Source organism: Cyanistes caeruleus, chromosome Z (assembly GCF_971803275.1).
Source record: "Cyanistes caeruleus chromosome Z, bCyaCae1.hap1.1, whole genome shotgun sequence".
In the NCBI taxonomy this organism is placed as follows: domain Eukaryota; kingdom Metazoa; phylum Chordata; class Aves; order Passeriformes; family Paridae; genus Cyanistes; species Cyanistes caeruleus.
The window spans coordinates 13952261-14023743 of NC_141732.1; the positions used below are offsets into that span (position 1 = coordinate 13952261).

Below are 71483 nucleotides of genomic sequence, written 5' to 3' on the forward strand. Positions count from 1 at the left end.
ATACCTAATCTTAAGTATTTGCCCCTGCTTTGAGACTATTTTCAAGCCTTTTCTGTTTTGACACATCCTTTTTCTTCTGATCCTTTCAGCCAGGGTCATAATATCAGTCTCTGATGTTAGCCTTACTGTAGATTTGGGGTGTTCCTAGCTGGATTCACTGGAACACTGTACTGAGAAACTCATTAGTTGTTAGTGTGTGTTAAACAGACAGGAAGCCTGCTGGCAGAGAATCACCAGCATTAAATTCCTTCACAGACTACTAGGAATAAGGGAAACCTCTGGAACAGGCATATCAACACTTGCCACAGTGCTAAAGTCCTCCTGCTATTATTATCCTTTTGTGCAGTCTCGTTTGACCCAGCTAGACAGATGTGATGTTATTAGAGTAACCCATGTATCAACTGGCAGGCATCCTCCCTTTGATTTTATGTCTGTCAATAAAGTACTGTGGAATTGCCTGATATAACAATGTCAAAGAAAAAATGTCATCTCTCTCTATGTTTAGAGTGATTTTAAAGGACTTTGTCCTTACATGTAAGTCAATACAGTGAGGTATGGAAGATATTATTCAAACATAGAACTAGCCTATTCTAATATTTTTTTTTAGGAGAGCATCTGTGAGATAAATTTTAAGTGAAATTTCATTCTATGAAACCTTCAACATATATTTTCTATGATGTTCTTTCTTTTTCTATGTCACTATTTTTTAAAATCTGCTTTCTAGGATACTGTATATCAATACAGATTGCTTAGAAATACTTCCTTTTATTTTATATGCTTTATAAGGACTATAGATCTCTGAGGCCAAAGGAGGCTTTTATTTCTGCATTGCTAATTCCACGTTATCCCTGTGCATGCAACCCAACATCATTAATACTGTATGAACCCTGATAGATTTATTGAAGCAATGTGTTATGCCCCTTCTCGTCTGATTGCATCACATCACATGAGGAAAGGACTGGAAAATGGCTTCAGTAGTGTTATATTTCACGGTCTTCCTGGCCTAGAATAGAATGATGCTCTAGATAGCCACAACCTTTTGTTGTCTCTAAAGTTCATTGGTATCCTGCTGAGGTGATGTAATCCTTATGCTCTTCATTGACTCAGTTTATAACTTCTTGTACTCTGAGCTGGCCTTTTTAAAGTGTGTCTTTTGCCTGGGATACAGAAAGGACACAGACTAATATGTGTTAATCTCCCATGCACTGGTTAATCTGTGTGTCCCTTGAAGTGTTTGATTTCTATGAAATTTTGTATCTCTCAACTCTTGTTGAAGCTGAGGAAAAAGCAGTGTTCTCTGAATTTGATGCCATCAAAATGGGGAAAGGAAGAATGAAAAATCAAAATGAAAAATTCTTTTCATTTAACATCTCAGTTGTCTGACAAGATCATTACACTTTCTGGTTTTATTTCTCCCTTAGTCTATTGAATGCTGAATTGTCAATTTATAGCTGGAGACGTGGTGGATTTATTCCCTTCCCTCATAATATAATTCACAGTGAAATCCATTTCTGAAATAAAAAACTGCTGAGAGTGTGATATGAATAAGACTAGATTTAACAATTAAAATCCCTCCAAAGAATGAGCTTTGACTTCCATTGCAGCCTTGTGAATGAAAGTGGAAATGCTACTAATTTAATATCTTGCCAATTCTATGAATTTTAATAATGTGTTATCATGTCAGTCATTTTATATCTGAGTCTAACTAGCAGTTGGATACAATAATTATAATGATTTCCTATAATTATTAAGCTGGAAGTGGGAGTATTTAACAGCTGGATGGAATGCATAAGGCTTGGGAATAAGTGTTTGTTGAAGAGTTGCTTTAAATGTTTGGATATTATGCTAGAAAATTGTGCCTAGCCATACAAAATGTTTAGAAGAGTTAACTTTGTAAATTCCAGATAAAGTGGAAGGTGAATTAGTTCATAAAATATTTATCAGTAGAGAGAAAATACTGATGTGTGATTTTTCATTTTACAGGAAGAAAACTCTTGTTGTGGTTGTTTCTAGTTTTGAATTTTTTTTTTTCCCCCCAGAGAGAAACCCTCAGATATCCAACTGGATATTAGTGGCTCCAGTTGTGCTGGAGACTAATCATTATAAACTCATTTTCCTGCCGTGTGAGCAACTGAACCAAGCTAAATGCCATGATGTTTTGTACTGGTTTATTTTCCTTTGGCTAGATACATGAAACCTGTTGACAGTCTCTTTCCTCCTCTTCTCCCTCAGTGAATATAGAATAGAGGGAAATTGTATTTTTCTAATACTTTTTACTCTTTTACACATAATTTTCACATACGTATGTGTATGTTCATTATACACAACTACCTATGCACACATGAATATTTGATCAATGTTTTAACTCAGAAGATCAATTTCTACTAATGATACTTACCAAGAGGACACGTAAATTAGGATTTAGTTTATGTCATTGTTGACATCACACACTTACTGAAACTGTGAAGAAAAAGAACAGGATGCTATGAAAAAGGAAGAATATATGGGGTGCTGAAGAGATTATAGGCAGTCTGTAATGGAGTCACAGTGTAGAATTTAAAGACAAAAAACACATATCAAAAACTCTGCACCTCATATGAAAAGGTGATGTGTGCCTTAACAAGCTGGAGGAGTATGTGAATTTTACAGAAGTAAGTTGCAAATGGAAAAAAGAAGGCTCAAGTAGAGAGAAACCTTTAATGGAAGTGACTGCTCCTCTTCAAATGGCTACACGATTTTACTGAAAAAATCAAGGAACTTATTTTTTTCCTATTCATTTGTTTTTAGAGTTTAACTGCCCTATTTCTTTATTGATAGAATATGAAATCTATCTTGAAGTATTATTAAATCAAAAAAGAAGAAAATCTCAAATATTATCCACTGCAAGGAGAGGGATTTCAAAGCTTCACAGGGGCATAGCATCAAATTTTTCTCTACATTACCTAGAAGCATTCACTAGCACAATAGATGATAAAATTTAGCATTCGTACAATACAATTTTTCTAAAACCATCTGAACTCAAGATGTGTGTATTACCCAATTTAAAGTTCAGTGATGATACCCTTCACTGATTCAACTTAGCTCTAGACATAATGAAAACATAGCTTGCATTCTTAGAACAGACAGGATTAGTCACATAAATAAATAATGCTCTGTACTATGATTTAGGCAAAACTAATATTGCTTTTGCAGATTAAAAATTAAGCTTAGATTGGTGTAGAAAGGATGTTTTAGAATCGTGTTTTTAGCTGATTGGATGATTCATGAATTTAATCCCCTGCACTAGAAATCCCCTCCCCACTACACACACATCCAAAGAAGAAGAACAGCAGCAGCACCATCATCATCATGATCAATAAGAAGAACTACTGCAACTGCTTCTGTGGCCCAGATCAAAGAACCTCTGTGCTGGGAAGCTGCTGCCCAGAACATTGTGACTTTGTACCAGAGAGAAGCTGCTGCTCAAAATTCAGGACTTTATGCCAAAATCTTTTAGCATGGACTTTAATTCTCTGAACTCTCTGCCTTGCTGTGAGGTTTGTGTGTGTGTGTGTTTCTTTAGAGAAAATAGGAAGCATGTTACACCAAAAAAAACATTGTATTAATTATGAGTTTCTAATTTGATTCAGCAAATACCCATTGCTGAATATTTGACTTAGATTAATGCAAGTGTTTATATCCAGACACCTACCCCATCACTGAATTTAAATGGAAAATAACCACTGATGATTTGTAACTCTGAGTTGATGCACAGGCATTAGATATTGCTCTTAGAGTCTGTTTTTCCCAAATGGTTACTCTTTAGTTCACATTATTTATGTTTTGCAAGAACAGACATTGTCATCTATCCTTTATGGATGGCTGCTACTGCTAAGAAGTGGTTACTAAAGAGCAACCATTTGGGAAAAACAGACTCTAAGAGCAATATCTAATGCCCGTGCATCAAGACCAGTTCATGGATCGTCCAGTGTATCTGAGCTCAGAGAGGCACAAAGAAAACATCTCAAGACATTTCTTTATATAGATAGGTACTACTATCTAAAAATGTTGTACCATGAAGCATATAAACAACCTAGTCATTTCCTGAGAGATGCAGTCGACCTCAAGAAAATAACCTAACACTGGTGATCTGAACATGGAAGAGGTGAAAGAAAGCACTAAGCCAAACATTTATATGTTCATCCAGCTGTCTCTATGGCTGCATCTGGGATCAAAGCAACCTTGCTTAGAGTCTGTCTAGGTGGAACAATATTCACCCATCCTAACTGAATGTCAAAGAACTTTGCCCAAAGCCACCTTTGGCAGCTTCCTGAGCCTCTGACTTGGCTAAAGGCTACTCTGAAACAGAGTCTAGAAACCAAGCCAAGACAAATGAGATTTAAAGAATGGTACCTACTGGAAGACAGTGGAAAAAAATCTGATAATATTTCCACAATATTTCTAAGATGCATACAGAGAATGAAAATCTGAAATCTTAAGCTGGAGGTTTAGCAGACAGTCAAAATTACCAGCCTTTAATGGCTTTGCATTTGAAAGCCTGTAACTTACCTACTTAAAGCATCTGACTTTGACAGTTGTTTAAAATAACCCCCAGCTAAACCTGTCCCTGATATTGCACAGAGTTATCACTGTGGTTGGAGAGCTGATCTGTATTTCAGGAGTATGTTAGCAGAGTCAGTTCTACAGTGTTCTTCCAGCCATTCTTGTGTCTGTTTATTTCCCCTAGTCATTTCCTTTTTTTTATTATTTATTTTGTAGGACTTCTTTCTGGTTTATTTCTGTTCAAAATTTATATTTCTTGACCAGGTTGAAAGCTGATTTCTAAAGCCGTTAGGAAGGCAGAACACACTCCCAGACCTCCTGCAGGTAGAGGTACAACATGTGCAAGAAGCCTGGAAAGCCAATTATATCCTGCATGAAAAGAAGGCTGTCCATCAAGTCAAGGGAGGTCTATATCCAGCTCCTGGGTTCTCAGCACAAAAATTATATGGGTCTGCTGTGGAAGCAGGCTGAAAGAACTGAAAAAAATAAAAAAATCAGCTTTTGGCAATAAAGTTGTCCATTATCCAACTTATAGTTGATTTCTCTTTACTGAATTAAAACAGTTGCTACTCTTTTTTTACTTTTATTTTAAAATATTTTTGAATAATAAGATCTGAAAAAATAACTAATTTTCCTCCTTTCTGAAAAGGTGATTTGTATTTATTTTTTTATTTCTCAGTAAAAGGCAGTGTGGCTTCCAAACCTGCTTCTCTTATAAACTGAACAACAAAATAGATCCCTCTGCTGTTAAAATCTCTGGGACCCCATTAATCTCAGTCATGTGTTACCCATGATGTGAGGTGCCTTAGGGAGGCAAAGATTTAGTTTCATTGTTAAAGTGAGAGGCGTGGCTGCAAAGACCGGCTAGTGTGAATTCTGAGCTACTGCCTCAGGGGCTGGGCCCTGTGAGCCTGGGAAGAGTTGCCCCACCCCAGACCCCTCGTGGGATATCAGCCCAGGAGTTCTGATTGGGTTTGAGCCCCTAGGGTTTCTCCCTTGCTGTGTTCCTAGTGGTCCCTGACCCTGAACTCCGCCCTAGTTCTATCCCTCAAAGCCCTGCCTCTGTTCAGGGCTCTCTGTCTCTGGATCTGAGTTTGCTCTCATGCTGAATAAATGGTTTCATGAGCAGAAGCCCGTCTCGTTGGTGTCTCATGCTGGTTCCTGATAACTGTAGCTTCTCTGGACCTGATCCTGCGGCTGCGGAACGCAACACCATGAGATATATGATACTCATCCAGCGCTATTATATTGGTTTCTTTTGCAACAAGTAATTTTTATTTTACTCTCCTGGGATAGTGTATCTACTTGACATATAATTTCAGTAAATTACCTCGAAGTGGGCAACTCCAGCTTTCTTATTAATAGAAAGTGGAGACTATTGCTTTGTAAGTATTTTTCCAAGATTTAATAATGGTTGGAGTCAAACTTTTTACTTTATCCTTCAATAATTTCATTGATAACAATAAATCTGTGCTGAAACAATTTTATTTGATTGGGACATAGACACAAAACGATGATATAGGATCAAGTTTGCACTAGACCTTGCTTGCCTGCTAGAAAATTTAGTCTCAGCAGGTTGCCCTGGTTGGCATCAGGCAGCACCTGATGAAACCAGAAGCAAAGCAGATGTGCCAGTGGCTGACAGAGAGGAGCACTGGAGGCAGACTGAGGGCATGGCCCTGCATCAAGACCAGCTGCCTCTGCTTCCCACTCTGCCTTTGGCATTTGCTGCTCTGTGAGTATGCAGCTGCAGCAGGATTTCATGTGGGAAGAAGTGCTGCCAACATGGTCTGGGAGGCTGTGTAAACCCATGGCTGTGCCCCCCAGCACCTGAGTGCCACCCATGTTCAGGCAGGAGGAGAAGGGAAAAGGCATTAGAAGGGAGAGAAAGAATCACCTAGCAATTGTGTGAGGAAAATAACAATTTATTTCATTTTCCTTCAGTAAAGAGCTGCAAGAGCCCTTCTAGAGCTGCCAGCAGTTTGGCCTCTTGTGGGGCTGGGGAGAGTCCTGGGGGCTGGGGACCCTTCTTTTAACAGGGTACAAGGGTCCCCACGGCAATCGGTCCCAGCCCAGGACAGAAGTAGAGGGGCTGAAGCTGCTGCCCTGGGCAGAGGGACCTGCCACTGTTACTATCTCCTGCTGTGGCTCCTTCTGGGGCTCATCCCACTCCATTGGGACAGGCACAGGTGGGGGGTTGCTGAGACCGCTGGGGAAAGCATCCTCCAATGTGCCAGCTTCATCCTCCACATCATAGACTTTGGGGCCATGGGCAGGAGCCCCTCTCCAGGAGATGCTGGTCTTGAAGCTGCTGGAGCAGGAGCTGAAGTTGGAGCTGGTGCTGCTGGAGCAGGAGCTGAAGCTGGAGCTGGTGCAGCTGGAGCTGAAACTGGAGCTGGCACTGGCCACAGCGCCATTCTCGTCCCTGATGGCAGCAGAGTGCAGCAGCCTCTGGGCCTCCTCGCTGCACTGGCCCACAATTATGCTGATGATGCCATGCACCAGTGGAGCTGTGTGGTGCTCGAGGACAGGCTGCAGCCCCTGGACCAACACATCGGCATTCAGCCCCTTGATGCACAGGTCGTGCAGGATGGAGCTCTCTGCAGCCTCAACCAGCCACCACCAGCGCTGGAATATCCCCTCCAGCTGCCGGCGCAGCCAGGGCCGCACGGGCTCCAGTAGCTGTGGTTGTCCACGGAAAAGTCCAGCCCACACCTCAGGCAGGAGGCCACCCAGGAACTCCAGCCCTGAGGGGCCCTGCTCAGCTGGGGACAGTGTCCCCCATGGAGCAGATGGGCTGGACACCAGAGGGCCATGAGGGCTGCTCTCATCCAGGTGGCCAGGAGCTCTCCCTGCCTGGCTGGTGGTTACTGGCAGCTGCTCAGAGGTGGTGCTGGCTGTCTCCAGATACTTGTCTGTGTGGTCAGAAAGCCTGACGGTCTCTATCGGTGTCCTGCAGAGCGGGCAAGAGGGATTTCTCTGTGCCCAGCGCAGGATGCAGCCCAAGCAGAAGCGGTGGTGACAGGGCAGAGCAGAAGCCACATCCTTCCGAGAGTCCTGGCAGACAGGGCAATTACCATCTGTGTCTGTGGCCATATCAGGAGCGATGGCTCTGGCACGGAGATCTGCCAAGAACAGGCTGTGCCCAGCACCAGAGAGGCCTGGCTAGATCCTCTCAGCCTTGCAGTCTCACTCAGCAGGAGTTCAGGCTGGAGCCAGAGTGGCCCTGCCAATGTCTGCATGGAAGCAGTGAGGAGCAGCCTCCACTCCCAGTGACAACGCAAAAGGCATTCCAAGTCCTTGGAACCCCAAGATAAGCAATGAGGGACGTGAGGTCACAATCCGGTGCTACCTGATGTCACCATCCACAGGTTGGTGACATTAGAGTCCTCTACCCTGTAGTGAGAATTGAGGTAATATTTTGCTGAACCCAAAAGGTTATTAGGAAAAAAGATGGAAGTTGTTGGTTCTATGTGTTGTTATTTATGGTTTGGATTTGCTCTAGTTAATTTGCTGGGTGTTGCCATGAGCTGGGAAAGCAGCCAGGTTGAAGACCTGACAAAAAAGGAAGTAGGATGGGGATAGGGGGGACAGAAAAGCAGGTGGTCAGGAGAGACTACAAACTCCCAAATACCCTGCCAATGGGAAAGGGGACAAGTACTCCCCCCAGCTGGGAAAGGCTATAAAATGTAGTCATTGTTTTGGAGGGTGTGTGTGTTCGGCTCCTGGGGGAAAAAGGGGCATAGATGCAGCTCAGGTGAATCATTACTAATAAACAGTTTTCTTTTGCATTGATGTCTTTTAATTTAATTGTATCTAAAAGTTCATTTCTAACACTGCTGGACCTGAACACTGACTAACACAGCAGGCCTTCCATCCCTGCCGGCAAATGTTGTCAGGAGAAAAAAGGAAATGCTGTTTCCTAGTTTCAATTTCTACTTCTCTGTGATGCTCTTCCTCAGTCACCTGCATCACATGTCCTGGGCCCTGTCTCTAATCCCTGCTCCTGACACCTTGCCATTGTTTCATGGGGACAATCCTGGTCAATATTCACAGGACCTCTCGATGCCTTGCTATGAGAGGCCATCACATCCAGGCCTTTCAGACCAAGCTCTGCACAAGATTTTGTCCCTTCTGGTTTGAAAGTCAGAGTCTGTGCTCTCTGCAGCCCTGCTGGATCAAGGGTGATGGGTATAAGGACATTTTGCACCTGTGTTTAGAGCTGTGGGACTGTTCAGCTTTGCTTGCTTGGTAAATGGGTTTTGTCTAGAGGGGTGTTGCTGTTGAGACAGACACATCACACACACACATCACACACACACACACACACACACACACACACACACACACTTGCAGAGACAACAGTGGCTTCTTTATTACAAGGTGCTCTCAAGTTTTATACCCTTAACAAAGCATGATCTGAAGTCATTAGTTACATCAAAATAGCTCATCATGTCAATATTAATTTGACAAAGCAATAGCTCATTGTATTTTATTGGTACAAAGCAATTAACGTCAATAATTAATTGGCAGGAGTTTGCAACAGATTATTAAAGCACGTATGCTGCTCACTAATGCATGTATCCCCTAATTGCAAATATCCCTTATGTATCTATTTTATCAGTTTTCATACTAACAGCCTTGCTTTCTTCCTAGCTATGGATAAACTAGTATTTTATTAATTTCAACTTCTGCTAACTCAATTGTTTGGCCTGCAGACCAGCTGCTAAGCCCATCCACAGGGGAGCTCCAAACCCAGCAGGGCCTTTTGTTTTTGCAACGGTTCTTTCATCGGCACAATGACAAGACCAGGCCTCCACCCTGGGAGCACTCCTGAGGTGACAAGGACACACTCCAAAGGACAGCATGTGGGCCCCTGAACAAAGGAAATCTGCAAATACACAAAAGGTGCCCCAGGGGTGCAGCTTGACTTTTCTCCTCTAGCCTTTGCTGAGCTGACCTCCACACCTGAATCCTGAAGGATGGGAAGAGCACTGTGCCAGCAAGGTGCAGTCTGGCACCACTGCTGACCAAACAAAAGCCTCTTTGTATCATTCAAGCTACACAATTGTGGGAATAAATAAAAATGTGTCTGAATCAGTGCAGCCAAGCTCCCAGCAGGGTCCTGTGGGCCTACCTATTGTTGTGAATTCATGTTGTAAATATTGGCTTTTCACAATTATTCTGATAAATATATTATATGCTTTCACTATATTCTTTTCTCTTAGCAAGTTACAGGCTTAGATAGGAATTCTGAATGGTAAGGATATGTCTCATCTGGAGAAGGCAAGATAACTCCAACAGGCAAGACAATGGGAGGATCAAGCTGTGGAAAACAGGCTATTATCAGCAGCAGGAAATGGAGAGCAAACTGTTACCAAAAAGCCGGTACCAGGACGTTGGCAAGGGGGAAAGATATGAAGCCCATCTGCTCTCTGAGGAAGTATAAGGGGCCTGGAGTCTTATCAACAAGTGACCATCTGCAGCAGAAAGGAAACCAAAAACTCCAAAATAATGCTGAGCAGCTAGAATAACGATAACCAGCAAAAATTATGCTGACCAGCAGAAAAGAACATGATCCAAGAAGGTGGAACCAGGGAGGGGACATGCTTGAATATGCATTAACCTCTCACAGCAAAGATGGGATAAAAAGGACACTCCTGAGATACCAGGTGTGTTCCTGGTAACCCACCAGGGCACCCGGCCGTTTTAACCTTTTGCTTTATTTCTTTTGTCTCCTAATTGTCTTTTGTTTATATTAAATTCTTTTTATAATTTATTAAGTGAATCTCGTTTTTAAGACTATGCTGTTGTGGGACGGACACCTCATGGGAACTGACCAAGTGAGTGACAGCTGGAAGCCTGGCTGGAGGAGAAAGTTGTGATTTTTCAAAAATTGGAATGCTGCAGTTAAATGTCCCAATTCAGGGCTGCTGCTGATCTCAAACTGGGAGATGCTGTTGACTCTCTTGAGGGAAAAGACACTATGCAGAGACATCCAGAGAGATTGGAGCACTGGATTTTCTGTGGGAAAAGGTGCTGTCCACATGGCCCTGGGCCTTTGGCTATGCCCCACAGGACACGGGTGCCACCCATGGTGGGGCAAAAAGGGAAGGCTGAGGAAGCAGAGCCCAGAGACTGTGTGAGGGAAATAACAATTTATTTCTTTTTTCTTAATTAAGGGGTTGAAAGAACCTTGCTAGTGCTACTGGTGAGGGTGCCTCTTGCAGGGGTGGGGAGAGTCCTCAGGGTCAAGGGCCTTTCTCTTCAGGGACCGCTGGGGTGGCCCAGGTGAGTAATGCCTACCTTGGGTGGGACCAGAGTATCTGGGGCTGGTGCTCTGGACAGAGGGACCTGCCTCCTCCCGGGGCTGGTCCTGCTCTGGGGACACTGGCACAACTGAAGGGTGGCTTTGACCCCTGCTAGGGTTGGCCTCCATTGTGGCAGCTTCCTCTTCTTCCTCTGTGGAAACTTCAGGGCTGCTAGCTAGGGTCCATGTCCAAGAGATGGAGGAGCTGGAGCTGAGGCTCTTTGGGCTGGAGGAGTTGGGGTTGTTTGGGCTGGAGAAGCTGGAGAAGATGGAACTGGAGCTGCTGGAGCTGCTGCTGGCTGCTGGGCTGTCATCCTCATCCCCATCAGTGTGGGAGCGCAGCAGCCTCTGGGCCCCTGAGCTGCAGTGTCTCACAATGATGTCAATGGTGCCCTGGACCAGTGTCACTGTGTGTTCCTCCAGCACGCCCTGCAAACTCTGGATCATAGTCTCCCGGTCTGGCCCATACACACAGAGAGCATGCAGGATAGCACTCTGTGTGCTCCTTGCCATCCACCACTGGTCCCTATGGATGGCCTCCATCCTCTGGTTCAGCCAAGTCCGCACAGGGCCCAGAAGTTCCTGTTGTTGACGGAAAAGTTGTGCCCAGACCTCAGGCATAACACCGCCGACAGCTTGGGCTGGTGTCTCTTGAGGAGAAGAGGGATGGACCAGCACAGGTGGATGGGGGCTGTTCTCGTCCTGGTCACCAGGAGCTCTCCTTGCCTGGCTCATGGCCACTGGCAGCTGCTCAGGGGCTGTGATGACAATCTCTAGATAGTCACCTGCATCATCAGAAAACCTGACAGATTCTATTGCTCCTCTGCACAGTGGGCATGATGGATTTGTCTGTGCCCACTGCAGGATGCACTCCCAGCAGAACTGGTGGCCACAGGGCAGAGCAGAGGCCATGTCATTCCAGATATCCTGACAGATGGCACAGTTGCCACCCATCTCTGTGGCCATACTTGGCCCATGCAGCACATTGAGAAGGGCTGAGGATCAGGAGCTGCTCTCCTTCGCTGGTGTCACACCCTGCAGGAGAGGGGAGGAAGAATAAGGACAACCTCCCACCTCCCCAGAGCCTCAGTCACCTGTCCACACCCAACCAGGGGCTATTTCCTGCCAGTGCTGCAAGTAAATGCTGCCCAAGCCAGGCAGGGCTGGGGAGACACTGCTGGTTGCTCTGGGACTGGCACTGGGACCTGCCAAGAAAAGACACCACTCAGCACCAGAGAAACCTGGCTTGACTCTCCACACCTCACAGTCATGTTTGGAAGGACTTCAGGCCAGAGCCAGACTGGCCCCAGCTCTGCCCACATCTATATTTAAGCAGTGAGGGGTGAGATGTCACAATCCTGCACTCAGTGATGTCACAGTCTGCTTCTTGCTGATGTCAGCAAGCAATGTCCACACCAAGTGCATGTTGTGAGGAGAAAGATGAAAATATTTTTTCTTGTTTTCAACTTCTGCGTTTCCCTGTTGCTCTCCCTTGGCCACCTGCATCATGTGTCCATGGCCCTGTGTCTTATCCCCCATCCTTGCCAAGGTTTTCCGTGGGGAGCAGAGTGGTGGCACCAGTCAGCATGGACTGCCTGTAGCTGGATGATGTCTCCTCCTGTCACTGCCTTTCCCTGGGCAATGCTGGGATTTGGAGAACCTGGGTGCTGGTGGCCAGCCTGGATTGAGAGTCTCTCACCCCTGTGGACTGTGTCCCTGCTTCAGGGAGAAGCTGAAAGGAATGTTTTGCTCCAGCTGCATCCACTCCTGCTGATACTTGCCTAAAGTGCCAAGTTCCCCTCCACTTCACAAGTTTCTGTGTTTCTGGAAGCCAGTGCCTTTGTGCTCTTCCCCACAGCCTCAAGGAAGGAGCTGGAGTTTCTGTCCCAACAGAGAGGAGTACAAGGGCCAGAGGAACCCTGTGACAACTCCAAAGAGCCCAGGACCCATCACCATGTGGGTCATGCTGTATCATCATCCCTTTCTTACCTCTGGATGTTGTCATTCCTGAAAGTCATCAACCCAAGCAGTTCTTTCTTCACTTGTAACTCACTTCTCCTAGTTTTAGGGCTGGGTGGTGTGAGTCAAGGATGCTGTGTGCAACCACAACATGGTTTTGCCTCAGGCTGCAGAGATCTCTCTTCAAACCTGTGCAAATGGAGGATGTCCACTGCCATACTTTGGTGCTTAACAATCCACATGGAAAAAGATGGAAGTTTGTTCATCAGGACTTTTTTGTGTTGTTATTGGGAGGGGTGTTTCTCCTTATTTAAGTAAGTGCCTCCTCAAGTATGAATTTATATTACTTTTTAATTGGAATCGGACTTTTAAAGGTCTAAATATGCAGGCAGTAGCTGGAATTTCAGAGTACCAAGATATTCCCTATTTCCTGTGGAAACTAAGGCCACAGATACTTGTCATGAGGTGATTTTACCTTTAAGATAGCTTTGGGAGCTAAGGAAGTTGAAGCTGCTGGTGACTGATGGGAGTCTTTTCTCCTGACTAATTATCGGTCATTTCTAAGAATTGACAGCAGTTTTGACCATTGAAGAGTGAGATCAACTTGTGAACACCACCTTAAGATGTAAAGCCAGAGTTCTCTTGCTCTCTTTGGTTTTTGGCTTCTGAAAAGGTAACAAGGCTCTGTCTCGGCCTCCTCCCCGCCTCCAGGCCTGAAAAAGGCGCTGGGCGGGGGGAAGAGAAACAGAGCCGCCAGCCTGGGTTAGTTTGTAGTTTCTGCTGCTGGACTGAAACCTGACACCATGAACATCTGCAGCTTTTGCAAGACTTTAACTCTTTTACTACCTGGATAAAATGTAAAGATTACTCTTTTTTCCCAGAGAGACAGAGAGAGAGAGACAATCAACATGAAGAAGACAGTGAAGAAAAGAGTTAAGTTTTTGATGGGGAAGAGAGAATAAGGAGATGCTTTATAAGCTGAAATATTTTTCTGTTAAAGCTATGGAGATGGACAATAGTGTTCTGAAAAAAACTCCTTTAATTCATGACAGAGTATATTGGGAGGGGTGGAGTGTTCAAAGTGTGGATTTTGAGTAAGAGGTGGAGTAATTGTGATACAGTGAGGTGCTGGAACAGAGTGGAGCGAAGATTTGAGGCCTTGAGGGCAAAGAGAAAACTGTTTCCAGTGAAGCTCACAGAGACAGATGAAGAGGACTTTTGCCTTTGAATAACTCATCCTTAAAAAATGATATCCCTAGTCTCATGGCCCATACACACCTCAGAGTGATGTGAAATGGGAGGAGTGAACTGATGACAAGATTTCCGGGCAGCTGGCATCAGAGAAATATAAAACTATAACAGAGATAGTTTTCTCGTGAGAAACTCCATAGATTAGCAGAAGAAGACTTTAGTTTCTCTACAAAGACTGATGAAAAGACTCTAGCAGGAATTGGGACTGTTTTAAACACCAAAGTTCCAAAGTTTTTTGTCTCTATGTTGTCATGTGAGCAAGGGAATGGTTGGGTAGTGGGGGATAAAAAGGTTTTTCTGGAGGTTTATTCTGGTGTTCTTATTCTTGTAGTTTTGTTAATAAACTTTGTTTATTCCTTTTTAAGTTTTAAGCCTGTTTTGCTCTTGTTCTAATTCATATTTCACAGCAAGAAATAAGTTATTTTTTTAGTTACTGCTTTAAAACCAAGACAATACTCCAGGAAATGCATTTCATGTTTTAAGAAGACTCTTCCCCAAGGTGCTTATTTCATCTTGAGATAAAAAGAGACCTCAGATACAGGCTTAACTTTGTCTTAGTTTTCTGTTTTTCATCTCTGCTTTTAAGTGACTGGAAGATTTGTGTAATAAAACAAACAGGATAAGGGGATGTTTTTGCTGCTGAAGGTTAAGCAGGCTTTTCACTCATAGAAAAATTTGTGACCATTTTTGAATTATGAAAGTGAATTATTAGAAGGGCTCAGGAGGGGAATATATCTGCCTCCAAGTATGGCAAGTTTGTGTTTTGTGCCTTGCTCTTTTTTCTCCCTCTTTTATTTTACAAAGATTTTAGGGAATTTCTTGGAGCCAGTGGTTTCTGTGTCAGTCTTTTTAGTGCACCCTCAGGGACTGAAACTTGACATTTTAATAAAATGCTTGTTTATAGCAAGTGTTGTTGGAAGTCAATGTATGTGAAAAAGTGGAGGTTTCTATATAATTGTGAGAAGAGTCTATAAGGTCCTGTTGTGGTGTAACAACTATCTCAATTACTGCTCAGGCAAAGGCTGCCTTCCAGTTCTGTGTGTCAAGCCACAGCCCCAGGGAGCTGTGTCTGGCCATTCCCTGTGCAGCCTTCTTGTCTTCCTGGGGCTTCCCCTGAAGTTCTGCTGTGTCCTCACTCAGCCATGGGGAGAGGTGTTCATCCCTCTGCAGGGCAGGACTTAGGACACCTCTGCACACCTGTAACATGCCCTTCAGAGAGAGCCTCTCTCCCCATATACAGAGGATCGGCTGAGACTTTCCACATGCTGGCAGAGCTCAAACCATGGCGCTCATTGTTTCATCTGTGGAGATGACCAAAGGAGAAGGAGGGTCAAAGGTAATGAACAGAACAGGAGAACACATGCCTGACAGCACCTTAGCCATTTCATTGGGCACACATCTATAAGATGTGCAATACCACCAAATTAATTTCACAGTTACCAGGTGAGGGATGTCTGAATTTCTGACATGAAATTCTAATTCAGCTGCAAAGGGAGTTAATTAAAAAAAAAAAAAAAAGAAAAAAAAAAGAAAAAAAAAAAATCTGTTAATCTCACTTAGGCTGTTGGTTTTTGAATTATTAGATCCTGTTATTTTTTCCATGAATTGGACAGTTCTTCTGCTAAAAGATTTTGGGAGAAAAAACCCAGAGAGTTGGTGACTTCTCTTTCTGGCTTTGACTGTAATAGTGAGGAGAATTTTATTTTATTATTGTGAGTCTTCTCTGCTAAAGAATGACTCTCTTTATAGTTTGTATTGCAAATATACAAGCCTTAATTCCAGGTTCTCAGAAAGCCAGTAAAGTTCCTTAGGAGCATGCTGTAATTTGTCTGCTCCCAGAGTATTCTGGCTCAGATCCTGACAAAATAATTATTAAAACGGTCTCTGTACAAACAAAAGGGAGGGGAGAAAAACTTCTCATCTGCTCTTTAGTCCATTGAGAACTGTCATGAGGTAGCAGAGAGGAAGATGCAACAATCACCTACTAAGTTCAGGCAGCTGAAAGAGATCCATGTGGAAACAGCAAATAATGTTGACCTCTTTCTACTCTGCATATTGTAACTTTTATTCTTTCCTAAGACTTCATGTTATTAAATTGCAACAAAGTAGAGCCACTACAATTGATTAAATGCAACCGTGAGCTAAGTGCTGGCTTACACAAAAGACACTTTTATGGAACCATACCAAACTTGCAATAACACAAACAACAGAATAATCTTTTCACCGAGCTGATGTTTACTAAAATGCCACCTCAAATTTTTAAAGGCAGAAAGAGATTGAATCTCTTCACTAACTTGCAACCTGAACTGCACTGACATGTATGAAGTGAGTATTAAAAAGGAAATTATTTTTAAAAGAATGAAAAGAAATCCCTCCCATGGCATTGGATTGCACTCCAGCCAGGAGAACACATGTCCCTTCTGAAGAGAGCATGTGCATTGTAAATAGGCTCGCATTGGCATCCCAAGAAATGCCAGATGCTTTTATGAGCAAAATTTTCACAAGTAATAGTTACTTGGATCCATACCAGGATTATGTTGCCCAGTTTGAGCTACATCAGGGCAGGCTGAATTTTCACCTTGCCCCTTTCAAAGCCAGGAATTATCAACCAAAACTGGGTCCATCAGACTTCTTCATTTTTACCTCTAATTTGTGAGTGGCAGCTTAATGAGTGTTCTGCCTTTGGTCTCCTTTGGAAATTGATTGTCTGTAGTTCAGGTGAAAAAATTAACTTGTATTTCTGGCTCTAGCTTTTGTCCTTTCAGACCTTTCTAACATGTAGTTTACATCTCACTGTGTGGTGCATCATATTTTCCTCTGGATTCATGGACAGAAAAATGTGCCTAAGCAATGGATGGAATTCTTTAATAAAAAACACAGGATTAAGCACCTTGCTACAGTTTGGAATCTGTATGTGAGAGAGGCTTCATTAAATCAATACATTATGGATTATTGAAATGTGAAAATAAATCCATGAAAGCAGTGATCCAGATGAAACTAACATGATCTGTTCTTTTAGTTCCAGTTCCTATATCAGAGATTTAACAATTGATGTTATCTTTCAGAGTATCTTTTCAGTCTGTTAAAACATGAATTTGAATGTAGTTTGTCTAGTTTTTCTGCTTGACATCACCTCAATTTCCATGTCTCCTGGTATTTTTGCTCTCCTCGTGTGGCTCACATCCCTGGAGCCTGTCCCTGTGAGATCAGTCTTTCTGTTCAGGCATCCAGAACATATTTTCAGTGTCACTGGGATGGTGTCTGAAGCTGTTTTGAGGAGCAGCACATGGCGGCTGGAGCCTCCTGGTCACCCAGGTCATACAGCTGCTGCCAACCAGAGAGCAGCACAGGGATTTCTGTCTTTCTGAGTTTGCAGGGAAATGAGCCATGAAAACAGAACAGAAAAAAACAAGTCATTGGCCAAGATGTGAGCTTGGCATCAGACATCCTCCAGGAGTGGGCAGGCTATCTGTGTGTCCTGCACACTGCTCAGGTTAAGGATGGAACTTAGAGCCTGTGGTGGGACTGCCTGGATTATTCCATTTTTAAAAGCAGAGTTTGTGATGTATCAGGGATTTGAATGAGTGCTCTAGTGGCACCTAACATGATCTATTACATAATTAATGCAGCCTTAAAAGACCATTCTCTATCACAAAGATGTGTTACAAATGTGCAAAATTTTCCTACATGTTAAATTCCAAATTAATTTAAATAATTTTAAATTTAATTACAAATGAATTCTGTACAAATTAAATGGACAGAATATTTTCGAGCTTCACCTTTAAGTTGTATTTTCACCTCTTTGATTTACATGATCTTGCTTCCTTAGGACAGAATTACAAATGTAAAATGGCAGTTGAATTTCTCTAGGAAATGCAGATGTAAATCTTCAGAGCTCAGTGGCATAGATATTTAAAATATATAACTTACTTTAAATGACCAATAAAGTAATAGTTATTTTAGAGTGAAAAGCAATCTTCTGGGGGATTCATGTTACTGGCACAAATGCCTGGATGACAAACAAGTAAGCAGATTTAAATTCACAGCATCTCCTTTGGAGGTAAATATTATGTTTATTTTGCATTTTTCACTTAATGTGAATAAAATAAATCAATGTGATGGCTGGAGACTTAAATGCAGAGCAGCTCTGCCAACCCTGACTGCTGTCATTGTGATGAGGTGACTGGTAGTGACAACTTTCCTTTTTCTCCAGACAAGGCTGTCAGAATTTCTGTGTTTGTACTAATGAGAAGGGAAGAGTGTGATTTTCTGGCTAAATGGAGGGCAAAACAATGTCTGAATTAAAATGGTTTCATTTTTTTCTTTGATTGTGTATTTTCTCTCATCAGTCTGAAAGTAAAGGAAGCACATTTTGGAAATGCTAGGAATTCTCTCTGTCCTCAGTAGTAACCAAGTAACCCCTCAAATCAGTTTGCCTTGAGCTAACTAAAACAAAGTGTGAAGTCTTTTCACTTCTTTTAAGACAGAAACTTCCCTTCAACAAACCAAACAAACTGAAAACAGCTTTCTGAATTATCTGTAAAATCAGACTTATTCAAGGAAGTATCATTCTCAACGTGCAGATTTTCTGTTTATCATTTGTTCAGATACTTCTTAAGCCAGACCAATAATGGTCTTTATAATGGTTTAACACAGCTGGTTGAAATAAAGTCTCCTGAAATTTGGCCTTAATTTTCAATGATATTTTGAGTATGAAAATATCCATCTCATGGATGGGGAAAGAACAGAATGAATTTGCACAGTCCCATTATGGCTTTATGTTTAACAAGCAGGCCTTCACCCTCTACCTTCTCTGACTTTAAGCATTAAAGTAAAACCCTGGCTTTGGACGTGAAGATCAAATGTAACTGTTTCTGCTATTTTGCTTAATCTGTTTTGCAGGACCTGAAAATATTCAGTTGCAATTTGCTTTATAGCATTCTTTGTAATTGGGGGACTGAAAAAAAATCCACATGAATTCCTGTCATCAGTACAAAATATGTAGAATAGCACTGCAAAGACTCTTTGTCAATATTCATGTTTTGCTTTACATATAATTTTATTAAACTTATACTTCAGAATAAGATTTATGTAGCAGCCTTTAAGTTCAATTACAGCAATTGTTTTTCAGCAGGATAAATTTTCTGTAGGATTAGACAATCCACATGCATGTTCAGTGTTGTCATGGCTGGTATCATCTTGAGAAGATCTGGAATGGCTGCATCTTTATTGAGTGAGATGATGAGAAACTTAATCTTTTCAAGACAAGGAATTCAGCTGAAGCATCAAATTCCAAAATGACCCTACAAAAATCTGAGCAAGGTCATTTAGACCAAATAATGTGCAAATATTATGGTCCAGTGTGTTCTTTGCAATGCTGTATTATTTATAGGTTGGATTAATATCAGCACTTCAAAAATCTACAGGTCTTTTTGGGAAAGTTACAGTAAAGCAAGGGAGTCATGGGCAAGGAAGAAGAGAGGGATATGATCTGAGCAGCTAAAAAAGGATGGGCAGTGTCATTCTTCTGGGACAATTCTTGAAAGCAGCCAATCAATAGGAACAGAAAGTGTGCTTTGGGGAATCTTTGCAGAGAAAAATTGAAGGTTTGTAGAGGGGCAAAGCAGTTAATTTTTTGGTAAAAACTATCCATGTGACCTTCCATTTCCTTTCACTTAGTTTTCAGCTAAATAAACATTTGTCTTCTGTGCCTCTGTGATGCTTACAAACACAAGAGCATCCTTATTCCAGAAGATAGGAAGAGAATCACACACTGAAATATTTCCTGAGCTTCATGAGCATATGTCTTTTGTCTGTTTCCACTGCACCTCCTTCCATTTTAGATGTTCATTGGTCACTCACAGTGAGCTGGTCCAGTGATTGACAGAGAACTTTGGGAATAAATACCCTGTTGCTGTCTGCAGAACTTGATGGGATTGTTGCAGAGATCCCAAGGCCAAATGGTGGAACAGAGAAGACAGATGGGAATTGCCATGATGACAAGGAGCTGGTGCTTGCTTCAAGGTTTTAAGGAGAAGGCTATAGCAGAGTTGTCTCTCTGGGTGCTGGCATCAAACCAGGGGAATAGTCAGTGAAATCCAGGAATGGACCAAAATAGGCATGGAAAAAAGCTGTGTCTAAAAATTTAGATTATACCTCTAAGAATTTTTATCACGAAGATGCTCATGTTGTTGTTTCTCATGCCTATTTTTACCAAATCTTCTTTCACAGGCTCAGGTGATTTGTGGCTAAGAACCCATGTGCTCTGGAACACATTTAATGCTCCATTTGATATAGCACAAATCATATATACAGCATACAGGTGGATTAATTATGTTAATTATGCTAGTTTCTGCCAAAAGCTGCTTTGAGGTAAAAGGATTGCTTGGTTTTGTTTTGTGGTTTTTTTAATGTTTCAAGGATGAAAGTGATTTATCTAACTGGTTTGCAAGCTGCCCATAGTTTTATAGATGATGAGACCCTGGCACTGGCTCTCAGTGAGCTCCCAGCTGGAATGGGGCTTTAGTAAGTGTTGCAAAGTTTGTCTAAAGGCTTCCGTTATAATTCTTTATCAGCTGTAACTTTTCTCTAAAAAATCCTTTTTCTATTTCTCTGATTCTGCTTCATTTCTTCTGTATTTTGCTTTTTTTTCCTGAATTTCTCAGCCTCCTTTGGACTGAATTCTTTTGGGATCGTCCCTTGTGGGGAGCCCTGCTTATCTCAGTTCTTATGATTTAAAGAAAACTCCCAAGCTCGTTAGAACCTTGTTTCTCGTGTTTATTAGAAGGTCATCACAAAACTTGACAGGTCTCTCTAGGCTGGCTACACAAGATTATATCTTTGCAATCTGGTACATTTCTTTCTTCTGATGGTACAAACAAGGCCTTGTGGCACACTTTGTGTCTGATGCACAAAAAGGCCCTGAAATACGCAGTTCTTTTATCTTTATACTTATTTTTACCCATTAACAATAGACATGTATATTATTTTTCTTAATGACCCAATGACCCATCACCTCTGTGCTGCACTGTGGCATTTTCTGTCCAATCATTTACTGCTACCCAAAAACATCTATGAGAAGAACATGAAGAAGAAAGAAGAAGGGATAAGAGACAACACCCTAAATCTTCCATCTTGTCTCTTGTTCTCTAAACTAACTTTTTCTCTTAGTGATTTAGGAAAACTCTCTAATCTACACACTTACACTTTTAGCTTTTTCTAACTAACCTTAACATTTGTTCTCACCATGTGTATCACCATGAAAACATGCTCATGAATTTCATGTTATATGAAATTCAGTGTTTTTCTGGATCTTATAACTAAGTATCAGAAACAAGGGCATACACTCTGTATCTCAGACTCTAACAATCAGCCATTTCTTAAACCTCTTCAACAAAGATACTTTCGTTGTTATGTTTTCCTTTTTGTTTAGCTTTTCTTATATTTGGGAGCTCTTTCTCACAAAAAGAGAAGTTCTCTTCTAGCTGTTGTGGGTTTTGCAGAAAACACTTTCATTTGGGATGCCAAGAAACTGAAAAGCAATTAATTGCCTAAATTTCTGTGCTCTTGTAGATTTTATTCTGATACTTTCAACTAAGGCCCTGAGACCTGGTTAGGTGTTGCACTTACAGAACTGTGTGTCCATAAATGGCAAACCCAAAGCAGAGTCAATAGGAATGGGCACCTGCAACAAAAGACTTCTCTGGGACAGTTAATCCCCCAGACCCAGAATAGAATGGAAAAAAATAAGAATTGTTTTACTGTGTGAGACCAAATATTTACTAAACCCTGCCATTCATTACCCTGTCTCCAAAAGAGAGAAACAATAGATAGCAACAAACTGAAGAGCAAGACAAGCATGAAGGGCTGCTATCCTGTGTTTTTTCCTTCATCCAATGGTTTGTAGGTCACACATCTCTTCAGCCAGGTAGGATTTTTTTTGTTTAAAGAAAAAAATCAGCAGAGTTGTTCTAAAAATCGTGTGAAGCCTCCATGCATATAAAAAACATTCAAGAACTGATCTTTGCTGAGGAAAAAAACCTGAAAATTGGTGGAAATAACTTTGAGGAAACATGTGCTGTTCAATCCATGATGCTGGCCTGTACAGCCAGCCACGGATTTTTAACATGGCCTGTGTTTTTGAAACCAAAAGACAATTCCAGCAAGAACTGAAGCTCATGAGATTTTCAAAAAACAAGTAAAAAAGAAACTGGAGCCTGACTGTCACTTGAGGTTGTCAGAGCCTGACAGATGGGGAAGCTGTGGATCTGGGGATCTCAACCCCCAAAACACTGCTCCAAGGCACTATGCACTTCTAGGACCAACAGCTCCAGGGTAGATCCATTTTGTGAAGGAATTCCTCAATATTAAAATGAGGTATCCCGAAGTCTGACTTCAGAGACATCCAGGTCAAAAGTTATATATTGAATTGTAGCTCCCACTGGTTTCCAGATAAAATTAAAGACTTCCTTCCTATATGTGCAGTTCCCTTTATGCATGAGCTGCTTTAAGTGTAAGCTTTTCACCGTGACTTTTTTGCATCTTGTGTTGTGGTATCCTGTGTCTGTCAGGTGCAACAAAAATAAGCAACCAGTATCTGTGAAGTTAAACATTAAAATCAAGGTTTTCAGGACCTGAAAACACACTTGTGCATGACAAAGGAGAGAAGGGTTGGAGAAAATGTGCAGAAAGACTCTGAGAGGAGGAGAGAAGAAAGATTAAAAAACTTCTCATCCTTGTCAATTATTCCACCTGAGTGAACAACTTGATGTGTAATAATTACAGTGTAATATAACAAAATGATCAGCCACAGCATTAGAGATTAAAAGGTTACTTTATTTTGTATAATATATAATGCACTGCTGCTGTGGAGATGGGGCACATTGTCACTAGTTACTAATACAGTAGATAATACATTATTTCAAGTGGATTCTGTCCAGTTGTGCATAGCATGCATTGTTCTGTGTGAGATAAGGTGGGTTGCCATTGCAAATTTAAGTAACTTCTAGTGTCAAAAACACTAAACTTCTGGTCACCATTTATCTTTAATTTTGCCTTGTCTGTCAGATACTGGCCTCCTGGCCCTGGAGATCATTGAAAAACACCTTTTATGCTGATTGTCAGAACAACTGACTCAGCCATTGTAAGAGTGTTTGCCCTTTACCTCACATACACAGCAGAGTCTTTGCAGAGCAAAAGCACTGCTGCCTAGCAACTTCTGGGTTCTGGTTTAGGTACTTACAGACTCGAACAATCTATTTCAAATTAGCTCATAAAACTGCAAGAACTAAGAACTTTAATGGAATCATATTTCTCTATAGTTTTTTGCTTCTTAATTCAAATGTTCCTTTCACAAGGAATTCACAAATAATATATGAAGCAAGATTTTCAAATGTGCTCGCATTTGAGAATGTCAAACTCAGTTACAGTGGTTAGCAAGGGACTCCAACATTTATAGATTTATTCAGACCCCTGTCTCTGTGAGACTGACCTAATGGAGATCTCACAAATGCCTTCTGGAAGTCAGACCTGGAAAGGTGAAGTCATTTCCCAAAGGTATCGTGATATGCATTGGCCTTGGAAGGGAAACGGGAAATGAAGAGAGAAATGAAGTTCACAATTTATTCTGAAATGTTCATTTAGTCTTTAGTCTGCAGCTCAAGGTTTCCTTAAGGCTGCAAGGGTCAAGTCAGTTCCATCATGGCCTCTTGCTGGGCTGAGGAGAATCCAGGGACCTGGGGGCCTTCCTCTTTTGGGCACACCAGGTCACCCGTCAGTCCCTGCCCTACTGGGAGCAGAAGGGCTGCAGCTGCTACCCTGTGAAGAGTGACCAGCCACTGCTGGCTGCTCCGGCTCCTTCTGTGGCTGGTCCTGCTCTGTGGGGTTGGGCACAGGTGGGGGGTGGCTGGGAACTCCACGGTGAGTGACCTCTGAGGTACCAGTTTCTTCCTCCACATTGGAGCCACTGGTAGGAGTGCTCTCCTGGGAGCTGCTGGAGCTGAAACTGCTGGACTTGGATCTGCTGGAGCTGGTGCTCTCTGCTTGACTGTTGTCCTCATCCCCAGCAGTATGGGAATGCAGAAGCCTCTGGGCCTCCTCACTGCACTGGGCTGCAACAACCTCAATGAGGCCATGGATCAGCGGTGCTGTGTGCCCCTCAAGGGAAACCAGCAGCCTCTGGGCCAAGGCCTCTGCATCCAGACCACAGCTGCAGAGGTAGTGCAGGATGCAGCTCTCTGCAGCCTCAACCAGCCACCACCGGCCCCGGCATATTCGCTCCAGCCTCTCACAGAGCCAGGGCCGCACAGCCTCCAGGAGATGCTGGTTTTGTTGGAATAGTCCAGCCCACTCCTCAGGCAGGAGGCCACTCACACGCTCTGGCCCTGCAGGCCCCTGCTCATCTGGGGGCAGTGTTCCCTGTGGAGAAGATGGAGGGGACACCTCAGGGCCATGGATGCTGTTTTCTTCCACGTGACTGGAAGCTCTCCCTGCCATGCTATGGGCTTCTGGTGATTCTGCAGGGGTGGTGATGACCAACTCTACGTAGTCCCATTCATCCTGCTCAGAAAACCTGATGGTCTCTATCGGTGTCCTGCAGAGTGGGCATGAGGGATTTCTGTGTGTCCACCGCAGGATGCAGCCCAGGCAGAATTGGTGGTGACAGGGCAGAGCAGAAGCCACGTCTTTCCAGGAGTCCTGGCAGATGGGACAGTTGCTGTCTCTCTCCGTGGCCATTTCTGTCTCAAGCCAGACTGGCCCAGGTTCTGCTGACATCCAGATATAAGCAGTGAGATGTCACAATAAATCCCCATGAGATGTCACAATCTGATACTCAGTGATGCTACTATCCATGAGTCAGTGAAATCACAATGAGATGTCCACCTCTGCAGACATACAGGAGAAAATGAAAATATCAATTTTTTTTTTCAGTCTCTACACCTTCATGTTGCTCTACCTGAGCCACCAGCATCACATGTCCTTGGCTCTGTGTCTCATCCACACTCCTGACACCTTGCCAAGGTTTCCTGGGAGGTGGTGGTGCCACTCTGCAAGGGTAGATCTGTCTTTTCTCACTGTGCTCCCAAATCCACTCATCTGCAGTGTGGAGGGAGCTGTAAATCTGTGCAGCCAGGCTCCCAGCAGGGCCCTCTCTGCCTTCCTGATTTGTGGGGTTTTCCCACAGCTCATGGGAACTGACCAAGTGAGTGACAACTGGAAGCCTGGCTTGGGGGGAAGGGAATGTTTTAAGCAACAGGAGATGTTCTCTACTTCTCCATTACAATTTTCTCTCACATCTTCTCAGGAGAAAGACCTGGGCACATCACAGCAGTCTGAACAGCCCCACCCTCCTCAGCTCTAAGTACCTGATTTCCGCCCGTGCTGGCCAAGCATGTTCTTTTGAGCTGAAAATTCCACATCAGAGCTCCTGCTAATCTGGAGAAGGAGCTTATTATCTCAGGTTCTGCAGCACTGATGTGGTCAGTCTGAACATTGCCTCTACTCCTTCTCTGCACTGACCCCACACAGTGCCAAGGGCAGCACTGGAAGTGTCACCTGGCCTATCCTGGATCATTCTCATTCCTAAGGGCAGGAACTTTTAAGGATCCCTAAAGAGTTCTGGCTCTTTAGGGGAGAAAAAAAAAAAATTAAAAATACCCAACCATTTCTATCCTTGTCAGGGAATTGTCTGAGCATCCTTGTAGATGAGGATCTTGACTGCCAGACACTGGGTTGTCCTGTCCAACCACCTTTTGATTACAAGCAGGATGGGATGCATTTTTCTGGGGAAATTTGCATTTCCAGTAAGATATTATTTACTGACCCCTGTAATCCTTGGTGTTGTGTCTGTCAGATTTACATCTACATCGGGTGAGGCTACTCCTTTTTAGCTTTCCTTCTCTATGTGTGATTCTTCACAAATTTGAAAATTCAGTTTGTAGAGAATTTTGAAGCATAGATCAGGCTGGAATAGAATCAAATTGTCAAAGACCTCTAAGACTATCAAGTCCAAGCACTAACCCAACAGTGCCAAGCCCACGACCAAAACACATTCCCAAATGCCACACTTACACACCTTTAAATCCTTCTAGAGATTCTATCCTTCTATCACTGCCTTGGGCACCCTGTGACAGGGTGAAGAAATTTTCCTGCTTTTTCTCTGGTGTTGGGAGGACATAATAGCACTGAGTGTCAAGGAAGTTTCTCAGTGGGGACAGGAATTAAAACAGCACTTGCATTTCAGGATATGTTGATTGTTTAACTGTTATTCCTATTTTCATACCTTTACCTAAGAGCCCCTTAATGTCAAAATTATAATAACTCAAAAGAAAGGAGTTTGCATTCTCCATTCCAAAAAAGGCTCCTGCCTTCCCTAGCAAACACCTGTCCTTCAAATCAAGATAGGATACAATCACAATCCCACAAAATCACTGGAAAAGGATGTTTAGAGAGAAAGTATGTGACGTGTCAGTCAAAACACTGCAGTAGAGTTCCTGTTACAGACTGTTATTTACAAGACAACAGAGCCCATGACAAGAAGCATCATGTTGAAATGAGGTGCTTCCATGCCAGAATTTGTTGCTGGAAAACACCTTCCTGCAGATTATGATACTCACATGTAAAAGCAATTGAATCCCAAAATCTGCCCTTAGTTATACTGTAAAACCTCAAAAGCTGAAGGTTAAGCCCAGAGGCTGCCAAGAGCCCTACGCTCACCGCAGTCAGCAGGAGAGGGACATAGTTGTGAGTGTCATGGGGGTTCTGAAGACATTCTGGCAAAATTTTAACAAAAAATTTCACTGCAAGTACTGGTCACTTGAGGATAAACATGCCTTTTCTCCTCCTTTTGGGGATCTTTAGATTATGTACTTAATTATTCTCATTTGGGGATGAGAAGAATTTGCCTAAAGTACGTATGAGAACAGAAGGATGTGAGGAATTTTCTTTCAATCCCATTATATGTGCTCATGCTCACTGATCTAAAATAAAATGAAACTTTCATCTTTTATTGCCATGTGTCACTTAAGTTCTGATGTTTTATGGTGTTGATTGTAATAATGCTGCTGCTTTTGTGGGAGCTCAGGGGAAATTAGATGCTTGTTAGAGTACCTGGCACTGCTACCAGCCTTGGAGCAGCATGGCACTGAATATTTCATGGTGATTACTTGTAGTGTCTGCAACTCATATTGTATCTGCTGACAGCAGGCAAGCCTAAAAAAATGAAGTGGGAACAGATGTAGAACTCTCTTCCTGTGGTGGTGAAAGTGGAGATGCTTTCTGGTTACAGGGGATAAGTAGATTTTGCTCTCTCAGAAAGCCTCCACCTTACATGAGATCCCTCTTCTCATTAAAGGATTAATGTTCATCTGTAAGCAAAAAGCACATCTGCTCTACTAGTTAGAGGCAGCTATGAAATAAAAACTCATGCTGGTTAAAATCCTTTCCAGCTCCCATTATTATATGTCCTACACATCCTATGCAATGATTTTTACAGTAGAGAGACTGTAAACCCCTGTGGCACATCTGCTTTTTTTCCCCACCAGAGTTGACAGGATTTGGCCAAAATCCCCTCTCCATCTTTTTTTAATCTTTAATTTCATTAGAGCTGAGATGAGCACAGCATGTGTAAAGAAATTAATTTAAAATTCAGAATAGTCTGCTTGAGAATAGAGCTAAAATCTTCATTGAGTTGGATTATTTTCCACATCCTTTTTAGACATAGAAGTTTTAGTTCCTACAAAATAAAGCATTGTCTACCCCAGAGTCACACTCTGCCAGCAGAGAACATCAACAAAATGCTTCTGGAAAGATAAAAAAAAAAACCAACTTGTAATAGAAAATTGCTGCTTGTCTTTGGGTTGAGTTTTGCTGTAGCTCACATGAGATCGTCCTGCAGGGTGCCCTGACCCTTCCTCTGACTCTGATAATATCTGGTGGAATACATTTTCAGCTGGTGATGATGATGGACTGACCAATCCCTCTGAGCAGGCCTGAGTGGTGGCATCTGACTTTCCATGCTGGATTTCCATAGAGGAGCTGGTTTGCAGTCCTTTCTGATCACAGAAGCAGATGGTTGGTCCAGCAGCCAAGAGGAAATCTGACTGTCTCTGCAGCTATTTGCAATCTTGGGAAAGTAAATGATCATTTAAGCAAACTACGAATCCATGGTAGCCTGGAAAAATACATGGGTGTGCAAAAAAAATGGAGTGGCAGTACCCAGCTGTAACCAGAATTTTGATACTTAAACTGGTGGTTGGTGTGGGATTATGATGACTTTCTTCCCTGTGAATAAACCACTTTTGCTGCTGTTAAGTAAAACTGATGAAGACATATGAGCCAGGGACATAAAGCAAGATTACAGAAACACAGATCGTGTGATAAAAGATTCTCAAGAACTGAAATAGGCTTTTGTAGTCCAAATGAGTATAATTTCTCCATGATCAAATTTTGTAACTGGTCACATAAACTGCTCAAATTGTTTTTCTTTCCTCTGGAAGTTGGATCTTTTAAGCCACTTATGGTGCAATATTCTCCATATTCTGTGTAATTCCACAGCAGTCTTATTTGGAGTTGAAATCCATGCAAGTTAAAATTTTCACATTTGTTTTCATTTCTTTAAAAACAACAACAAAAAAAAAGTCTTTGTGGCTAATTATTAAGGAACAACAAATTCAAATTCATATATTTCAGGATTTATTTTTACATACTGAAGATAAATGCTTCTACAATGTCTGATTAATTCTTAGCATAATTTGCTAAGCTTTTTTTCTTTGTTTGCAAGGCAAACATACCTTTTCATTTTGGTTATAGGTGGTCTTGGGGGGATATTACCTTAAACTAGTAAGATATTGCCTTGAACTGTAGCATAACCTGTGATAGTTTTAATTTCTCAAGTTTAATGATTTCTTGGAGGACTATTCACATTGTCAGTGTATTTGACAACTACCTGATCAAGACATAAATAAATACAGCTTTCCCTAACATTGAATCTTACCATGTGATTGATATTCACCCAAGATGAAGAAAGAGTTTAATGCATTTAACAGACATTTATTCACACAAATGCACAGATCTGCCTTGTAAATGAGGAAGGATATTGGAGCCATCTCATAGGCTCAATGGCAGTGCCAGTCAAACTGGGATGATTAGGAAAATGCGTCTGTCATTCGACCTGTGGCTCGTTGTGCTCTGAGGGGACATTCCAGCATGTGTTTTGTAGTGTAACCGTTTGTTGAGATGAAATACAAGGGATGGGACTACCATGCTTTGAGATGACTTATTGTAGCCCGATAAGATACCAGCCTTGAGGCATGAGATTTGTAGGAGCAACAAGTTAACCGTAGCTCGAGGAAGTCAAGGAGTTTCTTCTTTGCACAGCTATATATATATTCTAGCCCAATAGGCAGTTGACACGAAGTTTGTTTTCACTTCTTACCACCTTTACTTAATTTTGCTGCACTGCGTCTCTCTCTCAGCCACTAAGCTGACAGGTTACATACTCATGCATCTCTCTGTTATAGTTTCTGGATCTCTAACCTACACTATAAGCCACACTATTACAGTTCAAACTTCAAACTCTTTTACTCTTTTACCTACTTAAGACATATTCTTATGTCTTATAACTATAGAGACTTAAGTTTATAATTTCTCTACACAATGTCTGTGTACCTTAATCACTACATCAATCCAGGCTTTTTCTAAGGCTGCAGATTTTCGATTTCCAACAACCATTAATTAACTAGGAATTAAATGTGTGCTTTATTTCATGCAGTGTACAGTGATCCCATTGAGTTAATTTAGTCTCTCAGTGCATGAATCTGTAGAAGTTTGGTGCTTGTTTTCAGGATTTAAGGAGTACTTGGGTGTCAGCTGTTGAGGTGCAGGAGGCAGGATCCCTCCTCTTTGGCATTCTGACATGTGGAACAGATTGTCCACCACATCTTCAAGTCAAACACTGGTAACTCCTGGATGAGAGCACTGCACAAAAGGCTGTTTGCCAAACTGTTCAGGACATGAAGATAAGTATTCTGTTGTTGGACGAAGGACTGTCAGTGAGGGATGTTTCTCCAAATGCACAGTGCAGTCATAAGCTACTGGCTATCTATTTGACAGGGACTCTCCCATAGCATGCTGGAGTCTCAGCTGCTGCATTTGCTGAGGATGGAGAAGATAACACCTGGATCCAAGGTTATAAAGTTAGTTTCTCTAAATTCAGTGCCTGATCTCTCTGCTATTTGAGATTCAGCAAATAAAACACTCCCTGAAATATTCTCTCTAAGCAGAGTATTTAGTGACAACAAAAATGAAAGCATATTCATTGGGCTGAAGGCTCAAAATTCCTGCCAGTATAAGGGAGCATCAGTGGGGTTCAGTGACCAAAAGAGAATGCTGAGATACTATCATTGCAGGAGCTCATTCCCTCATTGCCAGGAACAGAAACTCACAGAAGGGCCAGTTTTGTCCTATCACCTTCATGTACAGCACATTTGGGTAAGAGTATTAGGAAATAAATACAGTCCATAAAATCAGAAAAAGTTAAAGCAAGCAAAACATAATGTCACTGGCAAGTACTATTAACTGCAAACAACAAAAAAATAAACAAAACCTGATGTAATTTAAGTGACTTGGGGTTGATTTTACATGATATCCCTTCAGTAGGTGGTTCTTTAGTGGGAAGGTGGTGATTTCCCTGGAGAATAGACCAGGATATGTCTTTGGTGATTTTCTCCCTCTGTCCCAGTACAGCTACGGTTAAGATGTGATATTGGGACATTGAGGGCATGAGGATTTTGCTCTTTACCATGACTAACATATTTGACTTTCAACAAATCATTAGTTGTCTTGGGCACCACTCATCCAGGGATAAATAATCTGTATTTCATTAACACTCTTAGCATAAATGTATTGATTACAGGAGACGCTCAGGTACATGAGAGAAATATTTAACACACATAAACATCGCTCCTTTGTAGGACTGAATTCTTCCTGCCATAGCTTGGCTTTATGCCACTGATGATCATAACAGAAACACCTGTTTTTATGACCCTTTCTCTGTGAGCATAACAGATGATAATGCACAAATTAAAAGGGGACCTCTTGGACTTCAGCTTTCCTGTAATATACTCCAGTCTCTCACTTATGTCTTCACTAAAGAAGAGTGTAGCAGGTAAGTGAGCCAGAAATGCCACAAGAAGATGTCATAGGCAATTAAATATGATTCCTCTTCTTCCTTGCATCATGGCAGAGGACACATGAATTTAAAGTAGAAGTGATTTTTCAAGGTTTCTAACTTGATACATGCCTCGCAGTGAAATTTTTTGTAATGAAAAACACAGGATGATATGATGTAAAGTGAAGCAGCAATAGAAGTAGATGCTTAAACAGGCCTGTCCAGACAGGAGTAATTACAGTGTAACATTTACATTGTGCTTTGTGCTGTCTCTGTCTACTCAGACTCCATTTTTCCTCCAGTCACAAATTACAAAAATTACCAGAGAAGGCTATTTTGAGGAATAATGTGACACTTTAGTCACTGGTCTCTTGATCCCAAATTAACCAAGGATCAGTATGATTCTGGCAAATTTTGGTTGTCATGTATACGTTTCTGTGTCTTGAGCTGATTTTTGACAGTTGTATGCCAAAATCATAACTTTTCTGTTTATAGAAAATATTAAGCATATATTAAAAAGCTGAAATCATTATTGGCAATTAATTGCAGCACATCACTCATTTTTTCCAAGGCCCCTTTGCTAAGGTGAAGCCACAAATGGTAAGATAGAAACAATTATTTCTTCTTTTCATTGAGACATGTAAAACTCACAAAACAAATGCTGGGAAAATAATTGCTCATGAAAAAATTGCTGCTGCTCCAGGAATGTGTTGGTAAATCAATCTTTCTTGTCTCCAAACCAGTGCTTTGAGAGAAAAATAGGAAACTATTGGCATATTTTTGATTCTAGAAGAAGCACATTGAAAGATAAATGTTCATTAAGTATTATAAGGGCAGCGAGAGTGACTCATAGACAACACTCAACATCAAAAACACTCAAAATCAGTGGCCTGTCTGACTTGAAAAATTTATTTTTCAAGCTCTCTTTTCAAGAAGCAGGGTGCAATTTGGGCATGAGACTTGCATTATGGAAGTCTTAGATGAGAAGTCAAGGCAAAGGAGAATTTTTCTCTTCTTCCTGACTCCCCACAAATAGTGCAGAAGTTTCACGGCTTTGTAGCAGTTCATCAAATACTGCAATGTGGCTTAAGTTGCATATTACTCCCTTTGTGCATAGTACAACTCTGTCACACACTTCTCATTCTTCCATATATAACAGGATTTACGGGGAATCTTTTCATTTAATGTCACAATCAAGAAACATGTTTCCTCTCTGGGTCTTTAAAACACTTACCAGCTTGTCAGTTGTGTTTTTGTGCCTCAGTGTCTAGGCTTAGCTCTTAAAAATCAGAGTTTTTTGTTCAGTACACATTTGCTTTATGCCTTGTTTTCCCACGCTGAATTCCTGATGAATTCTGGAGCTCAGGGATCAGAGAAGTAGGGGATAATTACAGGAAATTTGGTTTAGCTTGGCAAGCCATGTTTCAGCTCCACTATTTCAGTGACTGGGAATCTCAGAGTTACACTTAGTTTTATCTGGTGAATTTTTCTAGCAGAGATATTTTTCTGTGATGCCAAAGTGCTGCTTGAAGAGTAAAGCCCTTTCCTATCCACCCATACATTCAGGACCAAGAGAAAAAATATGCTGTCTTCACATAAGGGAATTGGTCTGGGTTTGTAATTCCTGATACCCCTAATATGTTTGACTGGTTTGGGATTTTAGATACTTAAGTGCAATGATGAGTTGAGACCACACTTATGAAGAATTCAAATTATTGAAGATCTCCCCAGGGTGATGATTAACCAGAATGACATTAGCAATAGACTGTGCAAATTTGGGTAATGGAAATTAGATGATAAAAACCTGAAATATTAGCAGAGTGGTGGTGCTGTCAAAGGTTTGATGGTCAGGTTTTATTTCTTCTGATTGGAAATTCCATGTGTAGATTTTTGCATATTATGAGAAAAGGCCACGGATATCAAACAATAGTAGGGAAGATGGCTTGTAAAAGATACTTAGTAGTCAAAAATACTGAGATGGACCCCAGGAGAAACAAATTAATATTGGACATCAAAAAAGAAAGAAACTGGGTGCATTTTTCATGAAGGACATCAGTTGTATGAGTCTGCAAAGAAAGTTAATCCATTTTGGGGAATAAAGGAAATTTCAAAGTACTGGGAATTTCCAATGTCACTAAATGAAGAGTTATGGGAAGCTCCAGAGCATCTGCTTTGGATTTGTGGAAATAAAGCCAATACCCAGTTGCCTAAAGATTGGCTAGGGAGTTGTACTATAGGAATAATTAAACAGTCTTTCTTTTTATTACCAAAGTAATCTGGATCCACTCTGGAGGTTCTGCTATATGATGATTTTAAAAAGGGTAGCCATAAGAAAAGAGACATCATTGAAATGAGCAGTACACAAATATGGAAAAATAAAGTCTGGACTCCCGAGGAAATTATAAAAACATATGGACCAGCTACATGGACCCAAGATGGGTCATGGGGGTGTTGAACCCCCTTTTATATGTTAAATTGTATAATCAGGCTTCAGACCATATTAGAAATAATATCTAATCAGACTGCCATAGCATCAGAACATAGCAGTGAACAATTATTTCATACTCGGCAAGCTATATATGAAATTAAGTTAGCTGTGGATTGTGTGGATTATCTGCTAGTCAACGAAGGGGGAATATGTGGAAAATTAAATTTTTCAGAATGTTGTTTAGAAATCAATGACAGAAGTGAGGTAATAAAGAATACCTCAAAAGGAATTAGGAAAATAGCATATGTGGGGACTCAAGAGTGGACCCCTCTTACGGATTCTGATTGGTGGGACGGATTTTGGTCTTTTAAAGGTAAATGGTGGAAGAAAGTTGTATTTATTATCATCTGTGTTCTAACAGGACTCCTATTCCTTCCTTGTCCTTTGCCTTGTGTAATTTGTCTAATCACTTTCACAGTTCAAGCTGGTATGTTAATTCCAGAAGCTATAAATCCAAAAGAGAATAGTACAATTATGATATAGAAAGACAATAGAAAGAAAGTGCTAAAGAAATGTACAACCAATACCAAAAGTTAAGAAGTAGAAGTACTCGCAGGAAGTAGAGACAGCCAATTAGACTACCAGTTGATGCAGGCCTATGCTCGATTAAATAAATAGAGAGGGGAATTGTAATAAAGAAAAACCGTTTTCAAGCAAGGTACAATGTAATGGTGTTGCAGTGTGATGCTAGTTACAACATCTACCACAGAGTTAATATTATTGTTGATGTTTCTACCCCATGTTAATTGTACTGAGTTCATCTCTTACCCAAGTGTTGTAATCCCTTCCAGTCAGGTCACTGCCGCTGCTCCCCAACGTGGCGGCACCACCAATCTCGGTATGCAAATGAGGCAAAAACGGTTATGAGTGCTGAGAGACCCCCTAGATCAAGCAAACCAGATGCAGGAGAGACAAAAGCCTCATAGCCTAACCGTCAGAGAGACCAGGATGTTCCTAGCCTTGACTCAGAATCCTCGGCATCACCACAAAAGTGATTGACCGGGATGACACCCCTACGCAAATGAGCCATGAGAGGTCTTCCATGGTACTCCCTTGAGGACAGAAGCCCAGGCCTGCTGACAAGACAATTGACAGGACTGAAACACCTCCTTCCTGGTGACCTTGTGGGAACAGCGGCAGCATGCTCAGCCTCCTGAGCCCCCACCCTGGAGCTGGTAACTCAATAAAGGCACAAAAAGGACTCAGGTGTCCTGCCCATTCATTTCTGTACCCACACTGCTCCTTGTTTGTAGTTGTGTAAATGTTACTAGAAAGTTCCTTGTTTCCCCTGTTGTCATTGGTTTATTTTTGCTGCAGTGTTTTAAATATTCCTAACCACCCCTCTTCACTGGACCTTCACCCTCAGACTCCTCCCCTATCCTAGTTTATAAAAGTTACTGTAACACTCTGAACCCTGCCCTTTTGATGCACCCTCTCCCTTGCATGGATCACATGTTTATTGTTTTTACTATTAAAGCCTTTTCTTTTTGGTCATCAGATTTAGCCCATCCTTCATTTATTTTACCACTTTGTCTCCGGCTGGTCTGGTCTCAAAGTTGTGGTCCCCAGGCATGACAAATGGCACCAAACCTACACATTCTCCTCATCTCTCTCCGCACTCTCTTCGATCCTCTCTATCTAACACCAAGTGGTCAGTCACCTTTGGCATCAGCTGCTGTCCAAATATTAACTACCATTCTAAAACTGACAGCCATTTTAAAGGCTGGCTATACTAACACCCCACCCTCTGGTCGAATTGATGTGGGCAAACCCTGCTCCAACTCTGCCTCTTCTACCCTGCAGTGTTCCCCCTTCTCCTTGGGACACTCCTCACCTGACTCTATCAGACAAAAAGGCCACACCTCTTCCAAGGAGGCCAGAACCTTGTCCACCTAGGTTCCGGAAGGCACAGCTCTAAGATGGAAGCACCCTGGTCTCCAGCACTGAGGCCTACTTTGGGGCCTATTTTAAAGTTAAAGGGCTGTAAGAGCTGTAAGGAAATGTTTATGGTGTCTAGCAATCCCTACTCATGTTCCTCTTTCTCCTCTTCCTCCTTGTCTTTGGAGGAAGACCTTCAGCTTTAAAACCCTAGCTTGGATCCATGGGAGGAAATAAGAAAGGAGGCAGTAAAGGAAGGGGAGTGGGAGGTGGTCTCTAAGCTAAAAGTAATGCCAGTCTAGTATGCACAGGGAGGTGCTAATCCCTGATTGGAATCTCTGGCCTTTGGGGAAATTAAGGAATTATGCAAGGCTGCCAGGGAATATGGAAGGGACTTGATGTATTGCTTGCTACTCACATGCTAACACCGCACAACACACGTTATTTAATGACAATTTTATTATCCCCTACGGAGTACTCCCTATGGGAATTAACATGGACGCGTACTGTAACCCCACTTTGGAGAGACTATGCAGGGGATCCAGCAAGGGCAGTGCCTTAATATGGAACAACTGGCAGGAGAGGGAGCCCACACTGACCCTGACCGGCAAGTGGAGGACCTCCCTAGACCTGTCCTCAATGACATAAAGGATGTGGCCAGGAAGGTGTTACTTCAGGTTCCTGAAGGTAATTAACCAAACCTAGACTTTGCTGATATAAGACAAGGCCCAGATGAGCCTTATATGAAGTTCCTTGACAGACTTAAACTGGCCCTACACAAACAGTTGGTGTTGGACCAGGCATGGCAGGAATTATTGAAAAGGCTAGCGGTGGCTAGTGCAAATCCCCAATGTAAAAAATACCGTGTTTTCTTCCTCCTGAGCCTGAGCCAGCCATCACTCAGATGACAGATGCCTGCAACCGTTTCGACTCCCCTGAACACGCTGCTGTGCTGCAAGCACAGGTCCTCTCTGAGGCTTTAACATCAGCTCAGGAGGAGGCAAGAAAGCACCAAGAACAAACCACCACTTTACAAACTCAAATTCTGACAGAAGCTCAAGCTGCCTTTAAAGATACCATCAAAGAGCAGCAGAGCAAAAGACCAGGGCTCTGCCACAGTTGTGGCAAGGAAGGACATTATGCAAAGAATTGCCATAAACCCAGACAGAAGTTGCCTTTTAAGCCCTGTGGGTGCAAGGGAAATTACCAAAAAACTAATAGTTTCCGCCTAGTGCAGGAGTGTGCATGCCATCAGCTGGGAAACTCCCAGCTGAGCATGAGGCAGTGGCATGTGATGACAAAAACAGCTCTGTCACTTGTGCCAGAAATCATCAGCAGCCTGCAGGCTCACAACTACAGCACATCCTCTCCAATCTGCCCGCCACCATGCCATCAAGTACCTGCTTGGAGCTGACAACAGCCCATCCAGTAATTCTCACAGACTGCATATACCATGCAATCTCCACTGGAAAATTAGATCCAGAACAACAGCCACGTGAGTTTCTAATTGTGGGTAAAAACCAAGCCGGGGCTGAAGGGTTTTATGTTGTGCCTACTGTACTTACTCTGACATCATCTCAAGAAATAACTGTATTTACTTTGTGTCCTGACCCCCCATGCTTTATTCAGAAATGGCTAATTTTTGAACAAGCATTCTTGTTACCAGATTCCACCACTGAAAGCTCAGACAATTACTTCATTGCATGGGCAAGAAAGATCAGTCGCGGACAACCCGAGCTCACGTGCACCTTGGGACATTTGGGTAAGAACATCACCCTCACTAGGCTCATTAACACTGGAGCTGATGTAACAGTGATTTCCTGGTCCTACTGGCCTCCAGAATGGACTCTCATACCATCTTTGGATGTCCTAACAGGTTTTGGGGGCCAAAGCAACAGCTTTCGTAGTTTACATCAAATCCCATTTGAAGGGCCCAAGGGTTGCATTGATACTACAAAATCATTTGTAGTAAGTGCAAAAGTAGTCCTGTGGGGGAGGAACATTTTATCACAATGGGGCATGAGGCTGGAGACAAATTTTTGATACGGACTACTGATGGACGCAACCTTGAGATTAACATGGCCATCAAATGAACCCGTGTGGGTTGATCAGTGGCCCTTACCTTATGAAAAACTGGTCGTGCTAGAAAAATTAGTGATGGAACAACTGGACAAAGGCCACCTTGTCCAAACCACTAGCCTATGGAATATCCCAGTTTTTGTAATCAAGAAACCCCATAGTGAGAAGTGGCATCTTCTCCGAGATCTAAGAAAAATAAATGAGGTTATCGAGATAGGATCCCTATAACCTGGGCTTACCTTCCCCTACAATGTTACCAAAAGACTGGAAATTAATCATTATTGATTTAAAGGAGTGCTTTTTTACTATACCTTTATATCTGGATGGCGCACCAAGATTTGCCTTTTCCCTGCTATCAATCAACCAGTGAAAACCTTTACCTTACCACTGTAGGTCTTACAGAACTTTGCAGATTGAGGGTTTATAACTTTCTGGCTCCTGGAGCTGTACACTTCCAAAATCTGTTTCTAAAACAATTGGTCTTTCTGCATCTACAAGTGCCAGAGGGAACTAAAGCTTTTGAACACCAGGAAAACACAGAATTGTATGTATTATTTGCTATTTTACTGGAAATCCTAAATTTGGTAGGGGAAACTTGAATTACTAAGTGACTTGAGGCTCCTTGAATAGGTTTTCCACGGGATTAGGTTGCCTGTAACACCTGTAAGTACAGGAGATTGGTTTCGTCAGTGCAGGCTTCATTGTTTTTGTGAGAGTCCTATACAGCAGAATACAAATTAATTCTACATTTCCTTTATATTGCACACTCTGAGAGTAAGGCAAAAAAAGGGTGCTTAAGCATAATCTTTGGAAGACCATAAGATTAAATTTATTAAATTTATTTATTTTCATTCAATGAAACTGAACACACTTTAGGAATACGAATGCCTGGGAGATTTGCCATTGTAAAAAGCTACGTACAGCATTTATTGTGAAATTTTGAATTGTTAGGCACTACTCTGCCAAACTAAATGGGAGAATGGGCAGTGCCCTGGTGGCTGTGCCCTGCAGCATCACTGTTGTTTTACTTTGAATAAAGAGCCTCTTAGAGGTATCAGTGACAAGCAATGAAGAGGAAGTGTTCCTTCAGCTGGCTCTTCCCTGGAGCCTCAACTGTTGATACCTCTGCTGCAGATGCCCATCTTGAACTGGGATTGCAACCTTTTAAAGTCTTCATAAAAAGAGATACAGGGCCACCCAAACAAGCAGGTGTTCCAGGACCTCTGTTCTGCAGAGTTGTTTCAGAGTTGCCTCTCACCACCATACCACAGTCTGAGCTGCTGAAAAGAGAAGGCAGTGCTGATGAAACTCTGTTATTGCTGGTCAGAGATCAGAAGAAGGAGCAAGGTGTTATGGTTTTGCCTTGGGCAGGGTTTCTTTGCCTCTTTCCAATACCTATTTGTGTGTTTTTCCTCTAAATGCTAAGCACTCCTGGGAATGTTCCCTAACACTGGGAATGTCCACTTTGCCTGTCAGGACAGGAGCCAGGCAGAAAGCTGAAGAGGAGCTGTCTGGAGCTCATCCCTTTTGTTATAAAGTGAGTGTTTACTTTGGGATAGGTTGAACATCTACCAAGATAGGTTTTTATTAGTGCATGGACCTACCACTGCTCTTAGTGAAGCACATGCTTTTCCATGGTTAAAAGAGAAGGAATAAAAGCTCTCCATTGCCTTTGTACCACTTTTTATCAGCCAGAAAGACCTGGCCTTTGTACTATGGGAATTGGGCAGAACACTGAGGATAAAGTGCTTTGCTAGAGGTCTCTAAGAAATTTTGATTTATATGACGTAGCTTAGCTGTGCTCACTGTGTTTGCAGGCCTGGGGAGTTCTTGAACATAGTTTAAAAGTATCTGCAGTAACACTGAGTACAATATCTGCTAGGCTGGAAAGACAAATAAATGTAAGACAGAGAGGTAACTGGGAAGATGTGCAGAAGGGCATGATTGCCTTTTTTCATACACCTTCAGATTGTCATAAAAGAATGCAAATCCTTACTATTATTACGGCAGTTTCTGGAGTCCTGGAACAGGGTGAGAATTTGGAGTTAGCTTGCAGAAGTAATCTTTGTGCACCTGCACACAGAATTGTTGGGATGGATGTGGGCAGATGAGGGGACTGAAAAAACAAGTGGTGACTAGGACGTGCTCAAGATCATGGGGAACGTCAGTTGCAGAACTCTATCAATCCCTAACATAACAGTTTTCCACTTTGCTGGAGGGTTCTAAAGCTACTTCGTCCCAATAGCATTCCCATTACTTTACTAGACAAATGACCTCATGTGTCAAGTTCCTGTCAATTGGAAGATCACTGATGAGGGACATGCTTATCATCTCTGTCATGAGGTGACTTTACCTTTAAGGTGGTTGTGAGAGCTAAGGAAGTTGAAGTTGCTGGGGACTGAAAGGAGTCCCTTCTCCTGACCAGTTATTGGTCATTACTGGGAATTGACAGCAATTTTAACCATTGAAAAGGGAGATCAACTTGTGAACCCTACCTTAAGATGTAAAGTCAGGGCACTTTGGGTCTCTTTGTTTCCTGGCTGTGAAGGGTGGCGGAGCTCCAGGCCTCCCGTTCCCTGCCCAGGCCATGCGGCCGGGCGGGGGACTGGGCTGGGCCCAGCGGCTCCCGGCCTGGAGATGGGGGGGCCTGGGGAAGGTTTTCCACGGGCCCGGGCCGGGCCGATCTCTGGCTCAGCTGCAGGTTTTGCTGTGACTAAATTTACTAGAGACTGCCGAGTGAAGAAGGAGAGAGGCTCTGGACCTGCAGCGGGCTGGGGCAGTGACTACACTCTCCAGAGCAGCCATGAGGAATTTTCTATCTCAGATGGCTCTAGCTCCTGCACCGGCAGAGGTCACAGAGCTATCTACAAAGCCTGGGCAAGATTTTAACTCTTTTCATTTCCAAAATGAGACTTGCAGATTAATTTTTTTTTATCCAGAACAGGAAAAAGAGAGTGATCAACATGAAAAGAGACTTTATAAACTATCAGTGACAAGAAAGAAAAGAAGCTTCAGGAAAGGTAGAGAATTAAGAAGATGCTTTAATTAAGATGAAATATTTTTCTGTTAAAGCTATGGAGATGGACAATAAAGTCCTGAAAGAACTCCTTTAATTCATGACCGTATATGGGGAGGAATAGAGTGTTCAAAGTGAAAATTTCAAGTAAAAAGTAGAGTGATTGTGATATAGTGAAGTGCTGGAAACAGTGAAGTGAAAATTTGAAGCCTTGGGGGGCAATGAGAAAAACTGTTTTCTGATGAAGCTCACAGAAACAGATGAAGAAGACTTTCGCTTTTGAATAACTCATCCTTAAAATGCCATCCCTAGACTCATGGCCCATACACACCTCTGAGTGATGTGAGATGGGAGGAATGAGCTTTGATAACAGCAGCTCTGGGCAGATAACATCAAGGCAATGGAAAACTATAACAAAAATAGTTTTCTTGTGAGAAACTCCATAAATTAACAGGAAGAAACTTCTGTTTCTCTACAAAGACTGGTGAAAATACTGTAGCAGGAATTGGGACTGCTTTAACCACCAAAATTCCAAAGTTTTTGTCTCTGTTGTCATGTGTACAAGGGAATAGTGGGTAGATAGGGGATGAAAAGGTTTTTCTGGAAGTTTATTCTGGTGTTCTTATTATTGTAGTTTGTCAATAAACTTTCTTTATTCCTTTTAAGTTTTATGCCTGTTTTGCTCTTGTTCTAATCCATATCTCACAGCAAGAAATAAGTAATTTTTTTTGTTAGTCACTGGTTTAAAACCACGACAATTTCCAACATCATCATTCAGGAAATATTTTTCAGTGGCCCATCTGCAGTGACAAGAACCTCAGCAGAAGGTTTTTACTTCTGCAGTTGATGAGTAACTGTCATTGCCTGAGACATCATGAATTATTAACCCTTGAACATTCTGCTGCAATGTGAGATAAAAGCTGGGGTGTGCCCAGGTGGGACCCACATTATGTCTGGTGTGTCCTCTGCAGCTGTTCAGCCCAGCCCAGGCTCCTTCTCTTTACACACAAAGTTCATGTCACCTGATGTTTTAATCATCCTTAATCTCCTTGATTAATGACAACTGGTGTGTGCTCTGTGGCAAGAAAAAACAGCCAAGAGATTGGTTGAAAGTAAAAGGGGAAAATGGTAAAACTGGACCAGGAAAAGTTAATATTTTGAGAGCTCATTCTCTTGTCTCAAGTGCAATGAACAGTTTCCATCTGGGGCTTTGGTACTGGAATTTGTGTTGTCAGAGTCATTGCAGATACAAGAAATGATTCTTTAACAAGTCTGACTTCATTTCCCTGATTTAAAAACTCCACTTTCACTGGCAACAACATAGCAGAAGCCATAGTAATGCTTATGATGCCCCAATAATTTTTCTTTACTATGCAGGTGTGAACCTGATGTCACACGTTAAGCAGGGTCTGGGGCAAGTGGCTGACACTGAGCCTCCTCTTTGGGCCAAGCCCACAGGGGAAGTGAGACCACTGACTTAGGTCTGGGGAAAAAGAATTATTTTAAAAGTCACTTGGGTTTTTCATTGCTGCAAATCATTTGGGTTTGGATGAGCTTCCCTCCAGCAAAAAAGAATAATTTATTGCTCTGCAGGCTTCCTTAATTTTTTTTAATTTTTTTTTTTTTTTCCAGAAACTTAATGATTTCTTGGGTTTGGTTATTGTATGCTAGTGCATGATGAGTGGACCAATAGGTAGATGTATAAATTGCTGAACATGACTATTTTTGACTATTACTGAGCACTATGAACTGCAATACACCTTTTCTCTCTATGTCACTGCTATATCCAGTCCAGCAGGATGAAAGAACTGCAGCAGATGTTGGGAAGCCCTTTATGAATTTCTCTAATGCTTCCATGCTGCAATCACTCATCTGTCTCCTCATCAGCAAGATATTAATGTGACATCTGTTCTACGTAATTCCCACCCCTATCCATATCCCCTGCATGTGAACAATGCATCCTGCTTACAGTGTCAGTTTCACAGAGAATTTGCCATTTCTGTCAGCATAATGGCATTATTTATTAGAAGGAAATACTTTAAAAGGTTAAGGATTACACCTTTCCAGCCTGGACAGGCTTCCAGCAGTATTTCAAACATAGGAAGCCATTTTAATAGAATCACTGAAACAAAGAATCTCAGAATGGTTTGGGTTGGAAGGTGTTGCCTTCTGCGAGGCAGAGGACCTGTTTCAAGAACAGCACGGTGACCAATCCCAGGTCACTCGGTCCATTTGTACGCAACACCAATGTGATGGATGGCAAAATGGTGTTTTTTTGGTGAAGAATTATAGAAGACACTTTATAACCTAGGTTCACAATGTCACTCCCATCTGCTTTTATCACAGCTAGGTACTATTGGCTAATTAGGGGGGTCATTACCATAAACTATAGAGGAGGGTAGTGACTCTATCTTTCCGTTACATCCTGATATCTTCCGACCGCCGGGCCCTAGCTCCCCACAGGAAGGGACCTTAAATATCATCTTGTTCCACCCCCTGCCATGAGCACTATCCCAGGTTGATCCAAATCTCATCCAACCTGGTCCTGAACACTTCTGCAGACAGAGCAGCCACAGCTTCTCTGGGCAATCTGCTTATCCAAATGTGTTTTTCTAAATGCATTTATCATCTCTCCCATGAATCAGTCTAAATAATTGCCACAAATTTTCAATGAGATCCCTGACTGCAAGCTCTAGTGGTGAGCTTTGATGAGTTTCAAAATCAGCAGCAAGCAGATGGAATTACAGTTATGTCTTACCAACACATTAGTTTGCAATATGTGATTAGATCAAAACGCATTATGCATGGTCACTAGGAGACCAGCCATTCCACTTCAGTTGATTTTCCTCATTATATCTGCTGGTAGAATGCTTCATCACCAGCCTTTCCAGATGAGGTTCTGTCTGAACTGAAACAGTGTCACATAAATTCATGCACCATCTTTGCATAAATATGCAAGGACTCTTGACCCAGGTCAGCAGCATGCCAGAGCAAAAAAGAGAGATGCTTTTTCCAGCCTTCATGTTTTATCTTCTTATTTTACTGCTTTTTTATCCCACAGAAAATAAGTGAGGGGAGCACATTGTGCTGGTTTTGCATTAATTGATATTTGGTGAGGACGGAAGAAGCCAGCCATGGAAATTATTTTTTCTGAGAGAAACTGCTAAGAGCTTCCTCTGTGCCTAGCAAAAAACCAATAGCTGGCTAGCTCTGAGAGTTGACAACCTATTTTATTATTTACAAGCTAGGTCTGCCTCTGTAAGACTCACATTTTAAAGACATGCAAGCCTGGGAAATTGCTTTCTTGGCTTCCAGCATTTGAAGACGTAAATGGCCAGGCTGGCCCCAGCCGGGATTTTCTGTCCCTGAGGGGTGGTGAGCGGGGCTGCCAAGCCCCTCACCGGGGAGTCCACCAGGCCCGTCCCAGCAGGCAGCTGGAGCCCCTTCCCTGCAGAGCCTGCTGGTTCTTCTTCCAGGCACCACTGGGCCATGCCAGCCTGAGAGGCATGACGAGCAATCTCTCTCATGCCCAGCCTGGAGGAGATCAACCTTTCATTGCTGCAGAACTCCATGAAAACTGTTACAGATGATAAAGCTTGAGAACAAAGGAAACTACAAACACCAATTCTCTCCCGAATAAGGAAAAAGGGAAGGGTGATGACACGTAAGGAAAATGTGGGACACTGAGGTCAGTAAAGAAGGTGTTGTCAAATTCTAGTTAGAAGGGCATTGAGGAGATGCCTTAGTCTTGGGCTGAAATTCTCTTTGTAATGCCATGGTGAAGATATATTTTTGATCTATCAGACTTTGTTTTTTCCCCTCTGATTCATGAATCACAGTGGGGGGATGCAGCATTCACCTGGAGACCATGAGAAAAGGGCACTTGTGCTGGTGTGGATGCTGAAAAGCTGTAATCCTAGGAGAAGCTTGAACAGAGAAAGATGAGAAGCTTTGCCCAGGAATAGAAGAAGAAAAACCTCTGTTCCCAGAGATAAAAGAAGAGAACTTCTGGGTTTTTATGCTAGAACAGCTCATCGTTAACATAGCACGCCATAAGTTGACATGGCCTATGAAAGTAGCTTTGGGAAAGCTGCAAGGCATGGGAGGGATTTTCACACTGTGAACAGATTTTCCTTTCCCAGGTGGCTGATTCACTGTGACACTGAAGACACAAGAGAACAGTTTCTTGTGGAGAAGTCTCCATGGCATGGCAAGACAAGCTCTCCCCCCTACAAGAACTGATGAAAGACTGTTATAGAGGTGGTAACTGATTGAAAATCCCAGGTTTTGTTGCTACATCGTCAGAGGGAAAGAAAAGAGGTTGTGGGAGGGAGGAAGTGTTCTGAAGGTTTTATTCTGATTCTTACCATTCTTTTAGTTCTGTTAATAAAGTTTTCTTCATACCTTTTGAGCTTTGAACCTGCTTTTCCTTCCTCCTAATTCATATCTCACAGCAGGAAATGAGTAAATAATTCTGGTAGGTGCACTGGCGATTTTAGCCAGTGCTAAACCCACTACAGGCATCAAATATGTTTTCTGGTAAAGTGTGATTTTTTTCACACAAACATGTTTTTTCTGGGTTGCAGCACACTGAAAACCTTCTGTACAGGAAGTTACAGAATCCAGCATATGACAGGCCTTTCACCAGAGTTTTCTTTCAGTGTTGTTTATTTTAGAATAACTAACAAAGCCTCTGCCTAGACCAATATCAAAACTGGAACAAATATATAAAAAAGAGCATTGCAAGGTCTTACTATTTTTCTTTCATAAATTTGCATGGTATATATAAAATGCTAGGATGATCTACTAAATATATACATTGTTTCAATCTAATATTAAAAGATTCTTATGCAATAATTAAAAGCTATTGAAGTTGTAATTATTTTCCCCCATTTTAAAACTGGTCAATTCAGGTGATGCATTCCTGAAGAGGACATTTTTAGTTTCAAGTTACCTACACTTTTAATAGAAACTGCTCCATCAAACTGAATTGAAGACTGTATTAAATAGAACTGTCTCTTCAGAAGAATGCTCAGAAAATAAAAAAAAAATGGTAAACTATGTCAAAGCTTCCTCATGCCAAAACTGTTGTGTTTTATTTGCAAATAAATTTATTTACAAATACTTATTTACAAATCTGGTAGGTTTTCGGCTAGATCAAAGACAATAATCAGTATGTTGCTTACCACATTGAAATTTTGGTCACTTATAATACAGGATGTAGGAAATGGTTTTCTCCTTGAGGCCATGGGTATGCAATTGTTATAAATGTAATCGGAATTTTGACAACTAGGTCCCTTGAGTAAATAACAGTTTAATTAAAAATGAAACAATTTAATTAATTGAATGGTAATTTAGTATAAAAGAATACAGTTTAGTAGAAGAATAAAATTTAGCAAAAATACAATTTATATATATAATTTGCCAATAATTAACTATAATTAAAGCATAAGCAAAACCGACTGGGGTATGGGGAAGGCTTCTCACCCCACCTCACATTCAAAACCGACCGGGGTACGGAGGCTTCCCACCCTGCCTCACGTACAAAACAAAGCACTTCAAGCTAACCTTATATGCTGTATGCTTATACATATTCATGAACTTTTCCCATAAGTTTCCTCCTATTTCCGATTGTTCTGACTTTACGTCACTATTCTTCATGGCACACACTTCAGTTGGTGTTAGGGGGTGTTCAGTCTTCTTTTGGTGGTCTTTTGGTGAAGACTTCTCTTCCTCCTTGTCCTTTGGATAACCTTACAGGTTTGCGCATGCGTACTAAGCGTTGTTATGTAAGTCTACTCATTAGTCTGATATTTACTGATTTTTAGGCCCAATGCCTAAAGTGGTTCTAATTTTGTCCATCTCAAGGCCATTCTCATCTTGGTGCATCACCCAGACTACATCCTGTACCTCAGTTTTAACATGTACCATCTGTAAAGGGGTACATCTGCCTTGTAACACTGATTCTTTTGATTGCTTCTAATAATAACTTTCCAAATAGCTATAATTTAGTTAGCACAAGTTGATTCCATAATCAATTAAATTCTTCATTTTCTTCAGTGAAACAAAGGTTTACACTGTGGTTATTTATCTATTTGCAGCACTTTTCCTCCAGGCAATAATCAGCAATCAGAAGTTCATTAAAGGTTTAATGGCTGTTTAGTGACAAGCAAGAGGCTTAATTAATTTATTCTGATCTAAATATCGAGTAATGGAGTGATTTATTAAATCATCCTAGAGGTTAACCAGCTGACAGATCTTCAAGTAGTAACCTTTCATTTCCACTTTTAGCTTTAGTTTCAGCCTCGATCTTGTACCTAAAATAATCTTAAGCCAGAAATGGCCTGACCCAAAGCCTCCTGAAATAGGTAGAAACAGCAGTTTACAGCAGCTGTTCGATTACAGGAGAAAGAGAAGCTCTGGAAACTGAAGACTTTCTTGTACTTTGCATAGAACCACATTTAGCACATGCACTTCATCAGGTAAAATGATTTAAGGTGAGTCTCATTGCAGTTGTGTGTAAATGACTTGCAGAATTGTATTTGTATACATGAAATGCTGTAACTAGGCAAAGTTCTGCACACCAGACATGTCTCCCTGTGGTCTGGGAGGAAGTAATGGGAGAAAATGAATGATGGAGGAGCAAGAGCTGAGGCCCACAACTCTGCAAATCTTTCAAGGTAGGCAATTTTGCACTAGGTCTGTGTTTAGATATGAATTAGCGTTAATAATAGTGCCCTGGATGTGTTTGCATTCTTCATGACCTCTACTCACTGTGTTAATTTAGATTTTCATTTAAAAAAAACAACAACAAAAAACCCCAACATAATAACTGGGAGGGAGTTTTGTCCCTCATGACTAAAACTACATAATTGCCTTCTTAAGAGTCAGTCAGCAAGCCTTTTTGGATCATGAACTTTCTCTGCCATAGGTTACTTCAGCTGCAGTCTCTACATGCATTCAAGGGCTTGTCCTTTTGAACCCACATTTAATGCTCGCCCTTGCTTGCAGAGTGAGTGGTTTTAACTTAGATAGCCATGTGAAGGATGGAAGACATGCTTCCACAAAATTTCTTCCTGTATTACTCAGACTGTTTGTGTTTCAGCACCTCAAGGATGACCATGATAGAAGCAGATGCCAAGGCATAAATTGAAGGATGGGAAAGGGAGGGATTTCATGACTTTAATTTGTAGGCAGCCCCAACTTAACTTAAGTGGATTAGTTAAATCCTCAGTCACTGATTTGCAAGAAGCTGGAGGCTTCTGAAGGAATGTTCTATTCTTGCATTTTAAATGTTGATGATGTCTCCTTGTTCACTCTTGCTATGTGATATAGAGCAAATTTTTTTTAGAACATAATTGAGGTTCTTTCCTAGACCCTCTTCATATTGCAGAAGTATAGGAACAACTATTTTCAACCTAGGTGACCGCTAGCCAGAGATTCATCAGGAAAGTGCATTATTTACATGGAAAAAACCTGGCACGTATAGCGAACTTTGAACTGGCCTGCTGAGCCAGCAGCATCACTCCAGCACCTTAGAAGGGAAAGACAGAAACCATTCATCTGGAGGCCTCAGCTGAGTGAGCAGGGACAAAGGATTTAAAGGAAGATGAGGAGCAGTATCAGAGTCTGTGAATGCACAAGAAATAGGGATTGTCTAATCAACAAAACAGCCTGGTGGAGGCAAGAAAGCATTCAAATGTTTAAAAGGCTGGTAAAAATGAGGGTGAAGTTGATTGTCCTTTGTGCCTCATGGGTGTGATAGGGAGCAATCAGTTTAACATAGCAAGGGAAATTTCAGGTGTGGTGAGACTGGAACAAGGGGGCTGTTATGGAACAGACTGGGGACAGAGCAGAATTTGTGAGTGCCAGGGGTTCAAAGAAACAGTTGGCTGGTGGGATGAGACAGACTGTGGCACTGCAGGGACAGCCAGCCTGCTCCACTCAGCACCGACCATCTCACTCTGGGAGTACCTTACAGGGCTGTTGTTGTTCCTATTGGATTGTTGTTGTTCCTATTTTTCCTTTAGAGGAGTGTTTTCCCATATGCCACTGCAGGTCTAGCCTTAATTCACTTTATAAACAGTTTGCAGACTAGCAGCATTTGACACCAAATTTACATGTGCCTTGGTCCTGCTGGTGTGAAGTTGCATTCTATTTTATAAACTGCCTCTGTGAGATTAATGCTGCAGTTCATGACAAAAAACAAGCTCCAGGTCTCAGGAAAATGGCACTCCAATGCACTCCTCATATTCTACTGCCTCTCTCCTTCCCAAAAGTAGATCCTACATTAGTAGGGGGCAATGAAACTTCTGGCTGAAAACCTGCTGCTTAGAGACAGTTGTTTCAGAGCAGCCTGGAGATCTGTCCCAAGAGGTCATTCAGAAGCTAGCCTGCACACCTCTGAATGATGGCTGCTAGAAAACAAAGCTGATAAAAAGCTGTGCTAAGTGTGCCAAAGATTTTATGCTTTGTAGCCATGGCTAAAAGAATTGCTCAGCTCTAAACAAACCACACCTCAGCAGTCAAGTAATTAACTGTGCCACCAGCAGCTTGGCAGGGAAGGATGACAGTAGAAGCTCACACAGGTAAGTACCACAGAGTTTCTTGGCACTGGCCTCTCTGGAAAACAGAGTGCACTTGTCATCTGACTTTGGAGAGAGCTCCCACTTCTCCAGAACAGCCAAGGAGGGGCTGAGACATGAAGTTTTACTCTCAAGGAAAAAACAGATTTACATTATGAGGCAAATATTTTTTCATCCTTAGGCTCTAGCATGAATGGCTATGACACAGGGTTACAGAAAGGGATAATCATTATTCCTTCCTGGAGTGCTCAGAAGTCCCTGAAGAGCTGTTGTAGTTACTTTATTTAATTTTGTTAAGAATTTGTTAAAAACTTGTTAGTACGTTCTTGTTTCCCCCTGTTGATTGTAATGGTTTAGCCCCAGTTGTCTGTTATGTAAACCCCTCACAGTTTTCCTGGATGTTCCCCGTCAATCACCTTTACCCTGCCCCATCTCCCCAGCCATCATCATAAACCCCACCTCTCCTTCCAGCTCCTTCTATGTATATCATCCCTTCCTTGACATGTAATTGGTTGTTATGTTATGTTCCCGCCTTCTTTGTATCCCCATTGGTCCCTGACATTGTAACCCCCTCCCCTTACCCCTCCCTCCATGAGCTGCCATTGGACCCTGGACTGTGCCCGCCCCTGAGATAAAACCCAGTGCACAGAGGTGCTCAGGGCTCTCTTTGGTCCTGAATTCTCCCAGCCCAGACCCTTGTGCTCATCCCCTTTCCTGAATAAACCTGTTCCTGGGAAATACAGCCGAGTGAGTCTCCTCCTTCTTTTTGCCATCACCCATGACGCCTGATTTGGCAGAGCCTGGCAGGATTCAGTGCTCTGAAGGTTCTGCAGTGGGATCGCCTTTCCCCTGCAGTTCCCCACTCCTGGCGACTGCCTGTGCCGGAGTAGCACCACAGAACTATCCCGGAGCTCCGGTGCGGCCAAGAGCAGCATCAAAGAGCCTTGCTTTAGTGGGTGACTGAACTCTGTCATGCTCCATTGTTGATATGGCCTTGTGAGAATGCTCCAACACCTCCCTTGAGTGCCACTGCAGTTCAGTGAAATTTGCATTGGTCTCCAGGTGAACAGAATGAGATGTCAAATGTGCTGCAACAGCAGCATGAAGATGAATGTGACAAATGGAGCAAGGAAAATAGGAAGTAAGATTTAAGGGGGAAGGAAGCTAGAATGAAGGTAAAAAAGAACAATTCACAAGGCAACACATTACTGAAGTAGTCCAGGAGCAGCAGTATGCAAGGTAAGATGAGTTTGTCTAAGAACCACGTCTTGAAATTGGATTGAGTTTGGAATTTAGAGGAAGGGGATGGTCTGACTGTTGTAGAGGGCTTTTCTTCCTCCATTTCACCTGAACAGCTGACCAACAAACTGTATCTCCCATTCTCATTAATTAATTTATCTACTTGAACATGTTCCCAGGAATTGATAAGCAGAGACTTTCTACTTTCACCTATGGAAGAGGATTTATTTTCAGTAATCATGAAATGTTCGAGTGCTTAATTTCTTCTCTGAGAACCTTACCAAAAAAATGGTTCAGGAATTTCCAGCTGAACATTTTGTAACAAAAGACCAGCGAAAATAAACACAGTAGAGTGTGTTCTTCTTCCATGGGGAATGTTTACATATTTGAACCTTGTTCCAAGAGCCAATGCTGACATATTTTGTGATGAGCAGTTTGTCCATGCTTCCTTTAAGAGGTGTAATTCTGGTGCTTCATGTGCAGATTTTCCTCTAGAAAAAGATTTCTGGTTCAGCTATACTATCACCTGTGCCTCAAAGTCATCCTTTTGTATTTTATGCAGGCAGCGGTGCCCCAGTGCTCCTGGCTCATAGATAGCTTTCTCTGCTGTTCCATAATGAACAAGAGAAAGCTGACCTAGCTCTGGTTTGGAGATGTTTGAGGAATACACACTTGTACTGGAAAAATAATAAATAAGTTTTCTGATTTTTTTTCCAAATAATAATAATAAGAAGAAAAACACAACAAAAAAGTAAACGAAGCTTTGTTATCTATTTCCTATTATGTTAAAATACTTTTTTCTCTAGACAGGGAAAATTTTCTCGCTTCTTTCCTGAGTTAAAGACACCTTGTGTCTTCTGTACTCCTTATATTCTCAGTGGGGTTATTTCCTTTTAAGCTCATCTATGACATAAACCAAATTGGCTTTAAAGTTGATATCACTTGGAAATGCTGATTGTAGGGGGCTTAGCAGGGACAGGAAAATTGAAGTGAGCTGATTCCTTGTCTGAGCTTTTTTTTATCATTCTGCAAAAGCTGTTCAGGTGTTCTTTTATCCACAGTCCAATAACTGATCCACAGATCTGTTATTCATCACACTGCTGTGTATTTGGCTAAGAAGAAGAAAAGAACCCTCTTCAGGTTAAGCTGCTCCCCTTCCCAATTTTCCAATGCACTCTAGCCCCAGAGTGAATGCAGCTCTTTCCAGAGCAGCACAGCTGCCAGGGATTTGAAAGACGGTGTCCTATCATCAAACAGGTTAATGAAATTTTGTTTCCTGCCTGGACTGCACAGAAAATCATCTAGATAAGCCGTACTTGGGTTTGTTTTCAGAATTTAAGGGCTGTGAGACACTGAGTGGGATGGTGTACAGCTGTTCCTACCTGGGAGGTGTTTCTGTTAAGTTTTATTTTCAGATCCTAGGTAGTTTAGGGAACCATTAGGCTAACTTCTGCTAGAAGAAAAGAAAGGCAGGCAAGCCTTCACTACTGATTACTGCTTCAGCATGACAGAGAGGAGGGGAACAACAAAAGCTGAACTCCCTTTAGGCAGTGGTAGAGAGGGTTTAATAGCTTTGTTTCATTAAAGCACTGAATGCTCATTTTTACAGGGGTATGAGCTCTTTGAGACAAGATTAACTCTTACAAGGATAGGAACTGGTGATTTCTGGGCAGGTACACCATATCAAGTCGAAAGAGGAAAGAAGGCAGCTTTTTTCTGGTGCTTGCTATTCCAACAGCAGCAGAGACCTGTGAATCACAGACCACCAGTACAAAAAAACCCCAGAAGCTGCTCTGGCAAAGTGCAGCCTGTGCCCTTTGGGATCAGTTCCAGCCTGTTTGGCTCCAAGGCTGCTGCTGAGGTCTCATTAGTGCTGGGAAAATATTATCCATAGGGGTAGGGTATTTATGAGGCCCTGGACAGAGCACCCAAAAGGGCAGTGATCTCCAGAGAGGTGGGCTGAAACTAAATGCACTTTATACTCCTGGGCAACCTTCCCCTTTCCAAGTGGAACAGAAGGGCAGGATGAGGGTGAGGATCACAAGAAATTCTTGATGGTTATGAAGACTTTATCAAGCCTGGAAGAGAACATTTAGACAAAACAGGTTTTTGTCTGCTGAAAGATGCAGGGAAACTAAAAGAGCACCTGCAGTGAGTAGAGATTTGGTGTTAAACTCAGATTTTTTTGTATGCGTCAGTGACATCCCTTTTAATATAAGAACAGCCAAAGATGAAAAAGGTGTCAGGGACAAAATAAGAAGTGCAGTGACAGTGAGAAAATACATTAACAGAAAACAGCTAGAACATGCTAAGCTCACACAGATTCATCTTTTGTGGCTGGATCCCTATATAGAAGCATTGTTTAAGTGTTTAACTCCTAATGGACCAAGATCACTAATAAAAAGATCTTAAGCATCAAATCTACTGCTTTTGGGGGAAGCTAAAAATCCATAAATAAGGAAGAAATAAAAATCATGATGGTGTAGAAGTGGTTTCTGACACAGAGGGACACTTTGCTATGGAGATGTCTTGGCCAGCAGTGTTTCTCTGAGAGTATTTTTGATGCCTCTACTTTCCAGCATCTAGGAAAGGAAAAGCTAGAAGTCATACAACCCTCACATTCTGTGACTGCACTGACCTCCGCAGATGATAAACCAATACCTTGATCTCTCTGCTCCTTCTCAGAAATGCAAATATTTCACTTTGCTCTGGAGACATTACATTAAATACGAGAAATCCGTTTTAAAAACAGAAAATGGGGAAAAAGAGAGAAGTGATCTAGACAGTTTCAAGTTTGAGTGTGAAGGAAAACAAAGGCCTTTGGCTGTAGTTTCCTACAACAAACTCCAGCAGGTATTCAATTGCTGCAGTCTCCTTCATGTTCATACACCCAGAGATGGATGTAGACACCCTCCCAGAGCAGTGTTCTTGTGCTTATTGAAGGATGAAGAAGTGACACAAATGTAACAGAGAGAGGATGTCTGTTTGCTGTCTGAGAATAATGTTGAAGATTTGCTCAGCTGCCTTGAGATGCGGCTGCTGCTACCCACCCAGGGCAGCAGTTGGGAAGGATGCTTCATCAGGAACCAAACCATCCTGCCATGACCTCATCTGAGGCAAATGACTGCTAAACTCAGGTTATTTAAGTGCCAGCTTCTTCATCTGCAGAAAGAATCTGCCTTTCTAACTAATCTCAGTCAGGCCTGGTGGCAGTAATACTTCTTAATGCCCATTCTGTGCCATTGCACCCTAAATATCTAATTCCGCGAGTGTTTAGGAATGTAAAAGTGATTAAGAATGGAGCAGCACACTCCTTGTGACTAATTCTCATTTAAATGGGCAATGAGATCTAGAAACTAGATCTAATTCTCTGATGAACTCACTGTTTTCCTGTAAATACAGATATTTCAGGAAGGTTGATTGCCTATCTGGGAATAAGGGGTTTGTGAATAAAGTGATGGTTCCATTGTTGCAGCACTTGGCAAAGGAGAACAGAAGATCATATGCACCAAGAAGGGGAAAAACAACCGAATGGATGTGTCAGGAGCATCAGTTGGTGAGCAACTGGAGTGATTGGCATAGAATAGGAGACTTTGTCAAGTTGAATTACAAAATTACTTAAAAACAACCTGAACAAAACCAGAAAAATAACTCTATTCAGAGTTTTTCTTTAACATGACTATTTGCAATGGATATTGGATTTGAAACCCAGTATAACTGAAAATATAAAAATTAAAGTGCCCATCTGCAGTGTTCAAATTATTGCAGTATGATTCAATTTGGAAAACACAGGAAGCTGTACAGAACATGTGTTGTCAGACAGGACTGTTGGGCAGGACTGTCAGGTTCTGGAGAACAAAATTACTAGATTGTGGCCAGAATTCATGCAAAGCCAAAAAAACCTTTTCTTCCTTTGAGTGCAGAATAGTTGTTCTGGTTTTAATTTTTTTCCAACAACAGAATCTGACCACAGCCCAATGGTGAGCTGTCTGTCAGCGGGGAAAAGAGATTTTCACTGGATGTTTTCATTGGAAAAACCCTTTGGAAGATTTTTTTTTTTCCCTGTCAATGGAGTAATCAGAGAATTGAGATAGAATGGTGCTGGTATTCCTTCCTGTCCTGGTTTTAAACCAGTAACTAAAAAACTACTTATTTCTTGTTGTGAGATATGGATTAGAACAAGAGCAAAACAGGCTTAAGACTTAAAAGGAATAAAGACAGTTTATTAACAAACTACAAGAATAAGAATACTAGAATAAACTTTCAGAAAACCCCCTTATCTTCCACATCTTAACTATTTCTCTGTACACATGACAACATAGAGACAAATAACTTTAAGACTCTGGTAGTTAAAAACAGTCTTAATTCTTGCTACAGTCTTTCATCAGTCTTTGTAGAGAAACAGAAGTCTCTTTCTGTTAGCTTACCGAGTTTTTCATGAGAAAACTATTTTTCATCATAGTTTTCTATTTCTCTAATGCCAGCTGCCCGGAAATCTGTCATTAGATCTTCTCCTCCCATTTCACATCTCTGAGGTGTGTATGGGTCACAGAGTTTAGGAATTTTATTTTTAAGGATAAGTTATTCAAAGGCAGAAGTCTTCTTCATTTGTCTCTGTGAGCCTTCCTGGAAAACAGTTTTCTCTTTGCCCCCCAAAGCTTCAATATCTTCACTCAACTCAATTCCAGCAACTCACAGTATCACAAGCACTCTCTCTCTCTTCTGCTCAAAAGTTACACTTTGTATATCTCATTCCTCCTAATACTCTTATCATGAATTAAAGGAGTCTTTTTATACTATTATTGTCCATCTCCATAGCTTTAACAGAAAGATATTTCAGCTGTAAAGCATCTCCTTATTCTCTCTTTCTTATTTAAACTTAACTCTTTTCTTCACTGTTTTTGGTGGTTCTATGATGTCTCCTCTATGTTGATCGTCTCTCTGTCTGTCTTTCTGAGAAAAGGAGTAATCTGTATGTTTATCCAGGTAGTAAAAGAATTAAAAGCTTTAAGAAAACTGCAAGAGTTCATGGTGTTAAGTTTCAGTCTAGCAGCAAAAACTGAAAACCAAGCTCGGCTGACCAGCGCTGCTTCTCTTCCCCCTCCTCCCCGCTCCTCCACCGTGGCCTTGTCAGCCTGGAGGGGGGGGTGGGGAAGGCCAAGACAGAGCCTGCTACCTTGTCAGAGATAAGGGGGTTTTCTGAAAGTTTATTCTAGTATTCTTATTCTTGTAGTTTGTTAATAAACTGTCTTTATTCCTTTTAAGTCTTAAGCCTGTTTTGCTCTTGTTCTAATCCATATCTCACAACAAGAAATAAGTAGTTTTTTAGTTACTGGTTTAAAACCACGACACTTCCCCACAGCAGAGTAGCAATGATTCCTGTTCAAATCACAAAACAATGATACGACACTTACTGGAAAGCACCTCGATAAGCCTGCAAAGGTTTTGCATGCAAGACCTTGGAAATGAAGACATTTCTTTCACAGATTTCACAGGTTGTTGGCAAAATGTGTAACTAAATATTAGTTTATTAGTAGAACTGTGTGCTACTAAATGCTTCCCTGATGGCACTGGGCTGTTAGCTTTAGTTAGCAGAAATTTACCTCTAAGTACACATTGTATACAATTACTTGTGCCAGCCTCTACCTCTTTATTCTAAAACTCTGTTCAAAAAAAGGTCAAAAATGGAGCAGTCTTCCTGTAAAGAATCAATGCATATGATGGCCAGAAGTAATTTTAGTATTCTTTATCAGAGGAATAGAAAGAAGTTCCGCTATATACTTAAACAATATTTTAATGTTTGAAATACTTGAAGGTAGAGATGCCCAGTTACACATGGTGGCAAGGAGGCACTGGGATGTAGGGCAAGTATTTCTCTATGCCAGCATTACATTAAATTTTATATTAGCAAAAAATACTTCAGCCCCCAACACTTCAGCCCTGACCCGCAGACAGCTGCAAGCAGCATTGTGTATTTCAGAAAATATTTATTTATTGCCTATACAGAAATATTGTGAGGTTAAAACTATCAGCAAGCATGGGCTTATCCCTCAGAGGAGTACATCCCATTTAGACCTCCTAAGATTCTTCTTCACAGAAGCCAGCAGGTTCCATCGCAGAAGGTTCTTCTGTTCTGGTGTGTGGGGCTTGCTTGAAATGTGCAAGACCCAGGAAAAAAGCTTGTTCCATGTGGACAATGTCAAATGAGTGATAATAGAACATTTGCTGGACTTATAAGGAAGAAACAATAGATAAGTATGTTTCTATTTAATATAAATAATAAGCAGTTCTATTTTGTTAAAAATTAATTTTAAAAAGTGGTTTACACAACCTTCCTATTTCTATGCACTTGTTCCTGCTGAAGTGATTTAATGAAAATTCTACTGTATCTATTGTAAAATAGTGTTCTTAAAAATCCATACATACAGAGGGTAAGGTTTTAGTAAGGACCGCTTAAGGAGTACAGTAATTTCAGGGGTCACACCTGAGCTGACATGTGGAAACACATTTGGGGAAAGAGGAGCTTGAGCTGAACTGCCTGTGCTGAAAGGACCAAAGTAAGTAATTTGAAAAAGTAATTCAGCCTTGCCAGGGTTTCTTAAGTCTGTGTTGGTATTCCCCAGGAAATCTACACATTTGGGGAAATGCCTTTGGAGTAGAAAGGCTTGCTTCTCAAGGAAAGTGCTTCCCCAGGAGTTCCAGTGAGGCAGGTGCAAATGTCTCCCTTTGGCTCTCAGTGGTCCCTGCAGTCCTTGAGGCCTGCTGCACTTGGCAGAGGGGCAGAGGAAGGGAGAAGGCTGTGATCTTTGGCATCTGCTCAGGTCTGCAGAGACCAGCCCAAACTGCTGCAGCAGAGTGTGTTACTCCTATTTCAGCAGAGGTCTGAGCTGGATCATCTCTGTTCAGCTGAGAGCCTCAAGGCTTTCTTTGAGAGCTGTGAGTTAAAAGGCATTTATGCACACACTGATGCTGTTTTGGTTTTTGCCTTTTTCCTTTTATAAGTTCTCAGTACTCTTCACACATATATTTGTAGCTCTGTAGCATATTGTATTAGTGACTAGTTTTCCCAGGCCATTCTCCATGGCCTTTCCCTAAGCAGAAAGACAAAATAAATTCCAGAGCTCCAAGCCTCTGGGGGTACAAGGCCCCAGTGCTATCTTGTTTATTCCTGGGAACCAGGGCCAAGAACTCTTTGAGACACATTTTGATAGAGAAAGTACAGCCAGTGCTGACGGGGCCGGGGGGGGAGGGGAGGGTGGGCTCCAGACGAGGAGCTTGACTTGGGAGGGAAATTGCATCGTTGCTTATCCTCCTAATTGGTTCTTTTCATCAATTACACTAATTTCCTAAAAGCTATAAACATGTACTCACACATGTTTAATTTCCTGAAAGCTATGAACATGTACTCACCCACCCTGAGGGAGTGGGCTTTTGTAGACATCTTTCCATAGCTGCCCCTGAAAATCTTGGAATAAAGATCCATTTTTATATTTTAGATTTTTATATTATCTCTTTACTAAAAGTATCTTGAGTTTTATTTCCAGGTTGAGAAAAAGGCAACACTATTTGGACTGTATGTGTATTAAAATAAAACCTCAATGTGATAAAATTATTAGTTTATTACTATGATTGTACAGAATTTATAGTTTATAATAATGTTATAGACAAGTATTTGTAGTCAACTGTAATGTAGTCCTTTTTTAATATACATGCTTATTTTACAGAATATATTTTAGTGCTATACCCTTTGTAAAACTGTCAGTTCCCCATTAATTGAGTAGGACTCTGTGTCCTTACACAGTTCTGTTACTGCCAGACATGTGAGCTCTCTGTGTCTTTCTCCACACCCTGCTCAAGGATCTGTTCAAAGGTGGAGGCTTAGACCAACAATGCTGTTGGTTCTGGAGGGCTCCAGCTGTTGGAAAAAGCACATCCAAAATCACTGCCCCATCTCTTGGAGACAGAGGAACACACTTCCATGGCAGGGGATTTTTAATTGTGCTCCTTTGTCTGAAAACATAAAGATATATTTTGAGAAAAAATACTGGACCATTGATTATCTTTCTTTTCTTTGGTTTTGGGGCTTTTTTTCATTCTTTTCCTTAAAGATACCCTTGATTATATTGATGTTGTATAATTTGGTAGCATGTTCTTATCTTAGCATTTATTAGTATGTATTTGCTAATATGTCTTTATGTGTTTGAAATATAACTAGTGACAGATTGGTGACTGCTCCATGCAATTGTTTTTCCAGATCCAACTCTTCAACAAGCCACCAGCAGGAATTTGTGTTTGGGTTCCAGATCTGAGCACCCATTTGCAATGCAGTTTTACATGGAAATGCCTCTAAAATACAACATAGTGGCTTTAAAAAAGAAAAAACAAAGAAAAACAAAACAAAGAAACAAAAATAACCTCCCAAAAACCCCAAACAAGCAAAACCAAAAATCAACCAACCAAAAAACCCAAAAACCAAACCAAATAATGAAACTAATGAAAAAATACCCATCAAAACAAAGAAGACAGCCAAACATAAAACAAGCAAACCTCACCCACCCACCCACGCCCCAACTATCTTCCCTTTTTAAATTGATAAAAAAGATACTTCACAGAATGATAAAATCAAGGGTGTGGAAATGTCTATGAGGCTGCCTCCAGCCTGAGTTGTCTCTCAGACAAGTCTCAAACAGAGCAAGTTGCCTGGAAATGCCTCCAGGTGAGTTTTGAGTGTCCCTGAGGGTGTAGATCCCACACACAGCCTCTCTCTGAGTATCTGTCCCTATGTGTTACTTCTCTTGCTATAATTTATTTGTTTCCACATCTACAGGTGCCATTTCCTGTGCTCCACTTCTGCCTGTTTCTCAGAGCAGGGAGTGTTATGGAGGCTGAAGATAAAAGATAGACGGTCTTTTGTGGTTTATCCCATGCCAAAATAATTGTCTGATTTCTTGTTCTCAGATAAAAATGCCTGACTAAATGGTTTTTGCATTGCTTTTTATTGGTGGCCAGATTTTTTCTGGAACTAAATGGATTAATTATAGTAGAAATATATGTATAAGAAAACAGTGGTTGTGAAGCCAAATAGACTGATCCATTTATTGTAACCCGTAAAGTCAATGCAAGCCAAAAAATTACTGTGGAGCTGTGTGCCTCTTTGAGGATATTCACTGCAAAGTAAAAGGCTATGTAGTTCACCAGTCCTCTAACTAGATTCCTTTAAATAAGACTGTAATGTTCCTTGTAATGCCATCTGAAATTATCCAGAGAAAATAAAATCAATAACTCAACCAAACTAAACATCTGTCTTTTGTCTTATCTGCAGACACTGATTAAGTTATTGTCATTGCTTAGCTGAGCTGTATGTAAGTCCTGGCAATTAACATTTATTTAAAGAAATGGAAGAGAAAGTGCCAGGATTTGTTTTGCAAGTGTGATGACATGTTGTCCCTGAAACTGGTTTCAGTGTTTCTGAAAGAAAGGGCAAAATGCCCCACAATTTAGTGGTGGTTCAAAAGACACTTTTGAAGAGGATTTTAAGCTTTGGTTAAAAAATAGGAAATAAATAATTAATTTAGGAATTGACACATAATACAGTCTTGATATGATTTTAAGGGAAAATCTGAAACATACTGAAAATACTTTTTAATTTTTTTTTTTTTTTATTTTTATTTTTACTGGTCTAGCCCAAAAAGATGGCATCATAATGTAAGAAACATCCATACAGCTTTACTATATGCCTGTGATCCAATGAGTAATGTCAACATTTTGTAATGAAAGTTTCAAGCCTTGACTGGCTATTGATAAAGTCTTGAAATTCCTAATGGATTCCCAAAATATTTTGCAGCACATGGTGAAGGAGCAAGATCTGCCTATTAAAAGGAGAATCAACAGATAAGCTGTGTTGTAAACACTGTACAGGAAGAATTTTCAGGTTATTAATGAACTCTGGCCTTAAAGAGAGCCCCAGGAAGAGCCTGCCTCTAGGATTAAAGCCAAATGCCCTCAAAATGAAATCAAGGATTTTCAGACATCCACACAAACCTGTGGTGAGAAAGCATGCAAAGGATCAAGTAGCTTTTTAATGTCACATTTCAAACACCTGGATAAAGGAAAAGAAATATAACTGGGTAGTTCAAGTTCCAAGAACTTCCCCAACAAAGCAGGCCAGGATAATTTTAAGTAAGATTGCTCTTCCTGCAATATATTATTCTCACCACCACTTCCATTACAGCCTCACCACTGTGATGTCTGTAGTCATTATAAGAACGAGGACAGGCTGAATAATTTTGAAGTTTTCAAGCACAGAAAGCTGGCCTTGAGGAAGCAGGAGAGATGATAGGTATTTCTCTTGGGTCACCTAGAGAGATGCATTCTGTTAAGGAAAACAGGAATGAGCCAATTCCTACCTTGCATTCAGCTCTGTAGTTTCAATATCTGGGTTAACAAACTTCAACCAATATTTGGGTGTATCTGCACCTCTGCCAAGTGATAATCAGAGTAAAACCAGACTTTCACTGCTTGCTCTGCATGTTTGGGCTCTCACCTGGACAGCATGTCCTCTTCAGGCACAGATGGAAATAGACAGCTGACTGTGCTGATCCCTGTGCTGACTGAGAGCAGCAGAAGGGAATTTACTGCTCTCTGGAAGAACTGGAAAAGTAACCAGAACTGCTGCCTCTCTATTTCTGTCTTCTGGTACTAGTACTTCTGTCTTCTCAACTAGTACTAAGTCATGCTTTGCTAATTAAATTATCTAAGGTCATTTTTATTGTCCTTTATTAGCAGATAATGACTTTGGTTATGGTTTAAGCTCCAGCTCCTTAACTGGCACTCAGAGGCTGCTCAGCTTCCAGGAAAGTTCCGAGTGTGATGGAAGAAATTCTTCCCAAGAGAGATGGTGAGAGAACTTCACACACACACACACACACACTATTTTGCCCAGAACAAGATATAAACAAGGGAAAAATGTTAATTTTATTTTTCTAATCAGTTTTGTGATAAATCAAGACAATAAATACTAAGGAGTAGTAAACCAACAATTTCAGGAGCTCATTTGTCTTTGTTGGAGGGCTTAGAGCATTACCATTGGTAACTCTGTTTCCTGGGTTTCTAAATTCAAAGTACCATTTCCACACTGAGAGCAATCTTCACTAAAGGACCCTTGCCAATACTGGTTTATTGGTCAGGTATTTGTCAGGGTAAAAATATGAGAGGTGTCTGCTTTATTTCCTCTTAGTGGACTCTGTAATGTATCTGCAGCCTTTTTGTGGTACTGGACCTTGTAAATCTTTGTGCTATTTATATAGCTTATCAAAATCAGTAAATGACAAAAAATAAAATGCAACCAATTATAATGTTCAGGAGACCGTATTTTAACTCCTCAGTTATTGCATTGTTTCATATCAAATGATCAATTTCTTATGTTCTGCCTTTTCAAAGAGGCTTTCTAACAGGTGCATTTATCATAAATCACCTTTATATATCATAAATCAACAAATGAAAGCAATTGTCTTTAGTAAAACCAATCAACCTTGGAGAATGAATTCAGATAAAAATTAACAACTCGCAAGATAATTGTCCTCTGTCAGTCCTTTCCTACACATAATTAATGTGAACAAATCTTTTAACAGTGCTGAGGACAACAAATACTTAAGTCCATCCTCAGCAGATTTGGCTTTTTTCTCCTCATTCAGATGTTCACCAATCTGGAGGCTTTCAGTTTTCTTGGCATCGAAGATCATATTGACTTTTAGCTGTTTTTTATTCACATATATATTCAACCCATCATTATTACTTCCTTTTTATCAATGGACTGATTCTCCACAGCCTCCTAGGGTTTGTATCCCAGATTGTGTCTTATTTTCCTGGCATCCCTGCATCATATTTGGGAACTAGCTGAAAATCAGAATGGTCTTTCTTCTGTACTATTTGCAGGGTCAGTAATTTATATCTCTGTTTCTAAGATCGGTTCTCTTTTCCTCAGTTTATTTGAATTATTTCAGAAGAAATTTGAAATATGAAGCATGTGTACAGCTCTAAACCCCTGGATATTACAACAGCACGTTGACTTAGTTCCCTTTCAGCAGAAAGGATATCCTTCAGTCTGATATTCCTCCTAGGTTATTTGGTAACACTGGCTCTTTTGAACATTTTAAAGCATAGTTGTCTTGACTGCATTTGACCAATTGGAAATAAGTGAAGTCCTTACTACCAAATCACTGATGTGACTGTCAGTGGACCTGATCACATCCTCTCTGAGCTACAGACATTCAACACTGAGCAGATAATCCACGAGCTGGGAGTATCCCACACCAGTGTCTCAGGATTTAAAGGAAAAGCCACTGAACATGCACAGTTTAGCTGAGTTCTGTCAGGCCATGCATGGCTGTGGGGGTAGATGACTTGTTGGCTACATAACAGTAGTGGCTTAGATTTGCCAATTTCAGTTTCCTGGTCAATACACCAAATAGTGTGGTGGGTTTAGCACTGGCTAAAATCACCATAAGCACTTACTTATTTCTTGCTGGGAGATATGGATTAGGAGAAAGGCAAAACAGGCTTAAAACTTAAAAGGTATAAAAAAACTGTATTAGCAGGATTACAAGAATAAGAAGTATCAGAATAAAACTTCCAGAACACCTTTCCTCCCACTGCCCAACTTTTTTTCCTTTCCCAGCTGACAGCGTAGAAACAAAACTTGGGATGTTAAATGAGTACCAGCTATACAATAGTCTTTCATCAGTTCTTGTAGGGAGAGGAGTTTTCTCTTGTCATGCAAGGGAGTCTTCTCCACAAGAAACAGTTTTCTCGTGGCTTTTCATTTCCACAAATAGCAGCTGCCTGGGCAAAAATTCTGCATCGTGGGCAGAATGGGCTTCCCATTTCCAGCCCTTCTAGAGGTGTGTCCGTGGGCCACGAGCTCATGGGGTATTTTTTTAAGAATGAGTTGTTCAAAGGCAAAGGTTCTCTTCATCTGTCTTTGTTATCAAGAGGTTTTCTTCTTCTCTCCCTGGGGCAAAGGGTCTTCATCACTATCATCTCTCTCTTTCTCTCCCCAAGCTTCTCATGGGATCACAGCTACATCAACACGTCCTTGGCTTTATCAAAAGATGCCTCTGCTCACATCTACAATTTGAATACTTCATTCCCCTGATAGTAAAAGGTTCTAAAATCTTAGAACATTCGGAGACTTAGAAAGAAAGTTAGGTTTGCCAAGCCCTGGGAAAAGTAGGCCCGGGAAATGTTAGGCCTTGTGCTTGCTAAAGATCAGGTCAAACTGCACCTGTGTAGTCAGTATATGATAAATGATACAATTGTTAGATGTGATTAGATATAATTATTGTTTAGAGAACATAAAGGGGGGGTGAGGGGGGATCATGAGAAATATATGCTTGGGTAAAAACAATGCATACAATAGAACAATATAAGTTTAATAATTAATCTGTAAGTTGTATAACGATAGAGTATAAAACATGTTCAACTCAAAACCAAATTGGGTCAGATTTGGGTATGTGTGCCCCTGACACCCAGAGCTCTTCAATAAAGCACCTTCATATAATCATTTGTGATTATGTGTGTTACTGAACGCTAACACCCCCATACTCTCTCATGAATTAAAGGAGATATTTCAGTATATCATTGTCCATCACCATGGCCTTATCAAAGGAATTTTTCAGCCCAACACTAAGGCATCTCCTCATTCACCTTCCATCTAGGACTCTTTCTTTACTGATCTCAGTGTCTTCACGTTGTCTTCTATGTGTCCCCACTTTGTCCTTTTCTCTTGAGGGGAGAATTGTGGTCTGCACATTTCATCTGTGCAGTGATAGGGTTAAATGAAAGGGTTAAATCTTGCCAGGCCTGCAGATGGTCGTGGGCAGTGGCCGCAGCAATTATGATGATGGATTTCAGGCTACATTGGGCCCCTCTCTCTGCCCGGCAGTCGCTGGGAGGGGAGGCTCAGCCTGGAGCCATTGGTTTGTGCCAGGGAGAGGGTTTAGTGTTGGCAAGATGTCAGCAGCTTGGCCAGGCCCAGCCTGGGGCCGGGGCCCCACAGCCTCCGTCCCCTGCCTGGGAGCTGTTGGGGTCCAGCCCGGCGTCCCCCAGGCCACACAGGCTGTGGGTGAGCAGGGCCGGCCTCACCAGAGCTCTGGTACCTTTCAAAGCTTGGAAGAAAGAGAGAGTTCCCGGGTTTGTGGTTTTTAAGATGTGGAATTCACAGAGGTGGATCTAATTTCTAAATGGTGCAAAATGCTGTCAGTTCTCAGAACTAGCCAGCTGTTGGCCTGTCCTCGGCACAGAGAAAGCTCTCAGCAGCTTTTCTCAGAGAAATCACTTCCATGGTGGTTTCTTACTTCTTCCCCAAATGTCAATCAGTGTGAAACCACTACAATAACAGTGATTATTTTTCAATTGTTTAAATGTCTTTTCAGTTTACGGCATGGATGTAAAAAGCCACAGATGACAAGACATCAGTGGGAGTGTCATTTGTTCCACCAGGACAAAAGGAATACATTTCTAATGTGTGCAAGGTAAAAGAAAGTTTTCATACATGCCGCAAAAAACAATGGGCCTGGACCAAAGTGCCACAGCACCCTGATCATGGAGAGAGGGCGCATCTCTGTGGAAGGGAGCTCCTGGAATCAGCTTTCCTCTTGTTCTCATCTTGTGTTTCTCTTCAGAGAGTCTAAGCCAGCTGTTCTTTCTCCAGGAAGCAAAAAACAGAGAGCCCAGAGGTGTCTGAAATGAGGATGTATTTGGATTTAGCCAGAGAAGAATGGTGGAACTGCCTTCTGCTGATGGTCTGTGGCATTGTGTCAATACTTTGGATGCCCCAAAAGAGAGAATAAGTGTGAGCAGCATTTTCTTATGGTCTCTGTCCATTGTTCCCGGAGAAATTTACAGTCAGTGGAAGAACCACAGAAACCATAAAAGCAGACACATCTTTTGCCTTTTTTTTTTTTTTTTTTTTAATACTGGAGTAATTAAAACATTCACCTGCTACAAGCATCAACACACACTGCTTTCATTACTTAATAAAAAAATTATACTGGTTTATGGTCAAAAACTGCTTAGTGCAAATGTTTATACTACACACTGGAACTTCTTCCAAAATATATACTAGAGAACTCTGAGCCCATATATGGTTTTACTCTCTTCAGTCTTTTCTTCCTCATTTCTAGACCCACTGCCTAAAGTGTGTGAAAATCTTCCTTTTCCTTTATTTTATTGAACAGAAAAATGGCTGACAAAATAACATGGTGAGCAGAACCCTTCAGAATTCATTACAAATTTTTGCCTGCTTTGGAGATAAATTGTACTGCAAAGAGCCAGGAAATAAGGGTATCTCTTGTGTAAATTGAATCTTAGTAATAACTGAACAGCCTTTTTATAAATGAGGGATAGTTATAATCATCCCTAAAACACTTTCAACTGTACTGTTAGTCAGACTTTTCTGCTTTCCTATTAGGAAAAAGCTCCATTGCTGAAACTTTTGTCATGACTTTGTGCTGTTCCAGATCATGGTACCAGCAAGTTCAATGGAGTGGATGCTCTGTCCACAGGAATCCTCATGCCCCACCAGCACCCTCAGCTGCCTAGCCGTCATGCCAGAGTTAAGGTATTTTTCTTCAATTTTACACTGTTAACCAGGACTTTTCCCCCAAAAATATCATGGAATGTGTGCCCCTGAAGTGTTTCATGGAGTCACACATGAAATAGCACAAGCAGCAAACAGCTCTTCTATATCACAGCTGCTTGCTCACCCTGAAGAGCTGGAATTATCTGGTTTTTTCAGCTGGGAGGGATCTTCCTGCTTTCCTAGCAGACAGGCAGGGCAGAATTAAAAAAGAAAAAAAAAAAAAACAAAAACCAAAATCAACAAATAATTTCTTATTAACATATTACAGTGCCTCAAGAGCTGCCAAACCTCTGCAATCCATGCAGATGCTTCCTTCAGAAAATCGTACAGAATATCTTTTCTCAAACATTTTAGGCTTGTCAACATCTTTTAAAGGAATAAATTAATGGAGTCTATTTTTACCCCAATGACAGTATCAGGATGCCATTATATTAAATGTCATAAGAAAAGGGAAAATACTATTTTTTGACTGAATGGTTTGCGTACCTAGGAATATTTTCAGCATGTCAACATTTTAGAGGCTGTGCAATCCCTTCTATAGGGTTTGTCAAAGTTTGTTCCTATAGAAAAACAGTGCTGAATAAATGTTACTGGGCATTAGTCAGATTTGATGTGCGTAGGGATTTTTTCCATGACTCCTTCTAAGCAAATCAGCACAACATCCTCATATTACTATGCAAGCTCATGGATTGTGCCATTCATTTTCACTAAATCTTGGTTCCATAAAAATACTCTGGATTTAAATAATGGGTAAATATACAGAATATATATTGGAATAATATAATTGATATGATATGACATGACATGACGTAACGTAACGTAACGTAATGTAATTTAAAAACTCTAGAACGTACTGGGATCACATTTGTTGAGTGGGACATTGTTATTCCTTTCTTTTGGATTGTTTTAATTTATTGTTTTGGTTGGGGTTTTTTGATGGGATTTGTGGGGTTTTCTGTTGTTTGGTTGTTGTTCAGGTTTTTTCCCTGATTGCTGCTATGCTTTGATGAAGGAGATTAAGATATGTCTATGTTTAAGTCCATTTCTTTTGGGGGATTTAATAAATGCAGTTCCTATGATTGATCAAAGGTGCTGTGCTTGGTTTAAAAATACTTAATTTTGGACATTTTCTATAAGATCAGTATATTTCTCTCTAACCTCATCTTTGACTGGGGTGCCAGATTTTTTTTCCAGTAAAAAAAATCAACAGTATGTGATTAGGGCAATAATTAAACACAGCCTGCTATCAGTACAGTTCTTTACTAGCTCTGAAATGGAGTGGTCAAGCAGGATTTCAATGGTTGCCTTCCTCTGGAGTCCTGGTACCTATCCAGGCAGAGTCTCCAGAGCACTGGATTTACCTCAGTGCATGTCCTCAGGGAAGGAGGCTGTTTACACACTGCTGAAATCACTTTGAAACCACAAGTCATCACTCCACGTGAGTGATGCCTTAAGCAGACATGCTTCCTACATTTTTGAGCATCTGGAAGACCTGCCCTGTCAGATCAGGAGAATTGCAGATGCTGAGCTTGCAGCTCTCACACCTGAGTGGACTCTTCCCATCTGTCTGTCATACCACAGCATCTTATTCTTGGCACTTCAAATTAGGACAGGCATCATCTGGCACAGTCTTTAATCAGTCTGTACTGCATGCTAGATGACCAGGAGGACAGTAATTTAGGATTTTTTCTCTGTTTCTGTTGGTAGATGTCTTAGTTTAAAAAAAACAGGTGTCTGCTAAGGAAGGCAGGAACCTCCCTTGAAATAGAAAAATGTAACCCTCCCCCCCGGCCCCCTGAATTATTACAATCTTGAAATTAAGGGGCACTCAGTCAAATATAAGGGAATAGGAATAAGATTTCTTTACTATGAAAATTAAAATAAAAATGCAGTAATAGCCAGAAAAAAAAAAAAAAAAAAAAGGAAAAAACAACCCACTGACAGAGTCATATTACAGTCTACATAATACAGACACTCTGATAGTCAGGGTGTTGATAGCAGTCCAATTAAATGGTCACTGCAGTCCTCCTGGAGTGACAGATGTGGTTCTGTTGAAGCAATGATCCCATAGAAGGATGTAGTTTTTTTCTGAAGATCTAGTGGTAGTGTAGATGGGTCTGGTCTTACTCTGGAAATTTAATGGAGAAAGTCTGCCTGCGGTGTTCCAAGCCTCAGATGATATCCAGGTAAGAATGCTTGTCTCCTCCCCCTTGGTGGAGCATCTCACAATGCGATGATGTAATTTTATCAATCATGCAGTGACTGACTCAATGGCCCATTAATGGAAAATATCCCCTTGGAGAGAGAGTGGGTTGTGGAAGAGATAAAGAACACTGCCCCACTTGGTTTTAACAGTTGGTAATAGACTACATACTTTTGGTTACATCTTGCATTGCAATTGCAAGACAGTAGAAGTGTAGTCTTTATGACTAGAAGTGACTTAGTCTTGTATAAGACTAAGTCTTATATATCCAGCCACAGGATATTACCAAGTTCAAGTCAAGTTCCAGGTGAAAATGCAGCATTTCCAATGATTCACAGAATCTCTCCATACTGGAAAAATAAAACAAACCAGAGCTCTTCAGACAGAAGGCTATTTGGATATATTTAGCTTTCAGTGGTGTGATATTGTGGTTTGTTATGTGTGTATGTGTTTTTTATCACAGTAAGACTCTGATCATCAACTTAAACTGCTTTCATTGCTGTACTCAGCCCACAGCCTCATAACAGCTTCCAAAAGAAGTGAAATTTGGAGTGAGCAAAGGTCATGCTTTTTTGTTCAATTGACTATTTTTTATACCTAACTTGGACACTGAATATGCAATCAGCTAATTATCACTGAAATTTTATGAGATATATGATCAGTGAGAGGGAGGAAGATGAGACAGCAGAGCAGATTCTACTATCTGACTGTCAAAAGTACAAAAGCCTGACACAATGAAAAAAATTGTTTTGTATTCACGCAGTGGTGACACATTCAGACATTGCTTTTCTGTGTGTTCCCAACACTGGTTTTCTAGTGAAATCATGTAAATCATCTTTTGAGATAGGATGGTAGAGATAAGGCGCTATTTTTAGTAAAAATTCCATTAATTTTTTTTTCTCATGCAGCTTCTTTTCAGTAGAAAGAACCTTGTATCTTTTTCCCCTTGCTTGCATTTTTGATTCCACATCTCCACTTTGCTCACAGACATAAGGATCTCATTGTTAAGCAACACTGAAGCAGTTGTAGGGTGAATGACTCCTTACAATAATTATGTTCATCCACTGTAAACCAGGAGCATCTCCACAGGGATCTTCAGTTAACTTTCCATTGTTGTCTTTAAATCACACAAAATAATTTTGCTGCCAAAAGTTTGGTGGTTTGTTTTGTTTCAGCGCTATCTGAAGTCCTCACCGTGTCACACATGGTCACCTTTGTCAGTGCCTACCTTCCTGCTCAGACACTCTAAACTTCTGTGACACTTCCTAAGATTTTTTTCATGTAGCTAATCAACATCCTTACAGACATTTTTTTAATGAATAATTTTTCTCCAAAAATGTCCATTTAAGAATATTTACAGTCAAAAGTTATTTGCTGGTACAATGAGATAAGCTTTTGTTTGGAGAATATTTCAAAGGAAATGTAATGCCAAATGGAGCAGCAATTTTACCTTGGTTTGTGAACATGAAATTTTCTTCCACATTGTTCATTAATTATTTCAAGAATTAGTTACTAGTAATTAATTATTTAATGAAACAGGTGTCTAGTATGGTCACTTTTTCTCCCCTAATAGTATATTTCCAGCTAAAGCAGGACACAGGAAGAATGCTGCTGGGCATGCTAAGGATATGAATAAATAAATAGCCTGTATTTGGCTTTTCATATGTGGTCAAGAGTCTTCGGGGGTGGGAAGCCTTGCCTGCCACAGATGACACAAGTGAAGAACACTGATGTGATCCTAGGCCACAAAGCCTTGCTGAGAGATGAGTTGTGTAACTTCAGACTGATGCACGTGGCATTAATCATACCAGAACATGGGCAAAAAGCTCACATCAGTCTGGGAAAATCCCAGTTACTGAGAAAATCCTAATTACTGAAGGTGTCTCCTCTGCTGTATGACACAAAGGGACATGCTGCTTGCTGGAGCGCCTTGAGCTGTCAGTGAGCTCAGTAAGCCCAGGGTGATTCCTGCCATTTTAAACATTTAAAATTGTAGAGTGCAGGATCCAGCAGGTCTGTTCCTGAGGAAGGGGCTGGAGAGACATTTGCTGGCAGGAAGAAAGGCAGACAGAATGCAGTGAGGCTCGGGAGGAGGGGAGGGCAGGGGAGAGGCCACCACACCAGGTTCTTCCTTCTCTTCACAGCAGTGAGTGCTGGAGCCCAATGGAAATCGATCCAAATGGAAATGGAAATTTGCAGATTTGGGAGTAGTGTTTATACCAGAACAGAAGGCTTCCACTCCATCCCATTTCCACAGAACAAAATTCCTTGGAACCAGTTACTTCAAAAGTGTCTGAATGTACCTGAGGACCTCATCACAGAGGTACGGAATTTTTGAGCTTCTGGCAATCTTTGGTGGTGATGGCCATATCATGGTTTAGACTTCATGGAACATCAGTTTATTCAGCTGGAATGTTTTCACCCTTTGGAACACTTTGATGTTTCAATCTCTGTTGGAAAGCAAAACAGGTTTCAAAGTGTGTTTTTGGTGAGATATGTTGCCTACTTCTGGCTCCTTGAGGCAATTAGTCTCTTGTTTTCTTCTGCATATCTGGATGTAAGAACAGAAAAGTGGAACCAGTTTGGAATTTGAAACACTAGCCACCCCCCACATAGCTATAATAGCTATAACCAATGGAAATGGAAATAGAAAGCAGATATTTTTGTCAACACATTTTAATTCACACAATTCAAAAACAAATCAGACTCTTGGAAGATGTTAGACTAGTCTGTAGGTATTTTAGTCTCATCTCACCTCTCCCCCTCACTCTCTATTTTTGGTGCTTTTAGAACCAGCTTAGCAGAGGGAGACCTTTTTAATAAACAAATAACAGGGAAAAAATTCAACTGGAAATCAAATCAGTGATATTATTATAGAAATGAGCTATTTTTTTTTCATTCACTGCTCTTGAAATTGCTACTTTTACAAAATCTGTGTGGACACAGGGCTTCCATATCTGCCTAAGTAAACACTTTGCTTTTTTATTTCCACTGTATATGTCAGGGGGGTAAATGGCTTACTATTTATGAGATTCATTAAATTTTCAGTTTCAAAAGCTCTTTTTTATTATATGTCTTAATCCAATTCTCTTTATTGAATTGAGAAATAAAAATAAATTCTCTTGA

At 41.2% G+C, this 71483-nt stretch overlaps 3 protein-coding genes and 2 long non-coding RNA genes across 7 annotated transcripts; 2 read left to right on the forward strand and 3 right to left on the reverse strand.

The window, feature by feature from the left end:
• Positions 1–6451: 6451 nt before the first annotated feature.
• Positions 6452–7827, reverse strand: LOC147648129 (E3 ubiquitin-protein ligase Topors-like). The gene has a single exon (XM_086868748.1). The coding sequence runs from the start codon at positions 7636–7638 to the stop codon at positions 6508–6510; it is 1131 nt and encodes a 376-aa protein (XP_086724874.1). The 5' UTR covers positions 7639–7827; the 3' UTR covers positions 6452–6507.
• An 81-nt stretch (positions 7828–7908) lies between these two features.
• On the forward strand, positions 7909–9645 carry LOC147648130 (uncharacterized). Its single transcript, XR_015280812.1, has 2 exons — positions 7909–7955; positions 9261–9645. It is a non-coding gene; the product is annotated as an uncharacterized LOC147648130 (long non-coding RNA).
• Positions 9646–10685: 1040 nt separating this feature from the next.
• On the reverse strand, positions 10686–12162 carry LOC111941686 (uncharacterized). 3 transcript variants are annotated; one of them, XM_086868753.1, is made up of 2 exons: positions 12113–12162; positions 10686–11887 (listed from the first exon to the last, which is right to left on the reverse strand). In XM_086868753.1, exon 2 carries the CDS (start codon positions 11816–11818, stop codon positions 10748–10750), a length of 1071 nt encoding a protein of 356 aa, XP_086724879.1. In that variant the 5' UTR covers positions 11819–11887; positions 12113–12162; the 3' UTR covers positions 10686–10747. The 3 variants fall into 3 exon arrangements, with proteins under 3 accessions (XP_086724879.1, XP_086724880.1, XP_086724881.1); XM_086868754.1 differs by having other exon boundaries at positions 12094–12147; XM_086868755.1 differs by having other exon boundaries at positions 12085–12132.
• Positions 12163–23669: 11507 nt separating this feature from the next.
• On the reverse strand, positions 23670–40323 carry LOC147648131 (uncharacterized). Its single transcript, XM_086868757.1, has 2 exons — positions 40170–40323; positions 23670–24945 (listed from the first exon to the last, which is right to left on the reverse strand). Exon 2 carries the CDS (start codon positions 24833–24835, stop codon positions 23828–23830), a length of 1008 nt encoding a protein of 335 aa, XP_086724883.1. The 5' UTR covers positions 24836–24945; positions 40170–40323; the 3' UTR covers positions 23670–23827.
• A 24270-nt stretch (positions 40324–64593) lies between these two features.
• On the forward strand, positions 64594–65774 carry LOC111941630 (uncharacterized). Its single transcript, XR_002870163.2, has 3 exons — positions 64594–64704; positions 64947–65045; positions 65225–65774. It is a non-coding gene; the product is annotated as an uncharacterized LOC111941630 (long non-coding RNA).
• The last annotated feature ends 5709 nt before the right edge of the window (positions 65775–71483 follow it).

Excerpts from the sequence above, each read along its gene's own strand:
- LOC147648129 (XM_086868748.1), bottom strand. The coding sequence starts at position 7,638 with ATGGCCACAGACACAGATGGTAATTGCCCTGTCTGCCAGGACTCTCGG.
- LOC111941686 (XM_086868753.1), bottom strand. The coding sequence starts at position 11,818 with ATGGCCACAGAGATGGGTGGCAACTGTGCCATCTGTCAGGATATCTGG.
- LOC147648131 (XM_086868757.1), bottom strand. The coding sequence starts at position 24,835 with ATGTCAGCAGAACCTGGGCCAGTCTGGCTTGAGACAGAAATGGCCACG.